This window comes from Delphinus delphis, chromosome 1, assembly GCF_949987515.2.
Source record: "Delphinus delphis chromosome 1, mDelDel1.2, whole genome shotgun sequence".
NCBI classification, from domain to species: Eukaryota; Metazoa; Chordata; class Mammalia; order Artiodactyla; family Delphinidae; genus Delphinus; species Delphinus delphis.
Genome location: NC_082683.1, coordinates 117,358,133 through 117,430,221, shown reverse-complemented (window position 1 = coordinate 117,430,221; position 72,089 = coordinate 117,358,133). Strand labels below are relative to the sequence as shown.

Sequence of the window (72,089 nt, the reverse complement as noted above, 5' to 3'; positions counted from 1 at the left end):
GGTCCAATATCTCACTGGAGTTTCACAACAGGAAGAGCAAGGAGATTAAAGGGGAGGAGATTACCAAAGAAATAATACAAAAGATTCCCAGAATTGAAAGACATGAATCTCAAGTTTGAAAGCATCCTCAAGAAGTCAGCAAAATCAATAACAGGAATTTTATCATGAAATCAGAACAACAGAGATAAAAGATTCTCAAAGCTTATAGAGAGAAAACAATACACACAGAGATCTATGCTGAGAATCAGTATTGCACCAGATTTCTCAGCAGCAGTACTGGAAGCTAGAAGGCAATGAATCAATGCCTCCCAAATCTGAAGGAAAAACTTTTTTAACCTAAAAAATTGTACCCAACCAAACTATCTATCAAGTATGGCAGTAAAGAAAAATATTTTATAGTATGCAAGGATTCAAAAAATTTACCTGTCATACACACTTTCTTGGGAAGGTACTGGAGTATGTTCTCTATCATTGCAAGGGAATAAGTCAGTGAAGAAGACATGGAAACAGAGAATCCAACAATAGAAAGGTGCAAAAGAAAGAACCTGGACAAAAGCCATGAACAAGGCTCAGAAAACAACCAGTTCATGTGGGAGCATAGAGGGAAGTGGAAGGGAGTTCTGAGGTGTTTGAGAATTTTGAAAATACTATTGTTTGTACATTACAGATTTTTTGGAGTATTCAGATAAAATAGCAGTAGGTAAGTAGAAAGCAAAGCAAATGGAAAAAATGAGGAAATTATTAACCCTAGGTTAAACAAAACTTACGTATAAAAGAAAGCATAATCACAGCATACTACTTGGAGCAATTATGGGACACATTTATATAAACATAAGACTATAAATATTGTGATATAATTATATTAGGAGAATATTAAGAGAATGAAGGGGAGATAATTAAGAGAAGGTGTTAGAAGGCTAGTTCCTCATCTACAATAACAGAAAGTTAATGGATAACATCTAAAATTGATAAATTAATAAATCATAGTATATACATACACAAATACATGTGTAAATTGTCCCTGACTTGCGGTTTGACTTACGGTTTTTCAAATTTAAGATGGTGCAAAAGCAATATGCATTCGGTAGAATGCATACTTCGAATTTTGAATTCTGATTTTTTTTTTTTCCAGCTAGCAACATGTGGTACAATACTCTCTTGTGATGCAGGGCAGCAGCAGTGAGCCACACCTCCCAGTCAGCCAGTATCATCAGGGTAAACAATGGATATAATTACAACCATTCTGTTTTTCACTTTCAGTACAGTATTCAACAAATTACGTGAGATATTCAACACTTTATTACAAAACAGGCTTTGTGTTAAGTGATTTTGCCCAACTGCAGGCTAATGTAAGTGTCCTGAGCACATTTAAAGTAGGTGAGGCTAAGCTATCATGTTTGGTAGCTTAGGTGTATTAAACGCACTTCAACTTACAATATTTTCAACTGAGATGGATTTATTGGGACGTAACTGCATCGTAAGTTGAGGAAAATCTGTATATGGAAATATGGAAGTAAATACCAGAAGAAAAAGCTACAAGAATTTAAAGTGGTTACTTCTACAGAACAGGACTGGGAGGGAGGTTCAGTAGAAGTGGCGCAGAGGATGAGTATTGTTTTAATAATCCTTTTACTATCACTTAATTTTCTAAACACATCAAGGGAAGTAACAAATGAAATCCGTGAAGCATCATTTTAGTATTAATAAATTTATCGGATCCTTTTCGCAAAAGGGCTTTTGTTGGAGCGAAATCTGGAGAGAGCATATGAAAGTAAGAAAATTTCACAAATTTCTTTAACCCATACTGTTGTTACTGTTTCTGGGACGCGGTCCGGGCCCCGTCCTACTCTGCCCTTCCTTGTCTTACTCTACAGTCATTACCATTTTATCCACATCTAGACCTTTAATTACTCTCAATAAATTGATGACCCCCAAATCCTAACTCCAGCTCAGACCTAGAATCTAGTCTGAACTTTGTCACTTATGAGACATGCGACCTGGGGGGAGTCACTTCTCTTTGGCTCTGGGTTGCCTTGTCTGTAAAGTGAAGTACTCGGATGAGTGATCTCTTATGCCTTCCGCAGATAAGAGTGGTAACGAAGGAGACACGTTTGTGTGGGTCTGGTTGTGGTAGGACTCCTCCTGAAATGTTAATCTGGAGCGGGAAGTGGACTCACGGAGCACTTATGCTGGCATTCTGAGATACACATACATATTCCAACATTCTGGAACCTCAAGTTCCCACTTTTCTCCTAATGGCTGAGCATTTGAAACTGCTGCCCTCTACTGCACAGAAAAAATCCCACCAGGAAGGCTAGGAGGCCTCCAAGAACCAAAGCCAGCCAGGACAAGGCCCTCTGGGAGGCAAGTGAGTCACAGGAACTAACCTATAATGCAGTCAGAAAACAAGTGAAAAATCAAGCTATAAAAATCTGCTTAAGCAAATACATTCTGCTCCAGTACTTCAGATATGACCTCATCATTACCCTCAAGTTTTGCTTACTCCAGCCCCCTGATAGCCGGGCAAATTAAGGTAGGACAAGCAAGGGGGCCAAGGGCTGCTGCCACATTCCAGAGGACTCCAGAAAACTCCAGAAACAAGTCCCTGGGAGTGTCACTATTGGAAGGCCACTGAAAGATGGATACAAGGATAGGGTGAGGCAAAAAAGCACTTTCCTAATAGTCGTTAGTTGAAAGAGTACTATGGGCCCTTAATTTGATCACCATTAGAGTATTCTCATCTCTGAGAATAGGCCAATAAGCAAAGTAGTTAGTCTTACAACTTTGTTCTCTGCGGGGATAAGTTTTCAACTTCCACCTGCAACCCAAAGTACGACTGTAGCTTTGTGTTTGTTTTTCTTCTCACTCCCCAGAAGCAAGTTATCAAGATTCCCATTCCATTTCCCAACAGCTCAGTAAATGGGATTGAATAGAATTTAGTGTCCTCTGGCCTTTTTCTCTGCTGAGACAACCCAACCAGTGCCAAATTCAGCCTGCCAAATGCACTGCCCCTTAGTATGGCTTTTATGAGCAGTGGACAGATGTGGGCTGAGAATACAAGAAAGGGAGGGGGGAAAAAGTATGAGAAAAACTTTTCCATTGAAACAACTACACTTATCTAAATATAGCCCAAGTCTACTCTCGAATGTTGGTTAGTTACTCCCAGAACTGCTCTTTGCTATTCCCCGCAACTACACACACACATACACACACACACACACACACACACACACACACGCTTTCCTATAAAGAGGAAATGTAGTGTAGGCTCAAGAACAGTAATTGGCTTGGGACTGGTGTTGCATAACCTTGTCGTGATTCCCCTTATTTCACACTGACTTGAGCACGGCCCTGGCGACAGCCATCTGGTTCTGATCATCATCTGGTATCTCTCTTGTTGTGCTTAAAATCCTTCCTCCTTTGAGACTGTAGGCCAAACCAATCTCTTACCAAGTTGCCTTTCAATTGAACTGCTAATTGTGAAGTTCACTGAGAGCAACTGCTCTCCCTTCACTATTAGTTTTTTCCATTCCTCCTCAACCTTGACAACTTAGGAGTTGCAACACACAACTATTACATTACTTTTCTCTTTCAAAAGCTATAGCTGGTGCACATAGCATTTTTTAGAATGTTGTTGGGATTAGGAGAAGGCATGGCAGGAAGCAGATAGCATAGTAATGAAAAGCAGGGGTTTTAGAGTCAGATGGAGGTGGATTTTCATTCCTACTGTTCCATCTACTAAGTTACGGAATTTTAGATGTTATTTAAACTTTCTCTTTGATCAATGAATTATTTTTAAATGTATTTTAAAACTCAAAACGCATAGGGAGTAAGATATCTATTTTTTCTTCTTAATTGAGGTACAACTTCGAAGAGTAAACCAACGTATCAGTTCTAATAACTTTTATGTAGATTCCATAGGATTTTCTTGGTAGATGGTCATATCATGTGCAAATAAAGACAGGTTTACTTCTTCCTTTCCAAGCTGGATGCCTTCTATATCTTTTGCTTGCCTTATCACACTGGCTAAAACTTCCATACAACATTGAAGTGGTGAGGATGAACATACTGCCTTGTTCCTGATTTGGGAGGGAAAGCATATAATCGTTCACCATTGTGATATTAAACTGTAGATTCTACATACATGACATTTATTTATCTCATTCATCCCTTCTATCCCTAGTGCAGTAAGACTTTTTATCAGCAAAGGATGTTGAATTATGTCAAATGCATTTTCTTAATCTATAAGTTGTCTTTTTTAGGCTGTTAGTATGGTGAATCACATTGATTAATTTTCAAATGTTAAACCAATCATGCATTCCCAGGATAAATCCCACTTTGTTATAATACATTATCCATTTTATATATCATTGGATTCAATTTGCTAAAATGTTAAGAATTTTACACCTATGTTCATGGCAGCCAGCCTCTAAGATGACTCCTAATGATCTCTGCCACCTTTAAGCAGTCCCTTCCAGTACTGCACAATAAATGACCAATACAAAATTCAATAAGTGTTGCTGTGTGACTCCTGAGATTAGCTTATAGAAGCTGTGGCTTCCATCTTGCTTGCTCTCTCTCTTGCTTGGATCACTCATGCTGAGGAAAGCCAGCTTCCCTGTTATAAGCAGCAATCTGGAGAGGCTCCATAGCAAAGGAACTGGGGACTCTTGCCAATGGCCACATGAGTGAGTTTAGCATCAGATTCTCCAGCCCTAGTCAAGCCATCAGATGATTTCCACCTTGGATGACAGATTGATTGCAACCTGATGAGAGAACCTGAGCCAGAACCATGCAGCTAAGCCTGGATTCTGAATCTTCAGAAACTATAAGAAAATATATATGGTTTTGTTATGCAGCAATAAAAAAATAATACAGACATCATTAAATTATGTGGACACAGCTTGATCCTTTCGGCCTTGCTTTTAAGCTTTGTTAGGCTGCAGAGGAACTGCACTTAGTCTAAACAAGAACTTTCTTAGTACTCTACCCAATAATGTGAATTACGAGGTTTTCCACTCCAAGCACTGTCCTTTCAGATGGTTCTTTCCTCAGCCTCAAGTAGGTTCTCTGCACACATGTGATCATACTCAACTGAATACTCAAAGAAGTGCCTTTGCAGATCTTGTTTTCTTTGTGCAGCTCTCTCTTCTCTAGTATGCTGTGCTGTGAACTCCAGCTACTTTGGCTTTCCCAAACTCCTAGCTCTATTTCCTCAACTCAGGGAGACAGCCATATTTTTCCTAGTTCCTCCTTCCTGCGCTATTGCCTGCAAATCCTCTCCAGGCAGCCATCTGGAACAATCACAGGGCTTACTTCATTTATGTCCTGTCTCCCAGGGATTACTGACCTTCACTGCCTGATGGCCAATGTCTTCAGTGCCATTGTTTCATTTATTTAATCTGGTTTTTTAGTTGTTTCAGGTAGGAGGGCAAACCCAGTTAGTCTCTCTTAAGCTCCACAGAAACAGACCAATAGGATGTGTGTATATATTGAGAGATTTGTTTTAAGTAATTAGCTAATGCAATTGTAGACTGGTAAATCCAAAATCTGTAGGGTAGGCCAGAAAGCTAGAGACCAAGGGAAGAGCCAATGTTGCAGTTCAAGTTCAAAGGCCATCTGCTGGCAGAATTCCTTCTTGCCCAGGACAGGTCAGTCCTTGTTCTATTAGGGACTTCAACTGTGATTGGAGTTGAAGGGATTGCCTACGTAAGAAGGGCAATCTGCTTTACTTAAAGTCTAATAATTTAAAGGTTAATCTTACCCAAAAACACTATCACAGAAACATCCAGAATAATGTTTGACCAAATATCTGTACATCATGGCCCAACCAAGTTGCCACATAAAATTAACCATCACAGTAATATAAAGAAAATAAATAATTACACTGATTGTTAGGAACCAAGATTTTCAGCTTAAGAAGGGACACAAATATAAAGTCCAAAAAGTACCTGATTTTTAAAAATTGGAATTATCAGTATAACACATCATATTTTTCTTTTCACAACAGACAAAATGTATTTTCTAGCTCAGTCTCCTAAAAGAGTCTAGAACCTCTAGCAATAAATACTACTAGTGCCTAGATATTTACAGTATCTAAATACCATTTCTTATTCAAAGGAACCAAGGCTTTTTGGAGAAATGGCTTCCTTTGACAAGCTGGACTCCTTTCCCACTGCTGGGCACCACTGGGTACCTCTATCTTTAAAGGGCTTGCAATCTCATTTGAAGGTGACCTCAGTGAGGTCTGGAGGAATTATCCAGATTTAAGTTGTATTGGAAGTATGCAGAACCATCTACAAAGTATTTTTTATCAAAAAAAAAAAAAAAGCCTGAATCTGATCAAACTTCAGATTCAACTACAATTTTCAGGAAATATGGAAGATAGAGGAAAATGCTAAAGGACACCATGAACATGAAATCCAAAATCTGCAAAATGACACTGGAAAAACAACTAATTTTTTCCAACTAATAAATACTTTTTAAAAAAGAGGGAGGAGGACCTGGATAGGTTAAAAACAGACAAATAGTCAAAGGCAATAAATGAACTCAAGCAGAGCCTGATTCAAATAAATCAATATTAAAAAGATAAATATGTGATACTTGGGGAAATGTGAACACTGGTTGGATATTAGATGATGTTTTGGTCCATTCAGGCTTACTATAACAAAAATACCATAGACTGGGTGACTTGTAGACAACAGAAATTTACTTTTCACATATCTGGAAGCTGGGAAGTCTAAGACCAAGATGCTGGCAGATTTACTGTGTGGTGAGTTTCCACTTACTGGTTCATAGATAAATGGCTATCTTTTTTCACTGTGTCCTCACAGGGAAGAAGGGGCAAGGGAACTCTCTGGGGTATCTTGTATAAGGGCACTAATCCTATTCATGAGAACTCCCCTTCATGACCTAATCACTTCCCAAAGGCCTCACCTCCTAACATTATCACACTGAGGGTTAGTTTTCAATATATAAATTCTGGGAGGACACAAACATCCAGTCTATAGCAGATGATATAAAAGAATTATATTAAGGTTTTTATGTAGAATTAAATTTAAAGTAACTCACTGGGGTTTGGGAAGTGGGAATTAAATGAAACAGGATTAGCCAATGTTAATTGTTAGGAACTAAGTAACAAAGGGTCATTATTCTGTTCTCTACTATTGTGTATGTTTGAAATTTTCTGATTAAAAAATTAATAAAAAGAGTGGGTCTCTGGATTCAGACTCTGGGTTCACTTTCCAGCTTTGCTTCTTACTGGATAGATATAAAATCTTAAACAATTTACTTAACCTCTAAGCCTCAGTTTCCTTATGGACCAAACAGTAAGAGTTCTCACCTCATAGGAAAGTAATAAGGATTAGATGAGACAATGTACATAACATGCTTAATACATGCCTGGCTCACGGTTAAGCACCATAATGAAATGCTGGGCATAGTTATCATTACTTAATTACTCATTTGTATGTTCATGAGATTTAATCTCCCTTCTGTCAAATTTCAGATCTTTTAGAAATACGTAAATTAGGAGAAATTTTAAACTTTAAAACGAAATCTGTCAAGTCTCATTTCAATCTTATTCGTATCACCTATGTTATTTATTTTACCATATAAAATATATATATTATGAGTTCTACACATCATTTTGTTAAAAAAAAAAAAAACAACTTTGCCTGCCAGAAGAAAATCTGTGAAGTAACACTTCCTGAGAAGTAGAGTCACTGAGATAGAAATAAGAAAACTGATGTGAAAACAATGAGTCATGAAGCTATGACGATAGACTTTTCATTCTTACATTGTCCTTTGTTCAGAACTTTGAAAACGCTATGTCTATATAAACATATTTGGTGTCAACACTGACTCACTGAGCTTTTGGCAAGCCTATTAGGCCTCTCATCTTTAAGAGGCCATAATAAAATACTGAATTCATGTATTACGCTACAGGACTCATGTTAAGCCTCTCACAGAAAAGCTTTAACTCCAAGTGGATTACCTTGAATTCTTATAGCATATTTGCTTCATACATCAGTCTGAATTACATCATCAAATTTCACAAAGACGTTCCAAGTAATGCCCAAGCTCAGAGAGAACAGCATATGAAGACCATGTTGTTCTACGCTACAGTAGTGCACTGTCAATATTCCATTATCTGAAGGTACGTTTATATCCCCCCAACTTTACCACAGCCCATTTTACCTCCAAGTTCTCTCACAGCTGACCTAACTAGTTAATGTGAATACCCATGGTTTATCCTTTGAGCCTTCATAAAAGGAAAAACATCATAGTTACTAAGAATGAATTATCCAAAAATTTATGAGAGGAAAACACCCCACCCATAATGCCATCACCTTAATGCATCATTTTACTTTTCACTTCTCATTCAGCTTGAAATATAATATTTTTAAACAAAATTATTAACTTTCTCTTGTCCCCTATCATCCCTTGTTTTAGGAAACGCTAAGCCAAAGATGGATAAAATTTAAAAAGAGCACTATTTAGGGTGGTTCCTTTCTAGCAGTCTGAGATATCTGCAAAATCAAATCGTCTCCAGAATGTTTGTTTCCCGGCCCCATCCATCCATCCTGTTTGTGCTGTTCTTGTCAAGTGAAATCTTCTTCACTCTTTGCCCCACCCCTTGTCTATTTTTCCAAAGCCAGAACACATTCAAACTTTTCCCCTCTCACCCTTGGTTGTTGATTTCTAAATTAAGTCAACATCTCCAAGTCAGTGATTCTCACTTCTGGCTGCCCTTTACAATCATTGAATGTTTTTTACAAATTAGCTACCCAGGCCTTCCACCAGACTGAGAATCATAATCTCTAGGACTGGAGTATGTTTTTCTTAAAGCTCTCCAAGTGATTCAGAGAAACTACAGGGCTTGGAAACCACCGTTCTAGCGATTACAATTGTACTGGTCAGGCCTTGCAAATTCCATCTTCCATTCTTCTACCAGTATTTGTACTGGTATTTTTTTTTTTTAACATCCTTATTGGAGTATAATTGCTTTAAAATGGAGTGTTAACTTCTGCTGTATAACAAAGTGAATCAGCTATATGCATACATATATCCCCATATCCCCTCCCTCTTGAGACTCCCTCCCACCCTCCCTATCCCACCCCTCTAGGTGGTCACAAAGCACCGAGCTGATTTCCCTGTGGGATACAGCTGCTTCCCACTAGCTATCTATTTTACATTTGGTAATGTGTGTATGTAAATGCTACTCTCTCACTTCGTTCCACCTTACCTTTCCCCTTCTTCGTGTCCTCAAGTCCACTCTCTACGTAAGCATCTTTATTCCTGTTCTGCCCCGTTCGTCAGAACCGTCTTTTTTTTTAGATTCCATATATATGTGTTAGCATATGGTATTTGTTTTTCTATTTCTGACTTACTTCACTCTGTATGACAGACTCTAGGTCCATCCACCTCACTACAAATAACTCAATTTTGTTTCTTTTTATGGCTGAGTAACATTCCATTGTATATATGTGCCACACCTTCTCTATCCATTCATCTGTCGATGGACACTTAGGTTGCTTCCATGTCCTGGCTATTGTAAATAGTGCTGCAGTGAACGTTTTGGTACATGAGTCTTTTTGAATTATGGTTTTCCCAGGGTATATGCCCAGGAGTGGGATTGCTGGGTCATATGGTAGTTCTATTTGTAGTTTTTTAAGGAACCTCCATACTGTTCTCCATAGTGGCTATATCAATTTACATTCCCATCAATAGCATAAGAAGGTTCCCTTCTCTCCACACCCTCTCTAGCATTTATTGTTTGTAGATTTTTTGATGATGGCCATTCTGACCTGTGTGAGATGATACCTCATTGTAGTTTTGATTTGCATTTCTCTAATGTTTAGTGATGTTGAGCATCCTTTCATGTGTTTGCTGGCAATCTGTATATCTTCTTTGGAGAAATGTCTATTTTAGGTCTTCTGCCCATTTTTGGATTGGGTTGTTTGTTTTTTTGATATTGAGCTGCATGAGCTGCTTGTATATTTTGGAGATTAATCCTTTGTCAGTTGCTTCGTTTGCAAATATTTTCTCCCATTCTGAGGGTTGTCTTTTCGTCTTGTTTATAGTTTCCTTTGCTGTGCAAAAGCTTTTAAGTTTCATTAGGTCACATTTTTTAGTTTTTGTTTTTATTTCCATTTCTCTAGGAGGTGGGTCAAAAAGGATCTTGCTGTGATTTATGCCATATAGTGTTCTATGTTTTCCTCTAAGAGTTTGATAGTGTCTGGCCTTACATTTAGGTCTTTAATCCATTTGGAGTTTATTTTTGTGTAAGGAAGTGTTCTTTCATTCTTTTACATGTAGCTGTCCAGTTTTCCCAGCACCACTTATTGAAGAGGCTGTCTTTTCTCCATTGTATTCTCTTGCCTCCTTTATCAAAGATAAGGTGACCATAGGTGTGTGGGTCTATCTCTGGGCTTTCTATACTGTTCCACTGATCTATATTTCTATTTTTGTGCCAGTACCATATTGTCTTGATTACTGTAACTTTGTAGTTACAGTAATAGTCTGGAGTCAGGGAGCCTGATTCCTCCAGCTCAGTTTTTCTTCCTCAAGATTGCTTTGGCTATTTGGGGTCTTTTGTGTTTCCATGTAAATTGTGAAATTTTTTGTTTAGTTCTGTGAAAAATGCAGTTGGTAGTTTGATAGGGATTGCATTGAATCTGTAGATTGCTTTGGGTATTATAGTCATTTTCACAGGCTCATTCTTCCAATCCAAGAACTTGGTAGATCTCTCCATCTGTTTGTATCATCTTTAATTTCTTTCATCAGTGTCTTATAGTTTTCTGTATACAGGTCTTTTGTCTCCTTAGGTAGGTTTATTCCTAGGTATTTTATTCTTTTTGTTGCAGTGGTGAATGGGAGTGTTTCCTTAATTTCTTTTTCAGATTTTTCATCATTAGTGTATAGGAATGCAAGAGAGTTCCCTTGGTATTTTAAAGAATAAAGCTATTTAGTTTCTGGCTCAACTATTCTTGCTCCAGGAAACTCTGTTTCTCCCCTCATTTATGTTCTCTTTTTGGTACCATCTCAGAACGTTTGATTAGCCACCCTGAATTCTCTTATGGCAGTGGTTCTCAAATTTGAGTATGCAACAAAATCACCTGGAGGGCTTGTTAGAACACAAATTTCTGGGCCCCACCCACAAATGTGTAATGTAGCAATTCTGATAATTTGCATTTCTAACAAGTTTCCAGGTGATACTGATGTTCCTGATCAGGAGACCACACTTAGAAAATCACTGTCACAGATTTTATTAACCCATAACTTGGGCATAACCTGGCAACTTCACACAGGTAAGTGACTCCTTCTTCCCAGAATAATAATCTCCCTTTAAAAATCCATTTCTGAATCACAATATACGTTTGCATTTTAAGGCAATTAAAGTCAATAAGTCAGAGTAAACATTGAGTGCTTACTAGGGGCAAAACAGGGTTCTGATTACTAAAAACCTCACTGACTTTTCATTATACATATTAGAATTATTGACATACATTTTCTTGTTAGAACATAAACTTCTGACCCCAATTTGAGAAGGGAAATGAGGAGGTTCTTTGCTGAGTTCTGCCACACCAAACTCCAGGTCATAACGATGACCTTTAACTGTTACTGAACTTTTCATTCCTTACATTTTAGTACTAGATTATCTTCCCAATGTGTTAAGTGGGTTAATTTTATCTCTTTAAGCAGAATGCAAGCTTTGTAAGGAGACGACCCTATGTTACACTTTTTATCCCTTAGTAGTGCTGGACATGTGATAGGAACTCAACCTTTATTGGCTGACTCATTCATTCATCACTTCCCAACATGCTTTTCCTAAATCAGGGCTCCAAAGAGGATCATGAATTGCAAAAGCATCAGTCTCAGCCAGAGAAAGAACAGATTTCTAAGCCAACTGAATGACTTGTGTTTTAGTCACTCTCCTGGGTTATGCATGATTTTTTCCTTGCCTCTTTTTTACCTGGATAACTGAGATCTTACTGTACCATGATGAATCATCAAGAAGAAATGCTGGAGAGAGATAGAGTTAGAAATGAAATTACATACTACCAGTGACAGCCCGAACTTCTAGGAATAGAAGGACTAGAAATTGAAAACGGAATTCTTTTTGTTCACCATCCTATAGATAACACTAATAATTCCTTTTTAGACATCAAAACTGGATCAATTTTGAGAAGCAAGAGAGAAACTGAGGAAAAAGAAATATTCAAATATCACACTCTATTGGGCTTATACGTTCATTTGTGGCTATCAGCAAAGTTATTAACACATAGCAAGGGTGATTTTGACCAAACTCAGTGATTATTAACTCTAACATAAATTCTACCATGCTGTTGCCAAGTGATTCTAATTCATATTTTGATAAACATTTTACCCAATTCTATATTTGCTGAATTAGAACAATAATTTGACAAGGACTCATGAAGGTACATAATGCTATCACCTTATAATTTCATGGCTCAGAGGCTCTCCAACTCTTTGCCCTTAATATACCCAGTGTTCCCCAGCCATTCTTCCCCTATAAAACCACTACCACAACCCCATACTGCCAGTGCTCCCCTTCCCTGGCACTATTAGTATGATCTTAAATATAGGGAGACAGGAAATAGCAGATGAAAGTTCAGAAAAAAGGAAATGAAGCCTACCATTCAGATGCTAAAGACTCGGCAGTTCTGTACTCACAATCCATTTTGGAGATTGTTCTGATGAAGAACTCAAACCTCACACCCTTTTGAGAAATGGAACAGATAACAATAGCAAAATTGGGCTGTTACTGAAATAAAACAGAAAATATGCTAGACACAATATTTAAGCCTTAGCACACACATACAAAAATTTTAACTAGATATAAATATCATACAGTCTTCAAAAAAAAAAAGTGATCCTTAAACTTTGTACTTATAAAGAACAAAAGACCCACCCATGACATTCTATCATGTGACAACTTATCAATGGAAAATAAAATTTACTAAATATCATACAGTCTTCAAAAAAAAAAAAGTGATCCTTAAACTTTGTACTTATAAAGAACAAAAGACCCACCCATGACATTCTATCATGTGACAACTTATCAATGGAAAATAAAATTTACTAATGTCTCCTTTAAACATAATTTTTAGAATTTTTCATTTATCCAGATGTCAATTTTTATGCTTTTGGTCAGTACTTAAAGGCTATATAAAATGCATTTATAAAACTCAACATTTTTATGCAAACTACATGTTAGACATAGAGAATCCTTACTAACAACCAATGATCTATGGCCCATATTTAAAGAACCACCTTTGTCCTTTTTTTTTTAAATATGGCATCTTTTTAAAAAAAATATTTATTTGTTTGGCTGCACTGGGTCTTAGCTGCAGCATACGGATCTTTAGTTGTGGCATGTGGGCTCTTTTAGTTGCGGCATAAGTACACTTATTTGCAGCACGCGTGTGGGATCTAGTTTCCTGATCAGGGATTGAACCCAGGCCCGCTGCACTGGGAGCGTGGAGTCTTAGCCACCAGACCACCAGGGAAGTCCAAAAACCACCTTTGTCTTTTTAATCCTCTAGCTGAAAACAACAGAACAAAACTGGAATAGTAGTGATTAACTCACCTGGGGAAATGCAGGAATTATATTCTTTTGAAATCCCAAGTGCCACCAAATATTTGGGCAAAAGAGGACAGCCAATGATATACAAGGTTTTTCAACCTTTACAGTATGGGTCAGATAATTCTTGTTTATAGGTGGTTGTCCTGTGCATTGCAGGATGGGTAGCAATATTCCTGGTCTCTATTCATTAGATGCCAGTACTACTATCCCACCCTCTCAGTTATGATAACAAAAAATGTCTCTAGGGCTTCCCTGGTGGCGCAGTGGTTGAGAGTCCGCCTGCCGATGCAGGGGACGCGGGTTCGTGCCCCGGTCCGGGAAGATCCCACATGCCGCAGAGCGGCTGGGCCCGTGAGTCATGGCCACTGAGCCTGCGCGTCCGGAGCCTGTGCTCCACAACGGGAGAGGCCACAACAGTGAGAGGCCCGCATACCGCAAAAAAAAAAAAATGTCTCTAGACATTGCCAAACGTCCCTTGGAGGAAGGCAAAACCATCTCTGGTTGAGGGCCACTATTATAAAGTGATAGGAGGATAAAGTTCAAAATTAGATATTCATAAAAAAAACTAGAAGATTGCAGTCACAGAGGTATCAATTTGATTTTTTGCATTATCTCAAAGTTTCTCCAAAGATTCACATTTTCCCAATGGAATAATTCCCTCAAGGTACAAATGACACTCCAGAGACAAGAAGAAAAGTTCATTTTATTGTCCAATCATTTTCTTAAAAAAATTTAATTTTTGATAAAATAAAACAAACTTTTAGTACCATAGAAACCTTTCAACATGTACAACGACATATTATTACTATGTACAACTTCAAAAACAAATGCTGCCAGCTCCAAGTAAAGTGATGTTGAACACCCTGACTACGCATAAGCTGTAGGAAATTTCCTAGATGGCCAATGTTTTCCTTAGCTTGGAAAAAAAAGTATACAATTGAAAAATATAAATAAGACCTTCAATCAGTTGAGAATCATAAAAACACTTTCTGAAGTTCAGTCATCTGGATCTTGGGGAATATGTAGTAGTTACGAGAGTTCAACAATTAAAATGAAAGCCTGTGGATATTGAAAACTGAGTATTCCGGGAGAGGTCCTGTAGGTTCACAGTCGGGCTATCAAAAATAAAAGCTATTCTTATTGTGGTGGAACTTGGTATCTGGCTCATATACCATTCTTCACCAGCTCATGGACTCCATTCTCATCAATGATTAAAGGTGCGTGGAATTCTTTATCTGCCACATAACTTTCTAGTCCCTACAAGAAGGGTTGAAATGAAACACAGTTAGAAAATTGGTGGACACTAGTCATGTAATGCTGGACTTAATGGCTATATAATAATGATAAAGCATGAATGCCAAGTTGGGTTGAGATACAGAATTTACAAGTCAATAAAAAATCTGCTTAGTATACTTTTTAAACTGGGCTTAATGACCTATTTATGGAAGCATAAAACAAACAACAAAAAGAGGGAAAGTTATTCTGATTATAATAAAAGTTTTAAAGTTAATAAGATGATAATCATTCTTCCTTATAATCATCACTTAGTAGAGTTAACATTCTAATAAGCAAGGTGGCTGTTTCTGATGTTAGAAGTGAACAATCTGACAAGGATCTCCAGAAAAAAATATTACATATTAGAATAAAGGGGTCCCTACATCCCCCAGTCTTAAAGGTGAAAGTACTAAGCATATGAACAAAACAGACCCACTGAAAGGAAAAATTACATCACACTAAAAAATGACAGATGGGGCTTCCCTGGTGGCGCAGTGGTTGGGAGTCTGCCTGCCGATGCAGGGGACACGGGTTCGTTCCCTGGTTGGGAGGATCCCACGTGCCGCGGGGCGGCTGGGCCCGTGAGCCATGGCCGCTGACCCTGCGCGTCCGGAGCCTGTGCTCCGCAACGGGAGAAGTCTCAGCAGTGAGAGACCCATGTACCACAAAAAAAAAAAAAAAAAAAAAATGACAGATGATTTACCTAAAAAACAAGGCTTATTTTTTAAAAGCCCATTGCATTTCAATGTGTAGGTGAAATGAAGTAAACATTAAACATTCTGTTCATGGCAACTAATGGACAGATGCAAAGCCATAACAGGAACTCTCGAAGAGAAGGTTTCTCATTCTCAGGACGAGCTCCTCAGGGCAGGGCCACTGGAAAATGATGTTGTCTTCTCTACGGACAACTCTACTTCAACATAAAACAATATCACAATCCTACTTCTAAAAGAATAGGGAAAAAAGCAAAAAGCAAACTTACTTCTCCAGCATAGGAGATAAGAGGAGAGATTTCACATTGTATTGGTACATCATTGGCATCCTTCAAGCTAAGAAAAAAAATCAGACACAGTAAAGATTCTGCTTCCCATGTTACTTGCCAGAGCGAAGATACAGACCATAATTTCCCTCTGAGAAACCTGCAGATAACAAAATTCTCCTAAACAAATAGAGCAGGTTCTACCTTCATGATCACTTAATTCCCTGAGGAGTAAGTTAACATGAAATCATCATGGTCCAAAAGACACTATCTGGGGTAATCACCAGTAGCTCTTCAAAGTACTTCGCCAACATTGACACACTTACCCCCTAACGTACATATCATTTTTTATCATTTCCAAATTTTAAGTTCATAGACAAGGGACTAGTTACTGAGTACACACTGTGTTCCAGGCTCACTGCGAGGCATTTTGAATCCTTCGTATTTGATTTTAACCCCTGCCACAGCCTTGCACGTTACATACTAATGTTGACCAACATTCTAAAGCTGCACTGTCCAAGGCAGCGGCCACAAGCCACATATGGTTATTTAAACTTAGATTAATTAAAATTTTAAAAATTAATTAAAAATTTAGAATTCAGTCCCTCAGTCATAATAACCACACTTCAAGTGTTCTGTAGCCATAAATGGCTAATGACTACCAAATTGGATAGCACAGATACAGAACATTTCCTTCATTACAGAAAATTCCATTGGACTAAAGGGTCAGTTAAATTATTTCCCAGTACAGCCCAAATCTCCTAGATTAGCTGAGCTGATTTATTCAATGTTTCAAGGTGCTTCTCGGTTACTTTCACCAAGGTCCCTTTTTTAAGAGCTAAGGCAGAATGCACCCAAGTGAAGGCAAGGCCAAAGTCACCACTTGCTTCCTCTAGATCACGTTCTAACATTTACAGCCACCTGCGATCCTGAGTTTCTAAATTATGTAACACAAAAGTCAATAAACAGTGCTTTTAATATGCTTAAAGTCACTAACTTCACTAACTTTGGTGGAGTCAATAAAATCAGAGGGCTTCTGAGGTTAGCCACACCCAATCTTTCTGTCAACAGAACCATTTAGTGAGCCTTCAAGGTACTCTATACCCTACTCCAACTCACTTGTCCTGCTACTTCCCACTCAAACCAGCCCAGACACATGCACTTTAGATTATTCCAAGTCATTCTCAGCTATGGTCCCTTTAACTATCCAAATCATACCCACCCTCCAAGACATAACTCAAGCCCCAACCTTCCTTTGACCAATGCATTTCATAGTGATTGCTCTCATTCAGTTATTTATAAAAAAATAAATAAATTTATTAGACATGTGATAAGTCACTGCCTCCTAGGGTAATTATTACTTATACCACACATTTAACACATACTGCCTGATGATGTTACTTAACTTTTATGTATGTGCATCTTGAATCTCCCAGTAGGCTGTAAGAAATGACCTATTTCTCTTGTGTAAGCTACTTCAGCACCTGGGATACTAACAGTACTGAAGGTCTGTGTGCAGGCCTACAAACGCTTGCTGGCTGAATGAATAAACGAACTATGAGGGTAGACGGATGGCAGACTAATTCAGGTAAAAGATGAACTAAAAGATAGAGCACATATCTCTCCAGCCAGAGATGTAGATATGTATCAGATTCTATCAAAAGAGCTCAAGAGATCTGGTCCAGACCCTCTGGGGCAGCTTGGAGTCCTATAAAACCAAATGGGAAAATGAGGACCCATTCCATTGATAAGATGTATATAACCCAGCCCCACCTGAACCCCTAAAGGATTTGGTGTGCCGGGAACTGAAGGTGTTTTTGAACCGGAGGAACACATAGCCGACCTGAATATAACTTCCCTTCTAGTACCACAAAGATACCAAAAAAAACTAAGAAAGTTGGATGCCCGAGAGGAGAAAAGAGAGGAGCTCCCGTCACCAAATGTAAAATCTCAGGAGATAGGCAAATCAGCCCCCAACAGCCCTGTCCCCTAATTCTTTAGTCAAGCATCCTTCTGGTAGCTAACACTGTTGAGTAGGTATTCACGTAAAAAATAAAAATAATGTCATTTTGTCAAAATTCAGCATCCTTGCTTCCATTCTTTCAGAATACCTCCAAGCTGTTTCTTCCCTCTTTTATAAAAAATACTTTCTTTCCATCTCTCATTTTTAAGTAATCTTTTCTACTCTATGAGGGCATCCTTTAATGCTAAGAATTTCAGCAGGACCTATTTCTAATTCCATGATCTCATTTGGGGCCAAACTTTGATTTCAGTTTAACTATTCAACAAATGGTTAAAATGAAGTAAATTGGGATGGGGGGGAGTGTGAAATAAAAGAACCCAAACAAGAACTAAATAATGTTTAAAACTTTTTGTATCTTAACTGAGATAGCTGGATGTTGTTTTCGGCTCTATAATTAAGAAGCTGTTTCACTTTACAGGTTAAAAGCTATGGTTCAATCAGAAGGAAATTTAGGGTCAAAAATTTATTTTTTTAATTGTAAAAGCAGGTTGCTTCCACATTAAAGACGATGGATGGGACAGAAAATGACAAAGGGCACTGCATCCCAGCTGCCATGGCATGAGGGCAATAGTTAGCTATGGCTGCTATAAGAAACTAGCCAGCTCTGTTGAGTCCACTTCCTTGTCTCCAGGCCCACATCCCAGAAACAATGACACTCACAGGGACTTGTCTCTACAGGGCAAAGATGAGTGGCACAGGCAGGAAAAAACATACAGATGAAACTGACATCACTGCCACTCTATTTTTGAGAAAACCCCCATCTCCAGATCCTTGGCTATGTACACATTTCCCAAATTATCTTACAAACTTAAAATTCAGACTAAATCTTATTACTTTTAAAGTGTAACAAGAATACCAAGCTGACTCTTTAGCTATAAAGATAATGGCTTTTTCAAACTCTGTCAGTACCCAAACAAGAGAGGATACATGCTACTTCTAGCTAAAAATTATCAACCATTAAGACAAAAAGACACTTTCTTTAGAAGCAGGAAATAACTGACTAAAATTAACACAGAGAGACGAAAAATGGAGCTGTTACTATGAGAATAAATCAAAAGAACAGTTTTCTCCACATTAAGAGCCATCAAATATGTCAGGAGCAGTTAGCCTTTATACTGACAGCATATATCCAATTTGATAAGACACATCTGCAGAATGTCATTTTTATCTAGCTTATGCTAAAAGGGGTAGGCTGGGATCCAAATTTGTTCTCCCTGGCCTGTAACCTGCTCTAGATTTTATCTTTTACTTGTTAACTTTTCACTACAGGCTCAAATACCTATGGTCAAATTCTTTAGAAAAGCATGCTCCCCATTTCCAGCATGCACTGAGATTCTGAGTTAGTGTCATCCAGCGAGATACCTGCCACCAAATAAGCAGTACCCCCACCAAAGCTTCAATCATCCACCCCCCCCCCCCAGACCACCAAAAGGCAGAGAGCACTAAACTACAATGCCAGTTAGTATGGAGGGAAGCACAGCCCCATCACCATGCACTGCAGGCAGGCTGGTATATTTACTTGTGATTGACATCAGCTGTGATGGTCTCTGACTTTCCATTTGTAGCACTGCTATGTAGGAACAAATAAGCATTAATGGGAAAGGAAACATACCAAACAATAAAAATGAAGTGGAACTGCAAAATATACTTGACTGAAAGGCATGTATTTATGGTAAACTATAAACTTGGCAAAGGAGATCTGAGGGGGTAAAAAAAACGAAAAACAAAAAACTCAGTGGTCAAAGATGAAGCATGAGGACAATATGACATGGCACAGAGCAAGCCTGTTGACAAGACAGAGCCTGAAAGTAGCCTTGGACTGCGAGACAGTCTACTACTGCTCCTTCTTGTAAAAACACAGTTATGGACCAGTAAGTTCCAATGCCCAATGTTCTAACCTTTACCAAGGCATTCTAGCGCTTTTGTGCACACAAACAATCTTTTTATCCCTTAAGAATATAAATTATACGGCAGAATGTTTTTTACAAAAGTATAGAAACATCGAATGATTTAGAAAGGGGGAATTCTAGGTGCCAAAAGAGGTTTTATCAAAAAACATAAGACGTAACTTACTTTATCTCACATTTGAATAGCTCCAAGGATCTTCTTTTTTTTTTTAATTCTAAAATCCTAAAACGTTTCCAAAGTTTGAGTATCAGTGAATGTAAGTAGCGTGCACATCCCTTCCTGGCACCTCCCTCAGCAATCTGAAAGCGTCATGGTGAGAACTGAAGTGCGCCTATGTCTCACAGGCAGCCTGTGGGTGGCGGGTCTTTTGAGGGTTGGAGGGCAGGGGCTCGTAGAGAGCACTTAAGTGAGGCCACAGATATATGGGCAGCAAAAATCAATCCTCTTGCGCTGTGGCATAGTGGCCTCTGATGGACTTTAACCATGGGGCACACCAGAAGAATTACCTTCTGACCATCATTCAGTAGGAGTCAGTTCACTGACACAGTAGAGAGGCATCCAAAAAACCAAGAGTTTTAGAAGATTCCTCTTTAAGGGGAAGTAAAGCTATTGTTCTCTTTGTAACAGGCCAAGCCTTCATTACTTCACATCAGGATCTGCCCACATCAATACTTTGCTTTTTTTTAAGTTCTAGGAATACATCAGAGATAGAGGAAAAAGAAGTGCAAGAGGAGAAGCCCAGGAAGCATACACGCAAAAGAGAAAAGGCATCAACCTACCGCGGAATTGCTGGGAGGCGAGAGCCATTTTCATCTATGAAGTGGCCCCCGGCATTGAGGACCCAGCAATGATGGAGGGACATCAAAGCATGCCTTGCAGTAGTGGGGTTGTCCTTCCCGTTCTGACTGTCTGCATTCTTCAGTGGGGAAAACTCATCTTCCCGTAATACTTCATACACCACAAACTTCCTAGAGTAGAACCATACAAACACTGCTTTATTATGAAATAAAACTGTGCACACAGCTTCTGACTCCTCTCTATATAGCTAAGCCTTTGGTCTTCAATTACAGTCTCTCTTAATCCAATTTCAAACGAATGCTGAAAGAAATAATGTTCATTCCTGGATGAAATAAAGTTGGAATTCCCTTCTCTCTGCAAAATGAAAAATTATTTCCAACCCCAACAATAAAATACTTCATCTTAAGTCAGATTAGAAATCTTAATACAAAAAGATCATATTAGTACCTATTCTGGAACAAAAAAACAGGCAAAAAGGGTGATTTAGAAACATATATAGGAAGATTACTCTTCTGCATTTTCATATTGGTCAAATTCTGAGACACAAATCTCAACATCAATGTGATCTTTAACAGAGAGCTATATAAGATAAAAACATGTTCACTGAAACATTTACTCAGATCAATAAGACATCCTAAACACAAAATGGGCCAATTCTCTATCTCAACCTTTTCTGTCTCTCAGCCAAAATAAGTGACTTTAACAATTTTGCAGGAGAGTCAGATAATAAACTAATTGAAATTTTTAAAAAAGTGCTCACAGGCAACTCAAACCATGTTCTTGGATTGGTGGTTTCACACTAGAGGATGATAATGAGTCAAAACTATACACTCACAATCAAAATGCCATAACTGACATATATGCTGTCAACTGTTTTCTGAAAAGAGTGTTCTGCCTAGAAGAGTAAAGGGCAACGTTTCAAGACATACTTAATCTTACTGATGCGATTCGAAACATACTTTGCAAACTGGAAGATGTCAAAGACAAATTTTTCCATCTTTATTCCATTTGGTTTGTCTGGCTTAATTAACTGCCCCTGGGAATCCACATATGGAATCTTCTTTTGAGCCACATGGTGCTGCAACTGAGGTTCATAAATACTAAGTAGGAAAAGAAAAAAAAAAAAACGAAATCACTTTCCAAATTTAAAATGCCAGAGAATCTGATAATCATACTCAGGAGCAAATGCACCCACAATGAGTACTAAGATTTCAAAGGGAAAAGCATTTGTTAAATTTCAGTTCATGTTTAAATATTAAATGAATAGATTTCCCTATTCATTTCCTTAAATTAAAAAAAAAATCAAATCATGATCTCCAAAATAAAAAAATACACACACAGCTCACACCAACATCTCTCCCATGAATTCCATGTCTTTTATAAAATGTTCCACTCTTCGTCCCAACTTTCCCAACTGAGATACCATCCAGTGTTAGATGGAAAGATGAGTATTTATAATTACTTTGGATGAATTAATAACACAGCTACAAAAAGCATAGTGGAATGGGAAATATTTTGGGACTGGAGTTGAAATTCTAAAGTAAACCTGAAAATGGAAATCAAAAGAAAGCTGGAGTAGCAATTTGCATATCAGACAAAACAGACTTTAAAGACTATTACAAAAGACAAAGAAGGACACTACATAATGATCAAGGGATCAATCCAAGAAGAAGATATAACAACGGTAAATATTTATGCACCCAACATAGGAGCACCTCAGTACATAAGGCAAATGCTAATAGCCATAAAAGGGGAAATCGACTGTAACACAATAATAGTAGTGGACTTTAACACCACAATTTCACCAACGGACAGATCATCCAAAATGAAAAAAAAATAAGGAAACACAAGCTTTAAATGACACACCGAACAAGATGGACATGACTGATATTTATACGACATTCCATCCAAAAACAACAGAATACACTTTCTTCTCAAGTGCTCACGGAACATTCTCCAGGATAGACCATATCTTGGTCACAAATCAAGCCTTGGTAAATTTAAGAAAACTGAAATCATATCAAGAATCTTTTCCAACAACAATGCTCTGAGACTAGATATCAATTACAGGAAAAAAACTGTAAAAAAGTACAAACACATGGAAGCTAAACAATACGCTACTAAATAATCAAGAGATCACTGAAGACATCAAAGACAAAATCAAAAAATACCTAGAAACAAATGACAATGAAAAGATAACAACCCAAAACCTATGGGATGCAGCAAAAGCAGTCCTAAGAGGGAAGTTTATAGCAATACAGTCCTACCTCAAGAAACAAGAAAAATCTCAAATAAACAACCTAACCCTATACCTAAAGCAATAGAAGAAGAAGAACAAAAAAACCCAAAGTTAACAGAAGGAAAGAAATCATAAAGATCAGACCAGAAATAAATGAAAAAGAAATGAAGGAAACAACAGCAAAGATCAATAAAACTAAAAAATGGTCCTTTGAGAAGATAAACAAAATTGATTAGCCAGACTCATCAAGAAAAAAGGGAGAAAACTAAAATCAACAGAATTAGAAATGAAAAAGGAAAATAACAACTGACACTGAAGAAACACAAAGGATCATGAGAGATTAATACAAGCAATTATATGCCTATAAAATAGACAACCTGGAAGAAATGGACAAATCCTAAGTAAAGCACACCTTCTGAGACTGAACCAGGAAGAAATAGAAAATATAAACAGACCAATCACAAGCACTGAAATTAAAACTGTGATTAAAAGTCTTCCAATTAACAAAAGCCCAGGACGAGATGGCTTCACAGGTGAATTCTACCAAACATTTAGAGAAGAGCTAACACCTACCCTTCTCAAACTCTTCCAGAATACAGCGGAGGGAGGAATACTCCCAAACTCATTCTATGAGGCCACCATCACCCTGATACCCAAACCAGAAACAGATATCACAAAAAAGGAAAACTACAGGCCAATATCACTGATGAACAAAGATGCAAAAATCCTCAACAAAATACCATCAAACAGAATCCAACAGCACATTAAAAGGATCATACACCATGATCAAGTGGGGTTTATCCCAGGAATGCAAGGATTCTTCAATATACACAAATCAATCAATGTGATACACAATATTAACAAATTGAAGAACAAAAACCATATGATAATCTCAATAGATGCAGAAAAAACTTTGGCCAAAATTCAACACCCATTTATGATAAAAACTTTCCAGAAAGTAGGCACAGAGGTAACCTACCTCAACATAATAAAGGCCACATATGATAAACCCACAGCCAACATTGTTCTCAATGGTGAAGAACTGAAACCATTTCCTCTAAGATCAAGAACAAGACAAGGTTGCCCACTCTCACCACTATTATTCAACATAGTATTGGAAGTTTTTAGTATTTAGCCACAGCAATCAGAGAAGAAAAAGAAGTAAAAGGAATCCAAATCAGAAAAGAAGAAGTAAAACTATCACTGTTTGCAGATGACATGATACTATACATAGAGAATCCTAAAGATGCTACCAAAAAACTACTAGAGCTGGGCTTCCCTGGTGGCGCAGTGGTTGAGAGTCCGCCTGCCGATGCAGGGGACACGAGTTCGTGTCCCGGTCCGGGAAGATCCCACATGCCGCGGAGCGGCTGGGCCCGTGAGCCATGGCTGCTGAGCCTGCGAGTCCGGAGACTGTGCTCCGCAACAGGAGAGGCCACAACAGTGAGAGGCCCGCGTTCTGCAAAAAAAAAAAAAACTACTAGAGCTAATCAATGAATATGGTAGAGTAGCAGGATACAAAATTAATGCACAGAAATCTCTTGCATTCCTATACACTAATGATGAAAAATTAAGGAAACACTCCCATTCACCACTGCAAAAAAAAGAATAAAATACCTAGGAATAAACCTACCTAAGGAGACAAAAGACCTGTATACAGAAAACTATAAGACACTGATGAAAGAAATTAAAGATGACACAAACAGATGGAGAGATCTACCAAGTTCTTGGATTGGAAGAATGAGCCTGTGAAAATGACTATAATACCCAAAGCAATCTACAGATTCAATGCAATCCCTATCAAACTACCAACTGCATTTTTCACAGAACTAGAACAAAATTTTTCACAATTTGTATGGAAACACAAAAGACCCCGAATAGCCAAAGCAATCTTGAGAAAGAAAAATAGAGCTGGAGGAATCAGCCTCCTGGACTTCAGACTATACTACAAAGCTACAGTAATCAAGGCAGTATGGTACTGGCACAAAAATAGAAATATAGATCAGTGGAACAGTATAGAAAGCCCAGAGATAGACCCACACACCTATGGTCACCTTATCTTTGATAAAGGAGGCAAGAGAATACAATGGAGAAAAGACAGCCTCTTCAATAAGTGGTGCTGGGAAAACTGGACAGCTACATGTAAAAGAATGAAATTAGAACACTTCCTTACACAAAAATAAACTCCAAATGGATTAAAGACCTAAATGTAAGGCCAGATACTATAAAACTCTTACAGAAAAACATAGGCAGAACACTCTATGACATAAGTCACAGCAAGATCCTTTTTGACTCACCTCCTAGAGAAATGGAAATAAAAACAAACAAATGGGATCTAATGAAACTTAAAAGCAAAGGAAACTACAAACAAGATGAAAAGACAACCCTCAGAATGGGAGAAAATATTTGCAAATGAAGCAACTGACAAAGGATTAATCTCCAAAATATACAAGCAGCTCATGCAGCTCAATATCAGAAAACCAAACAACCCAATCCAAAAATGGGCAGAAGACCTAAATAGACATTCCTCCAAAACAGATAAACAGACTGCCAACAAACACATGAAAAAATGCTCAACATCACTAATCATTAGATAAATGCAAATCAAAACTACAATGAGGTATCACTTCACACAGGTCAGAATGGCCATCATCAAAGAATCTACAAACAATAAATGCTGGAGAGGGTGTGGGGAAAAGGGAACCCTCTTGCATTGTTGGTGGAATGTAAATTGATACAGCCATTATGGAGAACAGTATGGAGGTTCCTTAAAAAACTAAAAATAGAACTACCATATGACCCAGCAATCCCACTACCGGCCATATACCCTAAGAAAACCATAATTCAAAAAGAGTCTTGTACCACAATGTTCATTGCAGCACTATTTACAATAGCCAGGATATGGAAGCAACCTAAGTGTCCTTCGACAGATGAATGGATAAAGAAGATGTGGCACATATATACAATGGAATGTTACTCAGCCATAAGAAGAAACGAAATTGAATTATTTGTAGTGAGGTGGATGGAGCTAGAGTCTGTCATACAGAGCGAATTGAGTCAGAAAGAGAAAAACAAATATCATATGCTAACACATATATATGGATTCTAAAAAAAAGGTTCTGATGAACCGAAGGGCAGGACAGGAATAAAGACAGAGACATACGGAATGGACTTGAGGACACGGGGAGGGTGAAGGGTAAGCTGGGACGAATGAGAGAGTGGCATGGACATATATACACTACCAAATGTAAAATAGACAGCTAGTGGGAAGCAGCTGCATAGCACAGGCAGATCAGCTCGGTGCTTTGTGACCACCTAGAGGGGTGGGATAAGGAGGGTGGAGGGAGACACAAGAGGGAGGGGAAATGGGGATATACATATGCACATAGCTGATTCACTTTGTTATACAGCAGAAACTAACACAACAGTGTAAAGCAATTATACTCCAGTAAAGATGTTAAAAAAAAAAAAAAAAGAATAAAGCTGAGTAACTTTTTAAGAAGTAGTCATCTTAAATGTCTAAAAAGCAATCAAGTGAAGAATCAGATATTGAGAATGTCCTTCATTTAAAAATCTGGTGTGGGCTTCCCTGGTGGCGCAGTGGTTGAGAGTCTGCCTGCCAATGCAGGGGACGCGGGTTTGTGTCCCGGTCCGGGAGGATCCCACATGCCGCGGAGCGGCTGGGCCCATGAGCCATGGCTGCTGAGCCTGCGCATCCGGAGCCTGTGCTCCGCAATGGGAGAGGCCACAACAGTGAGAGGCCCGCGTACCGCAAAAACAAACAAACAAACAAAAAAAAAACAGATGTCTGCATCGACCTCCAGAAATTCTGGTTCAGTAGATGTAGGGTAGACATCTGTATTTTTTAAGGTTTCCAGCTGTGGTAGAGAGAGGGTATTCCCTTTCTTATTCTTTGCTTCTCCAGAACCTAGCACAGTTGGAGGGAGGGAAGTAAGAGAAGAAGAGGGAGAACTGCTTTGGAATCCAGTTAATGCACTGAGGAGAATGGACTACTACAAATTTGCACTCGATGATATATCGTACTGAAAACAACTACAATGTCAGGTAAACTTCCATTTGATAAAGATGCTCATCAGAAAGGAAGATGAATCATGTACGATATGGACTTGAAGTTTCTTCCTACTTCTCAAGTGACTTAGCTTCAGATTAACAATAAATAAAAATTTTTAAAAGCCCCCATCTTGCCCATACTTGACAACATCTCTCAGAAACGGTACAGTGAAGAAATGGTTGGCAATGTTCCCCGCATTGAACAGCAGTCGTCCATCTGAGCTTCGTTTTTGAGCCGTAGACAGAGAAATCTCACTATATTCCACCACCTGGTATACTCCATCCACTTGGCAAACCACTCCAACTGGTTCTGTAGGGTTCGTTTTCTCTACCACCTGCCCACCAAAGGAAGACAACAGTAGAGAAAGAAATTTAATCAGGCGCTGCATTGGAGATCTGTCATTTTCCAAGACCACATTTACAATTTTACTTACTTTATCTTTAAGGTATTAAGTCAAGAGGAATCTTTAGATAATCATCTATCTGAGAAGAGGTAAATTATCTCCCTCCTATTTATCATCTAACTAAACTGTACAGTAGAAATTCCATCATACACATAGGGCCCAGAAGAAATCACACTGGACTGGGAATAACTAAATGAGGAGTCTATGTCCCCCCGAATATGTTTTTATTACTGAATTTATCCTTAACCACACTCAACTACTTTGAGAATAAATGAAACAAAATCTGAGATTCACAAAACAAGAGAAGTAAGGCATTTTGCCTCTCATTTTGCACAAATCAATATTTCATTTGAAAATGGTGTTTCTTTCATTTTCATTCATGAATATATATATATAATATAATATTATATATATTATATATATTATATATAATATATATTATATATTATATATAATATATATATAATATATATATTATATATTATATTATATATAATATATACATTATATATAATATATAATGTATATATTATATATAATATAATATATTATATATTATATATAATATATTATATATTATATATATTATATATATTATATATATTATATAATATATATATATAATGTAACAGCAAATTCCTTATGTTTCAGGAACTTGGCTAGGAGGTAGGAGGGTTAGAGCAGGCAGGTCACAGGGTTCCACTCCAACTTCAATCAGAAAAGCCCACTCATATTTATGTTTTGCAGGCTAGGTTTTGTTTGAAGTAAGAGGTTCTATGCTTTTTTAAAAAGTCTGAAAACCAGTGATTTGATAATCTAGCAAAGACTCTAGGCTGATCAGGGAGCTGAGAGAAAAGTATTTGGTCAAAATCAGAGGGAAAACATAAGAGTATGCAATTTTAAAAAACCTCACAGGTGATTCTGATACCCCACTACCCTAAGCATATATCACTGACCTAAATTAAGTGTTTAGAATAAAATTATGAAACAACTGTATGCAATGCACTAATAGAAAACTCAAGCCTCAGATGAGATGAATATCCAGCAGAAGAATCAAACAATTAAAATATATGAAGATATTATTTTTGCCCTATTCGATTAACAATTCAGCATATTCCAGAGTATTTTGAAAAATCTATCCCCACTTTGAAAAGTCTATCCAAACCATACATGAAATTATATCAATAAAATTAAAGATTTTCTTCAGCAACTGATCTCTTAAAATAAATACGGCCACTAGCAGTCCCTTCCAGACAACTAAAGCCACTATTGAGCACTTAGTTTACACAGCAATTAGAGATATAGGCACTGAGTGTAGCTCAGTGAGGCTGGGCTACTGGATACGTAGGCCTGCTGTGTAGTTTCACTGTTTGCTGCCCTGAAAGGAGTACAGTATTCAATGAAAAGAAACCTTCTACCACAGAAGTGGATTCAACTGGAGGGAAACATACAGCAAAATTATTTAAACCAATCATGGACCTATTTGCAATTCTAGTCTATCACTTCACATTCTCTACAGTAGGTATCTCAGTAGACAGGGAATCTGGAATAGATTCCTCCCATTCCCATTAAAACACACACACACACACACACACACACACACACACACACACACACAAGGTTTGTTTTCCAATCACTTCTATACAACCCTACTCCTAACCAGCCATGGAAAATAAAAATAAGCATATTTACACTTTACTTCCCAAGTGTTAATCTGCCAGTAAAAGGTTTACTTTTATAACAACTATGAACCTCCAAATACTATAAAAGTCCAGATTACAAAAGAAAGCATTTGTAAAGTACATGAAGTTGGAAGTCAGTTTATATTCTACAGAAAAGATTTACAGCATAAAATTAAGAGGTCTCTTGATTTCCTACAAGTTAAATCCTGAAAAGCTGAGTTCAAAGTAACACTTCAACCTCAAAGTTACTGCAACTGCCTTACAAAATTATCTTTTCTTTTTTAAACATTTTTTAAAGGAATTTTTTCTTTCTTTTTTAAATTTAATTTATGTATTTATTTATTTATTTTTGGCTACACTGGGTCTTCATTGCTGCACGTGGGCTTTCTCTAGTTGTGGTGAGCGGGGGCTACTCTTTGTTGCGGTATGTGGGCTTCTCATTGCGGTGGCTTCTCTGGCTGCAGAGCACAGGCCCTAGGCATGCAAGCTTCAGTAGTTGTGGCACGCGGGCTTCAGTATTTGTGGCTTGCAGGCTCTAGAGCGCAGGCTCAGTAGTTGTGGCACACAGGCTTAGTTGCTCCGCGGCATGTGGGATCTTCCCAGACCAGGGATCAAACCCATGTCCCCTGCACCAGCAGGTGGATTCTTAACCTCTGTGCCACCAGGGAAGCCCTAAAATTATCTTTAATTAACAATCATTCCTACTCTCTCAGCTATGAACTTTTGTAAACCACTCCAGTAAGTCTTTTCTCAAGACTCTCACTCCATGAAAAATACTTAATTCACCAAGACAGGAGCCTATTAAAGAATTAAAAAAGAATTCCCTGCATAGAATTCTACTACACACTATGAATCACTCCCTAATTTAGGTGTTTTTAAAAATATACTTTAACATCTTGATTTTTTTTAATTAAAAGCGTGGGAGGACAGATTACATAAATGGTTTCTACTATTTCTAAAAGTTTTTAACATATACCAGTCTTGTAATATTTCGGTTCCATCTGAATATGTATTTATGCATTCATTGAGTGACTATTACATTATATGCCAGACACAGAACTAAGCAGGAAGACTGAGACAGGATTTGTCCTAGAGGACCCAGGGGAAATGGAGAAGAGAGAATGGTTATATTTACATCCCTGTGTGATTAATATACTCATAAAAGTTGGCACACCAATTCAACGTTTTTTGAGCTGCCAGCAAAAATATAATTAATCTAAAGAATTTGGCTTTATAAATGTGATATAATACTAAAACTAAGAGTTGGGAAACAGTTCTAATCCTGCCTCCGCTAATGTGATGAAGGACCTTGAGCATGGAACTTATTTAGTACTGGAACTCAGAGTGTCCATTTCTGAGATCAAAGGGGTTGACCAGATAGATGATCTCTGAGGTCCCTCCCAGGTTCAACGTTCTCTAATCATTTAGAATTTAAATTGATTCTGAAGCTCAGAGCAGTAAAATTTTAAGTTTCCATTTTAGAAAGAAGAGTGACACCAAGTGGAACAAAGTCAGAAATACAGTTTTGTTTTGTTTTTTAAAGCTTAGTAGCTACGTAATTAAAATCCAATGCACTATTTCTATTACAGTTTAGTAGCTATTTACAATACAGCACAGATACTCATAGAGTACTGAAATGGATAGAGGTCTTCAATCAATGAACTAAACCAACCCTTTACTTTCAGAGTCAGGAGTCATCTTCTTAGGTCTACCAGCTTATTCTCTCAAAACTTGTACTAGTAAATTTAAGACTTCAGCTTCTGTGACTTTGCATTAGATTTGTAGATTAATTTGGAGAGAAATTACATCTTTATAATAGAAAATTTCCAACCAAGGATATGATATGTCTCTTATGGCAGCTCTTCTTTTTAAATTCATATATTTAAAATTTATATGCAGTTTAATTTGTTTTTGTCAGAAGCCTATACGGTTTTTGCTTCTGGGAAATAGGTCTTCCCTTCATGTTGATTATAAAATTATTCTAACACAACACTGTAAATCAACTAAACTCAAATAAAAAAATAAAAATAAATAAAATTATTCTAAACTTTCTTCTATCATCTTTATGGTTTTTTTACTTGGTAATGCCTTTGAAATTGATTTTGGTATGAGCTCTGAGGGTGACATCTTACTTTATTTTTATCCAGTTATCCCATTCATTTCCCCCCAATGAGTTGAAATGCCATCTTTACGTGAGTTTGTTTCTGACTGATCTGTTCCATTAACCTGTCATTCTATTCTGGTTTCAGTACTACACTCCTAGTTATTTTATTTACAACCCATTTTAATATCTGATAGATTGTCTTCAACCCTCTTCCTTCCTTATCATCATTTTTTTCAACATTTTCCTGGTCATCTTTACAATCTAAACTTTATTTATTTATTCTAAACTTTACAATCATTTTGTCAAATGTCCCCAAAATAGTCTCACTAGGACTTTGATCAGGATTGTGTTATACTTTAATTCTGTGAGAAATGATACCTTTACAGATTTCCAGGAAAGTAATATTTACATTAATATTTTCAAATCTTCCAAAGTGTTATTAAGGTCTTTCATGTCATAAAGGCAAGTCTCTTATATTATCATCTATGCAACCAAAAAAAAAATGCTAGAAAGAACTATGCCAAGGACAGCTGTATTATATGGCATTACAAACCTCCCTCTGTCTCAATATCAGTATGTTTGTGGTCATTCATGCAGTTATTTAATCTCGTTAATTGTCCTTATCCCCTATCTGCATATTTCCATCTTATTCACAAGACTATCATGAGTTACCCTGTCAAATGCCTTACTGAAGTCTACATCTGCTATTTCTACCATATTTCCTTTACCTACTACTCCAGTAACTTCGTCATAGGAAGAAACTGGGTTAATCTGATCAAATACAACTTGATATTAATGAATCCAACAACTTGATATTAATAAGCCCATCCCAGGCCTAGTGGTGACCATTCACTTTCCCAGGTACTTACAAATCATCCTCGTATATTTTAAACTCTTACTTGTGATGGACTAAGCATACATCATTACGTCTAGAATCAAATGTTTCCAATTTAAGAAAAAAAGTGGGTGCGGGACAGTTTAGTTACTTTAGAAGATGAATGGTTCTAAAATATCCAAATCACCCTGATAAATCTAGTTTGACTCCTGGAATGTATATACTGACAAGAGAAAGACCACTTAAAGCCTCATTATAGTTGAGAAAGGCATTACCTTTGCTCCACAGTCTGCTCCTTTCTGAATGCAAAATCCAATGAACCGTGGGTCTGCCACTTTTACTAATATGTTGTCAACACAATAGACATGAATGCTCCAAATGCCTCTTTGCTCCATATCCTCCACAATGTTCTGGGCTGCAAGAGCCCGATAAAGACCACCATTCCCATCTGGGAAACACAACAGCCTGTTAGTAGCACACCAAAACTCAGTGTGACGGTAACCCAAAGATTGTTTAATGTTTCTCAACTGGGATGAAGAGCTCTGAAAACCAGTTTTACATTACAGGGCCAAGAAAACTGAATGTCCATAAGGAAGGATTCAGGTGTCAAAAAGTTATACTACGTGATTTTGAAGGTAATTTAGCGTAAGTATAATTACATTATTAATGTGGGGCTAGGCAACTCCAAAGAACATACTTTTCTTTTTAACTCAGCCCTTTTAACAATTTGGCCTATAATATATTGTGAAACATAAAATTCTTTAACAGGCAATTTTTTTATAACATTTCAAGTTTTATTTGTATGATTCAAGTTAGCTCTGTATTTATAGCCCCAACACTGACAATTTCATCCATCTCAAAAATAAAAATACATGAGTATTGATACCCAATGATTTGTTAAGAAACCAGATTAATATGAAGGTCTATGGTGATTTAAACTAAATATATGCAAAAGCCTCTTCTTTCCCCATCTATTTTTAGTGCTGCTTTAATGTACTTCTTCCATCAACAACCTCAGCTACAGCTTAAATGACAAAAAATTAGACAACTTCACAAAACAAAGCTAAAAATAGTAAACTCTTCCATTAATTAAAAAGAATTGAGTGGGGGGGAGAAAAGAGTTGAGATGAAATAAAAGCCTACACCTGCAACGCACCACTGTAAATACTGTTTTTATTTCCTTTCAGCCTTTCCTTCAAGAAGAGCTTCACAGAGATGAGAATCTGTTGACACATTTACTTTATATTATAGTGGGATCATACTTATGGTCACTATATGTGGCTACACAGGCAACACACTGCCCAATCCTAGGGATGCCATTAGCAAACTACAACTGTGCATGTAGCTCTGTATTTCCCATTCTCTTACTTAACCTACTGAAACTATTTCGCTTTGTCAATTAATATCTCCACACAATTATTTCAATACTGTTCAAGAATTAATGCTACAGGTAAACTATAATCTAGCCTCTTATTTTTTAAGCAGCAGATGGTTTCCAATTTTTCACTACAATGAACAATGTAGCCATGAACAATACTGTATATAAAATACTGGGGAAAGAGAATAAATACTCTGAATGCTGCTCAAATTGCTCTCAAGAGCAGACATCCACAGAAGTATAAAAGCATATCCATTTCACCCATGGGCATTTCCATTTTTTTTAATCATTGCCAAATTTAAAAATAATTAAAATATTAATTTTTAACATACAAATCACTGTATTAAAAAATATATATCAAAACATAAAAAGCTACATATCGTAAATCAACCGTACTTCAAAAAAACAATTTAATGAGTTGTGTTACTACCACTTCTAGTCACCATTAAATAAGAATGGTTACAAACCTGGAGCCATAGAAACCTTGTTCTTCTCTTCCAAAATAATTTTCCCATCAAAACTCATAGCAGGCAGCATTCCCTGCTGAAAAAAGATTACATTCTCTTTTTTTAAACCAAAGTACTTGTGCTTTGTGAAGAATTCCTTTGTAGATTCCATTGTTCTGCCACTGGTCATTATATACCTTGCAAGAGAAAAGTAAATCTTCTAAGCCATAGCACTATGTGAATCAGGGCAAAGTCAAGTCTTGTCTATTTCCTAAGCTAAAGAAAATTTTTGAGAGCACTGTTTGTTTTCACTTCCTTCATCCTCTTCCTGGATAAGGCAGCATTAGCTGCTACCCAAGGGGAATTTCTTCCAGTAACTTCATCAATCCTTATGTATAAAATAAATCTGTAACAATATTAAAACATATCTCCTGCAACAGAAAGCCTACAACTGGCTCAAGTAAACATTTTAGAACTCTGAAAGGTGTATTCTAGGTTGAAATCTCCTATTCTAGTAATAGGGAGAAAAGGATAAATGTAATACATTCTAATTATCTCTTATGGTTCTTTTTACAAAAAAATTGAAATGGAATCTGGGCTCTGCTCACCCTTTATTTAAAATCATAAAAGTGTAATTATACTCTCTGTTGTCACAAAAATCCAACCCATGCCACTGTAGCAAAAGAGAAAAAAATTCTATCTAAAACCATAATTAGTGACTACAATAGCTTTTCCCCTTACTAAAATGTAAACCATATATAAGTAGGGATTTTTGTCTGTTTTGGTTCTGTCTCGGTTCCCAGCACCTAGAAGTAGGTACTCAATTAATATCTGTTAAATGAAGAACATTAGATAATTTCCCAGCACAGTCAATATCTGTCTGATTAACAAATTATCCTGGGTATTATGAGTATTATGAACCCTGGGCACAAAAATTTTGGGCATCATGATTTAGATGACAAAAGAAGTGACTAAACTGTTCCACATAAGAAAAATAAATTCTGAGCTGTGAGGAGAAAGAAAAAGAAGAAAATCCGACATGATAGTGGGAGGCCAGGGCTGTAAGTAGAATTTTGGCCACTTAGAACACAGACGTCCTTCAAAAATCCCCAAGGGAATCAAAATGAAGAAAATAGTTCACAGCTGGCCAATACCACCCTTAATAGCTAGAAAAGCTGAGGAAATTACAAAAAGCCTATTTTTAAAGGCATCAGAGAGCTACAAAAGCAACATGGATTAGAACTAAAATTCAAGAGAGTGAGCATCTTTCAAAGGAGAGCTAAAGATATGCAGCTGCCTTTTCCTGGGGGTATTTGCTGATCTGGGGTAAAGGCTAGTGGTAGAGAATCTGAGCTTGGACCAGGCAGAAGGACAGAGAAACCAGCAGAGTTTCTGTTGGTCACCTGGGGCTAAAATAAGAAGATTTGGGGCTAAAATAAGAAGATTAGGGACTTGAGGGATTTCAAACGCACAGCTGGTTTCCCCCTCAAAACATGCTAACTTCCAAAGCTGCTCTGAGAAACAGATTCAAGAGCTAAATCAAAACCTTTTAAAAAACAGAGCAGAATTTCCTGTAATCTCTTGGTGTTTAGAAGATGAACACTGGCCGAGATAGGCCCTGAGGACCTGGCATACTATCAGAGACTGAGAATCCCAGTTTGGCCCACAGCAGAGAAATCAATGGGGCTTTCAGCTGGTGTGTATGGGAGAAGGGTGAGGTTTCAGGAGGACTAAATAACCCAATACTTAAGGATATGAGTTTCTAGAGTGAGAGAACCCACCGAGTGCCCACAGCAGTGACTGAAAATAGATCCATACCACGTCGTCATGAAATTTCAGTTACTGAAGATAAAAAGAGACCCCAAATTCTTTCAGAGCAAAAGGGGAAAAAAAAAAGACTGGGGATCAGAATGGCAATGCAGCCCTCCAAAGCAATGCTGAAACAATAGAGCAATGCTTTCAAATTTCAGAAGGAAACTGATTTTCAATCAGAAATTCTATACATAGACAAACTACCAATCAACATGAAGTTTCTAGACCGAGAGAACCCTCTGAGTACCCAAAGGTACTCAGGTAGGGATTAAAAGTTGGAGGTGAGTATATATTGCTCGTTAAGGCTACAGTGATTATCTATCTAGCTGTAACACATATTTTAACATATATAGTAAATTATAGCTCCCAAGAAAATCTGTAGTAACAGGAAATACATCTGCCTACGAATAAAGTACATAGGCATTTTGAATATTATAAACCAATACATGTTCAGACACTGTCCCATAATGAGGAATATCTTACCACGGAATGATGCATTTGTTGCCATGATATTTTTCAGCTAACTGTTGAAGCTTCAGGATACGCTCTGCTTGAATCTGAAAAAGTGTCTTATGGGATGGCAAACCAACATCATACATCCCCTTGGGATATGCAACACCAAGTCTTGTCCCCTGCCCACCAGCTAGAAGAAGAACTGCTACTTTGTTCTGAGAAATCTGGAAAAGTCCTAAAAAAGAAAATACGTGTATCACTCTATAATTCAACACTTTAGGATTACATATACAAAGGTAGCTGCAAAGAGTCACCCTATCTGCATAAGGCGTAAAGACAAGGAATTCACAAGTAATCATGGATGACTATCTTGTTGATAAAAACATTTTTATTATTAAAAAATTAAATTTATATAACCCAACCAAACACTAAACAATGAATAATATACTTTAATGAACTAATAATTTTTATTCTGATAAGGTTGGAAGGCAAAGACCAAGAGATGTTATAAATGTTGTACAAGCACTTGACAACTTATCAGATGTGGCAAGTTAAGAAAAAGATAGGATAAAAGCAGATCCCTAGGCTTCAGGATGAATGATGATGCTATTAAATTACCTCCAGCTGATCAATCAATCAATAACAATTAATCAATCAATGAGCATGTAAGTATACTAGACAAGCTACCATCCAGTAAATGTAAAGAAAAGAAACCCTGAGTTGGGAAAGCAGTGTAGTCCAGTGGTTGAGAAGCTGGGCTCTGAAGTCAGGACAGCTGGGTTTGAAACCCAACTCAAGTGAATGAGCTCAGGGGATTTGCCTGCAAAAGGGCGTCAGGAGACTTTGTGGAATGATGGAAATGTTGTATATCTGACTGGGGTGGTAGTTACATGGGTGTGTAAATTTGCTAAAAACTCATAAAACTAGTGCATTTTATTGTATGTAATTATACTTCAGTAAAATTTATTAAAATGCCTTCTTTTTTTTTAAATGGGGCAGCTATTGCAGCTCAGAAGGATGTGACACAGAGTTTTTTTGAAACTGTAAGTGAAACTATAAATGTTATTAAGAGACAGAGGCTCTCAGTTTGGATTAAAAAATAAAATAAAATAAAATCTTGCCATGTACCATTTCTAAGAGCTACCTCATAACTCTAAGGTAGACAGCTTCAGCACCAGAAGGTAGAGTAGCTTGTGGGAAGAGGCAACATAGAAACTGGATCTCTGGGAAGCTAGAAAAGCTGTAAAAGCTCAGATGTGATAAAGCAATGGCTGATGGCTTTTGTTCTATTTTCTGAATTTCATACTTTCATTAAAATTCTCAGAAATTCTATGAACAAGGCAGGCCACTATCCACAATTGTAGGCCAAGCCAGAGGGGGCAGTGGTGGCCAGTATCAATTATTATTATTTTTTACATCTTTAGGGAATGCAGGTTTGTCTAATTTACCAGCTTTAGGCTTTATGTGTTTTTGATATATTGGGCTTTCCTAAAGCTAATATACTAGTACATTGTGAACTTAAAGAAATATTCTTAATAAATCCATTATAAAATCAGAACTGTCCTGATTCTACAATCTGTCTTTGCCAGTAACTAAGTACAGCCAAGGATGTTATGCAAGAACTTTCTAGCAATTTTTTCAATCAAAAACTGTAAAAGCACATTAGATATTTCCATAATTCTCACCTTTGATGTAAAGCTGCGAGCTAAGCTATCTGAGAATTAATTTTCTCTCTTTCTTCCTTGCCTATAACTAGATTGTCCTTGTCCTTTTCTCCATGGCATTTCATTGTACCTTATCAGAGTTTGAAAATAAAATACCAGGGGTAATGTTAGACTCCAAAATAGTAACTAAAAATCTAAAAGGCAGGTATAATTTTCCCTATTTTAGAGATAATAGGCTCAGATGAGTTAATGATCTTGCCCAAGGTCACACAACTAAAAAGTGTGAATCAGGATTAGAACTTGACCCCAGGGCCTATTCACCAGCACTGCACTGCCTACAGCAGTCTCTTATCACACCCAAACATTTAACAGATAAATTACATAGCACCATAATTTTTAGGGGTGTAAACTGTCCTTCCTATTTCCTTCTTGCCCTTCCTACTCTTTTCCACTGAATTCATGAGAGGTTGTGCTGCCTTTTCTTATCTATCTTACCCATCACCCTACATGGAAAAGCTGCTGAGCCGGGAAGAGCCCACATTCTCCAAACCTTGCCAAACACTGAATTTCTAACAGCATTCCAGCTCCGTGTTGTGCTTAAACACTCCCCACAACCACCATGTAACGAAGACTGGCTTGAGATGAAGTAATCTGAAGGGAACAGGGAACCATATAAAGCAGTTTTGAAAACCATTTTACATTTGGTTATTCCTTGAGTTATGAAAGAAACTATGGTTTCTAGGAAATAAATTTAACTCTGCTGTCACTGACCCAAAAAGCATTATGTTAAAATACAGGTCCACAATTCCTTACCTAAACCAGATTTATTTCAGAATTTTATTTCAGAATGCAGAACTCTTCAAAATTTAGAAAAGGAATATAGTACACAGACAATATGTTGTATTTTACCCCAGCAGATCTGAGACAGTACCTTATAATCACATTAAGTGGGATAAAAAAAGTTTATTAATAGTCTCATGTCTGTTCAGGTCAGGTTTTGCACCATTTTAGAATGGCAGATAAATAACTTCAGTCTGTCTAGACCCTCACATACCACCAAAGGTGCTGGAATCAAAAATATTTCTAAACATGTTCCCAAAAAGTCCCAGATAAATATTCTGGACACAAAGGTCTTTGTTTTTTTGGTACTATTTATTTTCTTTATAGAGCACATGTGTTTTAAGTTGTACTGTTAATATGGCTCTAATCATCCTTCCTGCCTTCTTACTTTTTTACCTTCGGGGTCCAAAAGTAAGTTTCTTCTCTCAGCTCCCTTACCTGTAAAAGGTAAGAGCCATACTCCCAGAGTCAGCTCCACATCTGAGCTCCTGCTTGTCAGATGGCCAAGCAACACCAACCAGCGCTTTCCACAGATTCTTACTGGTTATCAAAATATCACTGTATAACCTTTTCTCTTCCTTGGATCAGTTCCCTAAACTACTGCTTCATTCCAAATTTCCAAATGTTTCCATTCTAAAGCTGTGCTAACCAACAGCTGATAGTGGTCTCTTTCTTCATTGAAATAAATGGTATGTGTTTGTTTCCTAAGTCCCCGACAGCCATACTTTCTCCAATTCTTCTTTCCATCTGTGGACCTGATAACCCATCTAATCACTATGTCTTAAAAGTAGCATTGAGACCATGCTTGCCAGGGGTACATTTCCAGGCAGATCTACATTTACATCTCATCTCCATCTAGCCACAACTATTATAACCAATTATAATACAATCCATAAATATTTGTGATAAAAAGGTGTTTCTGCATTAACTTCTTCCTGCTGTATGCATCTCACTTATGAACAGACAGAGAAAAACAAGAGGAAAGAAAGCAGTCCCTAGAGTATCAAAGCCAGCTTCAATTCAAGAACTAAATAAATGTAGCTACAGCTGTTGTTAACAATACCAAATCGTATGGGGCTGAAGTATTCATCCATTTCATCTGTGTTACTACAATAAAACTGCAATGTTTATCAAAAGTGTGTAACACATAAATTAGTACCTGTCTTATAATGACAGATAAAATACTTCTTGAAATTAAGCAGGCCAATAAAATTCAGTAAGCCTTTTAGTTACATGGCAATATACATGATTTCAAACTGTATGGGTCATAACATAAATTTTATACAGGCAGCACTGCACCTATTTGAAAAATGTTAACTGATTATAAACGTATTTAACCCATGTGACAATTAGGAAATTATGAACTTCTATCCCAAAACTTCTGCAAATATATGGAAAAAAAACTGAAAAGTACATTACTATATCATCTTTTCATTACAGGTCACTAGAGTTAATTACCTTCCCACAGAAATCAGGACCTAACACACACTAAATCAGAAGTTTAAAAATAAAAAAAAAAATCAAGCCAGAATGAGCCATTTCCAGGGCAGGGGTATACCTCTCTCCTTGGGGAGTCATGCATGTTAGCCCAACAGAGTCCGAGCACTTTTCCTGATAACATTTACAACAAACAGAGGGAAGAGTTTACAGTGGCCTCTCACAGGTCAACTGCTTCCTGGATAACTTCCTGCTTGGACTAGCTCCTCTCATACATACTCTTTGATTTGGGCACGTGCCTGAAACAAGGAGCACCTGTGCCAACAGGTGCTTCTGATGTAGAGCATTCCCAGAGCTTTCTATCTAAACTTTCAGCACTCCTGGACAAGGGGTGGGGTAAACAGGCTATTCAACTGGTGGAAATGAAGAAAGACTATACACAAGAGAGGAGATATTTTAAGTCTTTAATTTTTAATCACATTTTACAGGTGAAACAATTATTTTATGGATTAACTACTTCCCCAAAATATTAAGCACAAAAAGTAGACTAATAAGGGAAATCTCTATTTGAACTGGTTTTAGATACTGGGGGATTATTGTGAATTTCATTAGGTATAATAATGGCATCGTAATTAGGAAGAAAATGTCCTTATACTTAAGAGATGTATACTGAATTTTATGAGGGTAAACATAATGTTTGCAAGTTGCCTTAAAATACTACAGCAGAGAAAAATGAAAGAGGGATAAAGCAAAATTAACAAAATTTTCATAATTATTTAATTAAGGTAATGCATATATAGAAGTTCATTATACTATTTTTTGTCTCCAAATATCTGCTTCCAAATATGCTTGAAATTTTTCATAATAACGATTTCTGGAGCAGGCTACAAGACTATACATAAACTATAATCCTAATGTATGTGTGTGTATATAAGAAAATACTATAAAATACTACTAGCGAGTATTTATCTCTAGATTGTGGGACAGCAGAGATTTATCTTTTTTCCTTTGTAATTCTTAGTATTTTCCAACTTCTCCAAAATAAGTATGTGTTACTTTTAAAATAAAACAAATCTGTTAGAAATATCACTGCACTAGATTTCAGGAAATGTAGAGGAGGATAATGTCATGAATACATTTTTTCTAAACAATCCATTTACTTTTCTACAATGCTATATAGATTAATTTTTTAAATGTCTCACAGGTAAAAAAAAAAAGGCTAACACTGAATATTAATTTCTTATTATAACACAGAATTACAAGATTGTTTTGTGTTCAGTTTAAGCATGCATTTCTTTTAATGAAGAACGGGATTTTTTTTTAAGCAAATATATTTTCCCAGTGTGAATATCTTTTCTAAAATGATATTCTCATTGAAGCTGCTGAACTACTTCTTCCAAGACCTCAGTTTTGTAAGATAGAGGTTTTTCAGTTACCACTCTACATTCCATTTTCTACAACTGGCCAGAACACTTCAAGAATTAAATCAAAACAAGATCTCTCTTCAATAAAAAGCACAGTGGTAGCTTACGTATTTATCCTTCACCAATAATTTTCCACCCTAGGTGTTAAAATGTCTAAGGTCAATAGCCACCAGACACTTTGAAATTACTGTACAATGCTTTTATTTCCCCTATCCTGGGGCAGTGGGATGGGGGCAGGCGCAGTGGGGGCTGGTGGGGGAGGTTGTCTTTGATACAATTATCAGGAATTTCCTACTATCTGAAATAAAGCATTGGAATCTTTGCAATGGCAATCTCTTTCCTTTGATAACTTACTGCAGAAACTTCCTTTTGTTATGAATTTGCACACATATGGCAGTTTCTACCTAATGAAAATGTTGTTAACGTCAGTTAAAAAGTCTCCCTCTCCACCCCTACTGCTTAAGCCACAAATAAATATTCTTCCCTTGCCAGCAAGCCAAAAGGAAGTTTGCTTTGCACCTTCTTATACTAGACTTGCTTGTAACAGTTCTGGATTTTAATCTAAATGAGAAGTCATAAATGTGGACTTTTAGTTCCACAGATTCCAACAAAAAGGCCATAAAGAAGAGACTCAAACTATAGACTCAAACTATAGTCTTGACTGTTGCTCATGGTCCCCATTATACAAGGCCAAAGCTTGGCTTTCCATAAGAGTTAATTCTAAGACTTTATCTCCATAAAATCACAAGGAGAAATATAGGCAGCTGTAATACCAGAGGGTAAGAAGAGGTCCTGTGTGGCTTTTGGTGAAACCCAGGGAGGGAGGGAAAGATTAATGAATCCAAAGTTAGTGGGGGTCACTACTGTCCTCCATTCAGAAGGATCCATCTGGAAGCCACTCTCTCACATCTTAGTGGCAGAGCCCTGCTCTAAGTAAGAAGCGAGGTTAGCCACTACCAAGCATTTTAAATACGAAAGGGCCCTCCTTGAAGATCATCCAATTATTTTCAATGTTTTCAATCTTCAACCCCTTTTAAGTAAAACTTCATGTAAAGAGGTTTATTTGTTTATGTATCAAATACATAAAAACAGGTCAAAGTAGAACTGCTCCTGGAGTGGGGAGATGAAGGGGCTGGAGACCTACCTGTTTAGTATCTGTTCCCCCCTCTCCACAGTTTCACCAGCAGTTGAAACCCTAGAGGTCTTTGGAACAGTTTGAAAAACAGTAGATCTGTAAGCCCAGAGAAAGACATGAAGATAATGGCAGAGAAGAAGGTTCATAATGGCAGTTATGTTTCTTTTTTGGGGGGTTGCAGGGAGTGCCAAAAAGCGAAAGACAATAAAAATACCCATAGTGTGGTGCAAATTTAGACTATAAACCATATCTATAAAAGTAAATATGTATATAATCAAGTACTAGGTGGCAATGTGGACAAATAAAAACATAGATTTGATGAGGTTATGGGCAATTTCTCTACCGTAGTTCTGTTACTTTGATATTATTTTTGCGATAGAGTAATGTTTTTTTAAAAAGGAAAAAGTATTAGTCCAATCTGTTCATTCAACAACTGAGGAAATGAGGTCCAGATTTGACAACAGCATGTACAAACACTCAAGGGCCTGCAATATTTAGTCACTTTTACTTATGGAGGAGTAGTAGATTATAAAAACCACAGTTCTTAACCCTACCAAAAAAAGCTAAATTTTAGCTATTTTGCCACTGTCAAAAGCACTCATTAGTACTAGTTATGGGGACAGATTTTATGATATGCTTTAGAGGAAAAAGCATTGGGGAAATTCAACAAACATTTATCGACCAACATATAACTGCAAAACACTGCTCTAAATATGCTATGTGACATACATAGACACCTAGGACACGGGTTGCTCTTTCAAAGTTTACAATGTAATGATGAAGACAGACATAAACAACCCTTATTATAAGAAAAAATGAAAGACGAGCATGGACAAACAATTTCAACCTGGGACACTGACAGAAAGGTGACAGATGAAAGAGTATGTGTGGTGAACCTTGGAGAATGAGTGTAAGTTTCCCAAGTGGCACAGCCACCTCACTGCACAGCTCCAGGAGACGGGTGGCGTCACAAGGTGATCCAGCTACATGGAGAAGGGGTAAAGGCCAGACCCAGCTAAGGACGAGCATGAGCAAAGGCAGGAAAGGCATACTAGAATGTTCAGAGAAAGGTGAATAACAGGGTCCAGCTGAAAGGTGTGGGGCAGTAGCAGTGGAGAGAAACATAAGAGACAAGATTGGATAGGGCCGTGTTAGGGAAGGGTTTTGGAGTAAGCTAGCATAAACTGAATCATTCAGTTTGTGCTTCAGGAAGGGAAATCTAATAGAAGTACGGACACTGAGAAAGGAAAGAGACTTAGAGGCAAATTATGACTTGAATGAGAAGAGCCTTGAAGCAGGCACCAGAAATGAAAAGAGAATGGAGAGACGGGCAACAGGAGCCACTGCGGCCTCTTGGCCACACAATCTGTCACTCTCAGATCAGTCACCTGGCTTAAGGTCTTAAGGAAGTGAAAATACTGTTACTTTAATGGTTTTAGTACATCTCATAATAAGCCTTAGAGCAAATCTTCCCAGGCTCAGTACCTTCACTTTCCCAGGCCTGCAGCTGATCGTGATCCCTGGTAGCGCTGCCCAACACCTCTCGAGGCACAGCTTCCATCCGTGAGTCCACTTTCTCTGGCTGGGAAGAATGGTTAAATCCTTCAATGGCCTTTTGGAAAAAGAAGTTCAGCTCCTCAAAGTTCGTGGCCTGGAGCTCTGTGAAAAGTTCTACCTGTTGGGCTTCTTCCAGCTCATTCCAGAATTGCAATAGGTGTTCTTGCCCAGCTTTGGACAACCTGAGTTTGAGGTCATTAACATTCATAATGCTCTGGTAGCCAAGTTTTGTGATAACTGGGGTGTAATTTCTGCACCTGTAAACCTGAAAGAGAAAAGAAATGAAGAGCAGGTCAAAGTCCAACCTCAAAACCTGAGATTTTTCCTGCTAAAAATAAGTACATTAAAAAAAAGGGCTTCCCTGGTGGCGCAGTGGTTGAGAGTCCGCCTGCCGAGGCAGGGGACACGGGTTCGTGCCCCAGTCCGGGAAGATCCCACATGCCACGGAGTGGCTGGGCCTGTGAGCCATGGCCGCTGAGCCTGCGCATCCGGAGTCTGTGCTCCGCAACGGGAAAGGCCACAACAGTGAGAGGCCCGCATACCACAAAAAAAAAAAAAAAAAAATCTTGGGAGTTCCCTGTGGTCTAGTGGTTAGGACTCAGCGCTTTCACTGCCAGGGCCCGGGTTCAATCCCTGGTCGGGGAAGTAAGATCCTGCAAGCCCCACAGCATGGCCAAAAAAATTTTTTAATAAAATAAAAAAAAATTTTTCAACACTTGATGTTAAGGAAATTCTACCTTTCCATCATGATCATACTCATAAGAGATCAAACTTGTAAGACAATGCTAATTATTCTTATATACCAGGCACTGCACCAAGTACTTTACCTACACGGTCTCATGTAATTTTCAACAACTCTATGACATAAATACTATATCATCGCTTTACAGTTGAGGAGAATGAGGCACAGAGAGGCAAAGCAACCCGGCTGACTGGTGGAGCTAGGGTGTGAATGCAGACAGTCTGATCCCAGGTCTCTAGTTGCCTCTATACTACTCTGACCACTCAGCTACTACTGAAAGAACACTTGACTGTTTAATATTTCAACCCTTCTCCTTTTATCTCTAAGGACAGAAACACAGAATTCAGAATACAACAATATCAAGAAGACAGGAACCCTATAATTATAAAAAATACATTTTAGGGCTTCCCTGGTGGCACAGTGGTTGAGAGTCCGCCTGCCGATGCAGGGCACACGGGTTTGTGCCCGGGTCCGGGAGGATCCCGCATGCCACGGAGTGGCTGGGCCCGTGAGCCATAGCCGCTGGGCCTGCACATCCGGAGCCTGTGCTCCGCGGCGAGAGAGGCCACAGCAGTGAGAGGCCTGCGTACCGCAGAAAACAAACAAACAAACAAAAATAAAACATTTTATTTAAAGAGCAACTTCCACAAAGAAGCAATAAAATATATCCACTGTCTTTACTAAGAATTGAGCCCTAGGAGATTGGTCCAAGATGGTGGAAAAGAAGGATGTGCGCTCACTCCCTCTTGCGAGAGCACCAGAATCACAACTGCTAAACAATGATCGACAGCAGGACACTGGAACTCACCAAAAAAGATGCCTCACATCTAAGGATGGGGAGAAACCACAATGAGATGGTAGGAGGGGCGCAATCACAATAAAATCAAATCCCATAGTCGCTGGGTGGGTGACGCACAAACTGGAGAACACTTATACCACAGAGGTCCACCCAATGAAGTGAAGGTTCTGAGCCCCACATCAGGCTTCCCAAACTGCGGGTCGGCAAGAGGAGGAGGAATTCCTAGAGAATCAGACTTTGAAGGCTGGTGGGATTTGATTGCGGGACTTTGACAGGATTGGAGGAAGTGGAGACTCCACTCTTGGAGGGCACACATGAAGTAGTGTGCGCATCGGGACCCAGGGGAGAGAGCGGTGAGCCTACGGGAGACTGAACTGGACCTACCTGCTAGTGTTGGAGGGTCTACTGCAGAGGTGGGGGGGGGGGGGGGCTGTGACTCACCAAGGGGACAAGGACACTGGTGGCAGAAGTTCTGGGAAGTGCTCCCTGGCGTGAGCCCTCCAAGAGTCGGCCATTAGCCCCACCAAAGAGCTCCACTGGTAGGCTCCAGTGCTGGGTCTTCTCAGGCCAAACAACCAACAGGGAGGGAACCCAGCCCCACCCATCAGCAGACAAGCAGATTAAAGTTGTACGGAGCTCTGAGCAACACCCAGCTCTACCCACCACCAGTCCCTCCCATCAGGAAGCTTGCACAAGCCTCTTAGATAGCCTCATCCACCACAGGGCAGACAGCAGAAGCAAGAAGGACTACAATCCTGCAGCCTGTGGAAGGAAAACCACATTCACAGAGAGACAGACAAAGTGAAAAGGCAGAGGACGTTGTACCAGATGAAGGAACAACTAAATGAAGTGGAGATAGCAAACTTCCAGAAAAAGAATCCAGAATAATGATAGTGAAGATGATACAGGACCTCAGAAAAAGAATGGAGGCAAAGATCGAGAAGATACAAGAAATGTTTAACAAACTCCTAATAGAATTAAAGAACAAATAAACAGAGATGAACACTACAATAACTGAAATGAAAAATACACTAGAAGGAATCAACAGCAGAATAACTGAGGCAGAAGAACGGATAAGTGACGTGGAAGACAGAATGGTGGAATTCACTGCTGCGGAACAGAATAAAGAAAAAAGAATGAAAAGAAATGAAGACAGCCTAAGAGACCTCTGGGACAACATTAAACACAACAACATTTGCATTATAGGGTCCCAGAAGGAGAAGAGAGAGAGAAAGGACCTGAGAAAGTATTTGAAGAGAATATAGTAGAAAACTTCCCTAACACGGGAAAGGAAATAGCCATGCAGGTCCAGGAAGCACAAAGAGTCCCAGGCAGGATAAACCCAAGGAGAAACACGCTAAGACACACAGTAATCAAACTGACAAAAATTAAAGACAAAGAAACATTATTGAAAGCAACAAATTGAAGAATAAAAACCATATGATCATCTCAATAGATGCAGAAAAAGCTTCTGACAAAATTCTACACCCATTTATGATAAAAACTCTCCAGAAAGTGGGCATAGTGGGAAACTACCTCAACATCATAAAGACCATATACAACAAACACACAGCAAATATCATTCTCAATGGTGAAAAACTGAAAGCGTTTCCTCTAAGATCAGGAACAAGACAAGGATGTCTACTCTTGCCACTATTATTCAACATACTTTTGGAAGTCCTAGTCGCAGCAATCAGAGAAGAAAAAGAAGTAAAAGGAATACAAATTGTAAATGAAGAAGTAAAACTGTCACTGTTTGCAGATGACATGATACTATATGTAGAGAATCCTGAAGATGCCACCAGAAAATTACTAGAGCTAATCAATGAATTTGGTAAAGTTGCAGGATACAAAATTAATGCACAGAAATCTCTTGCATTCCTATACACTAACAACAAAAGATCAGAAAGAGAAATTAAGGAAACAATTCTTAATTTCACCATTGCAACGAAAAGAATAAAATACCTAGGAATAAACCTACCTAAGGAGGTAAAAGACCTGTACTCAGAAAACTATAATACACTGATGAAAGAAATCAAAGATGACACAAACGGATGGAGAGATATACCATGTTCTTGGATTGGAAGAATCAATATCATGATAATGACCATACTACCCAAAGCAATCTATAGATTCAGTGCAATCCCTATCAAATTACCAGTGGCTTTTTTTACAGAACTAGAACAAAAAAATCTTAAAATTTGTATGGAGACACAAAAGATCCCGAATAGCCAAAGCAGTCTTGAGGGAAAAAAAATGGAGGAATCAGGCTCCCTGACTTAAGACTATACTACAAATCTACAGTAATCAAGACAATATGGTACTGGCACAAAAGCAGAAATATAGATCAATGAAACAGGATAAAAAGCCCAGAGATAAACCCACGCACTTATGGTCAATTAATCTATGATAAAGGAGGCAAGGATATACAACGGAGAAAAGACAGTCTCTTCAATAAGTGGTGCTGGGAAAAATGGACAGCTACATGTAAAAGAATGAAATCAGAACACTCCCTAACACCATACACAAAAATAAACTCAAAATGGATTAGAGACCTAAATGTAAGACTGGACACTATAAAACTCTTAGAGGAAAACATAGGAAGAACACTCTTTTTGATCCACCTCCTAGAGTAATGGAAATAAAAAGAAAAATAAACAAATGGGACCTAATGAAACTTAAAAGCTTTTGCAAAGCAAAGGAAACTATAAACAAGACGAAAAGACAACCCTCAGAATGGGAGAAAATATTTGCAAACGAATCAACAGACAGAGGATTGATCTCCAAAATATGTAAATAGCTCAAGCAGCTCAATATTAAAAAAAAAACTCAACCAAAAAATGGGCAGGAGACCTAAACAGACTTTTCTCCAAAGAAGACATACAGATGGCCAAGAAGCACATTAAAAGGTGCTCAACATCACTAATTATTAGAGAAATGTAAATCAAAACTACAATGAGGTATCACCTCACACCAGTTAGAATGGGCATCATCAGAAAATCTACAAACAACAAATGCTGGAGAGGGTGTGGAGAAAAGGGAACCCTCATACACTGTTAGTGGGAATGTAAATTGATACAGCCACTATGGAGGTTCCTTAAAAAACTAAAAATAGAATTACCATATGACCCAGCAGTCCCACTACTGGGCATATACCCAGAGAAAACAATAATTCAAAAAGACACATGCACCCCAATGTTCATTGCAGCATTATTTACAATAGCCAGGTCATGGAAGCAACCTAAATGCCCATCGACAGACAAATGGATAAAGAAGATTTGGTACATATATACAATGGAGTATTACTCAGCCATAAAAAGGAACGAAACTGAGTCATTTCTAGAGACGTGGATGGATCTAGAGACTGTCATACAGAGTGAAGTAAGTCAGAAAGAGAAAAACAAATATCGTATATTAACGTGTATATGTGCAATCCAAAAAAATGGTACAGATGAACCAGTTTGCATGGCAGAAATAGTGACACAGATGTAGAGAGCAAACGTATGGACACCAAGGGGGGAATGTGGTGGGTGGCAGTGGGATGAACTGGGAGATTGGGATTGACATGTATACACTAATACGTATAAAACAGATAATAAGAACCTGCTGTATAAAAAATAATTTAAATTTAAAAAAAAAAGAATTGAGCCCTAAAGGACAAGCAATACACACATAACAATCAAGTGATATGGTAATGCTTTTTAAGAGCATTCCATGATAATCCAGCCAAATGTTAATAGTAATAAAAAATAGGAGAAAGAGGAAATATTTAATCTACTCAGCTAATACAGATAAATGCAAGAGAAGGCAGGCATTGTCCAGAAAGAGTTCACAAAGGAAATATGATCTAGCTGTGCCTCAACGGTTGAACAGATTATATAGACAAGATTAGGAAACAAGCAGAGCCTGGTGGCCATGGTAAGTAAACATGTGTAGGATGGAGAGCAGTAAGAAAGTTCAAGTTTTATGTAGAATGATGGGAAATGATGTAGGTTAGGGCTAACCCATGAAGAGCCTTGAAAACTAAGCAAAGGAATTTAGCCCAAACAGAGTAGGTAACAGGAAGCCAACACAGATTACTAAACAGGGCCGTTCCACCATGCTTTAGAGAGATGAGAGAAAAGAGCATGGCACAAAACAGACTGTAAGGAGGGACAACTAGAAGCAGGAAAACAAGTTAAAAGACAATTGCAGGTGTGAAAAACCAAAGAGCAACCAGATTTGTTGCAGAGGAAATAAGAGTGAAAGGGATAAATTTGAGACACACTGGGAAGAATCATCACTGCATTATAATTGCTTAGCTTAGATATAAAGGACAGAGGAAAAGTAGGTATCAAAGAAAAAGCAAGAATCTTCTCATGTAAGAATAGTAAAAGGCAATATACAAGGTAGTTGAGAGCAAAATTCTGGAGTTCAGCTGAATTACTTAATTTCCCTATGCCTCCATTTCCCCACCTGTAAAGTGGGATTAATAATACTCTCTATCTCATGAGGACTATTAAACATCAAACACCATTTACAAACTCAGGTTAAGAGAACCTACATCTGTGGGTCCCTTGAAGGGGCAATAACAACAAACACTACCATATATATGGCAGCACGATTCTTATTGCTTTATAGATAGCTGCTAATCCTCAAAACAACTCTAAGGTACTGTTATTGGGATTACTTTACAGAGGAAGAAATTGAGCCACAGAGATAACTTGCTCAAGGTCCAAAACCAGTAAAGTGACGGAGCTAGGATTCAAACCCTAACAGCCTGACTCCTAAATTCATGCTCTTAACCATCATGCTATACTGACTCTCAAGAGAAAGACTCTGTTATCTCCATGTGCATGTGCATGTGCGTATATGTGTAAGAGAGGGGTGGCAAGAGAAAGAGAAACAGGTGATTTGTACTTTATTCAAAAATACAGACACAGTTGATTTTCTTATACCTGACTCACTTTGCAAAACTGAGTTCATAAGCCAACAGAATGGAGAAAGGAAGAAAATGTACAGGACAAGTAGGAGAGGAACTTTACAGGATGAACCAGATATAACCACCTCCATGCCACAAAAATCGTATTATTTTCTCCATTAATTCTGATAAGAGGTGTGTGCGTGTGTGTAATGGGTAAGCAGTAGTGAATAAGAGAATCAGACAAGGATTTTTACTTTGACAACCAAAGTCTGAAAAAGTTGAAGATCTAGAAATTATGACAGAACTTGCTATGTGACATATTTGGCAGTAGCCCACCATTATCAAACATAACTTTATCAGAATTTAAATTCCAGTTTAAAAGATATTTAGTATTTCCCCCTCCTCTTCTGGTCTCCTTCCTACCTCTATCTCTGCAGCTATATTATGTCCCCCAAATTGATAAGTAACCTCTTAGAGCGTTTGAAAAATAGTCATGGGGAGGAGCCATAACCATTGAATGCTTTAAATGCTTCACAGCACAGCCTATTAAGTCTTTTTTAGCCCAAGCTAAGTGAGGCAACTCAGTAACAGTGAAGGAACAGAAACTGCCTTCTGTCCACACCTAGTTAATTTCACCAGAAAGCCCTTAAACTAAAGGCACTACATAATAACATACACACATTATCACAATCACTATTCCCTTATTTCAGATTTCATAAACCATGTACAAATAAATATAGCATAGGGTCAGGCCAAACTTAACAAAATCTTCGGGAAGCCATACAGCACATGTGTGCTCTGAACCCTCCAATCCCATGTTGCTGCTTGGCCAAGCCAGGGAAAAGCCAGAAATTTCAACCCTCTTCCATCATCAGTATTAAAACAAAACGGCAAGTAGGTTTTGTCCCACTCTCATGGCCCCCACAAGTATCTCCAATCCTTACCATCAACGCTTTCAGAGTCTTTTCCTCATATACTCAGGACACCCCAACTCACTCCCACCGCACAGTTCCAACGACTTGTCCCCACTGTAGGCCCCCCAAGCTTGGCAAAACTGTCCACAAGGCCCTAGCCTGAGAACCTCAAGGCCCCCATCCCGGGTCCAGGCGAGGCTCCACTCCCAACCTCTTGACAAACCCCAGATTGCAGACACTGCCCATGTGGGCGCCCTCATGCCAGCTCTCCCAGCAGGGTCGCCGAAGCTGAGAAGCGCTGCGGGCCACACGGGAGCAGTGTGGGTGGGCAGCGCGCTCCTCGGTGTGTGCCAGGTTGCTGGCTCTTTGCACGTACGTGCGCCTCGTGTCCACGTCGCGCGCGTGGCCGTGGAAGCGGGTGCGTGGCGGCACCAGGTCCCCACCCGCCCCGGGTCCCGAGTCCCGCCGTCTCCTCCAGGGTGGCAAGAGTAGACAGCGACTGAGCTGGGAGTCCCTCACCTCTCTCGGCGCGACCACAGCTCCGCCCAGCTCCGGCTCCTTCGGCGCGGCCACTCATCGGCGTCCAGCGCCCGCTCCGAATATATACCCTCATCCGTGGGGCCGGGGCGGCAGGGCGGGCCAGGAGCTGGGGCCAGGAGCTGGGGCCAGGGGGAGCGCCGGCCCCAGCCACCCCGCCCCTCCGTCGCCGCGACGAGTGGCTGCCCGCGCGGGGAGGAGTCGCAACCACCCGCCCAGACACGTCAGCGCCCACAGCGCAAGCGACGAGGCGGGCGCGGAGAGGAGCGCCGCGAAGGAGCGGGGCGGGGAGGGGCGGGGCCTCTCGCGTCACTCATTCTCCAGTCCAATGGGGATGGCGCGAGGGGCCTGTCAGTAGGTGGCCCCGCCCCCCAGCGTCCTCGCGGCTGGGAGGGGTGTACTTTGCGTTCGCTGGGTGGGGCGAGTTCCGAGCCCAGCGGTGGTATCACGGTTAGGCCTTAAGATCCCTGACGTCACTGTGTTGTTCCTCGAGGTGCCGTCCTGCGGCTCCTAGTCTTCCCTGTGGCCCCACGGCTCGGGGCGCCCCCCTTTTCCCAAAACGGACAGCGGAGCTGGACTGGGAGCTGCGTCATCCGGGTGGCGTGTGTCCGACCACCCACACAGAGGGTTGCGAAAGCGCGGCAGCCGCCGACGTCTCTGCGCAGAACCCCAGGGGCGGGCCTGGCGCGCCCTCTGACCTTGCGCCACTATTTCGTCTTAAGCTGGCCAGGTAGTCGGGGCCCTGACCGTCTTTCTGTTCTATGGTGTTTGGGGTCGCAAACACGTGAAGCCAGACCCATTTACCTTTGCACAAATGGGCACCAAAAAAAAAAAAGAGGAAATGCAAGCAAATTTATTAGGTAACCTGAGAAAATGAAAAGCGCGCGCCATAGAGAGGTAAGCCCGATGTCAGTTTTGTGTGACTGTGGTCTTAACCTCTCTGGGCCTCAGTATATGACACGAAAAGTGTTGTTGGACTGGTTGACCTCCAAGGCCGTTGCTGTGCGACTGGTTATAATTGCCTGTATACCATATAACTTTGTGTGGATGTGCACATGCGATTATATGCTCGGCACTGTGCCTTTGAAAGCTGTGTTTACGCGTGGCACTTGGCACATTTTCTGCAAGAAGTCCAAAATGTTGAAATACCAAAACATCTAGATTTAACAAAATACCTGACTAAGAAATTCAGGCATCTCGGTGCCTTTCTTCTACCTTCTTGAGTGCAAAAGCCTTTTAATTTTATCAATTTCAAAATCATCCACTGCATTAAGTAACTGAAAAATTTACCCTGGATGAGTAATGCTGGCAGTTACACATTCAGGAGGTTGAACACTATCTTTCATGATCACAGAATGTCATCCATTTGTTTGAAAGATTTATAGTTGTAGTGGTTATGAACATGACATCTGCAGAATTCCAGCTTCTTTGCTGCTTGGAATCTTTGGCAAGTTAACTTTTCTACATCAGTTTTTCTCATCTATAAAATACAGACAATAATAAATATGCCCCTTAGGGGTGTTGTGAGGATTAAACCAGTCAATACAAGAACAGAATGTGGAACAGAGTAAATAATAAATTGTAATTGTTTTTATGTGAGTGCTTATGCTATGTCAGGGACTGGTCTAGGTCCTGAATACCTTGATATACTTAGCATCATCTAGAAAACCTTTTGTTGTTTGGATCCCTGATACTATAAAGAACATTTCTTGGGCTTCCCTGGTAGCGCAGTGGTTGGGAGTCCGCCTGCCGATGCAGGGAACACGGGTTCATGCCCCGGTCCGGGAAGATCCCACATGCCACAGAGTGGCTGGGCCCCTGAGCCATGGCCGCTGAGCCTGCGTGTCCGGAGGCTGTGCTCTGCAGCGGGAGAGGCCACAACAATGAGAGACCCGCGAACCGCAAAAAAAAAAAAAAAAAAAAAGCCATTTCTCTCAAACCTTTCATGATAACTAAAAACAAAATTACTCCCATTAATGTCGCTGAGGTCCCACTTGAAGAGACCTAGAAGCCTCCACACAATAATACAGCTTTGTGACCTTTAACGAAGGGAAAAGAATATAAGACAATTGCTTTCTAAAAATATACTGTCACTCATCTACATTTCTACTCCCTGAGGAAGAAATATATGAGAATTTAGAAAAATTTGACCTAGGAGACCAGATTCAAAATCACAGTTCAACCCTGAATTCTTCCTTTATAAAATGAGGATAATACCTAACTCACGTGGGTGTAGTAAAAATTAAAAGATAAAGACTCTGTAATAGTGTCTGGAGTATTATAGGCATTCTATAAATCTTAGATGAATGAATGAATAAAGAGAAAAATCACTATTAAAGAGTTCATTAAAGAAAAAGGAAGAACTGAGCCCAGGACAAGTGTTTTCAACGCACTATTATAAAATCAAATTTTTACTTTTACCCTTTGTGCTAAAAATATTTTTCTAGTTTCTAGGCATAAAAAGGGCCATAATCTCATCTTACCAGATAAATATCCAGAAACGTCTTGCCTAAAGAGTTATTTCTGTCTTTTAAAATATTTTTTATATACATAGTCTTTTAAAAACTAACGGCAGTGACTTCCCTGGCAGTCCAGTGGTTAAGACTTCGCGCTTCCACTGCAGGGGGTGTGGGTTCGATCCTTGGTTGGGGAACTAAGACCCCGCATGCCACGTGGGGTGCAAAATAAATAAAATTAAAAAATAATGGCAGAGAAGGCAAGGATGCTCACTATCCATGATTATTTAACATGACACTGAAGATCTCTTCTAATGCAATTAAGAGGAATTGTAAGAAACTTAAGAATTAGAAAAGAATAAGCAGAACTACCTTGAATTTCAAATGACATGAGAGTACCTGGAAAACTCTAGAAAATAAGATTAACTCAAACTATGAGAATCAATGATAAGACTAAATCATAAAAGATTTCAGTAAGGCTATAAAATGAACAGATAGAAGTCAATCATTTTCATATACACAACTAGTTAGAAGACATGATAATAGAGGAAAATCCCATTTACGATAACAACAAAGGACATTAAATGTAACACAAAATGTGCAAAAGCTGTATAAAGAAAGCTGTAAAACATTCCTACACAAAAGCCATAAAGATACCTGATAAAAGGAAAAACACCCTTTGTTAATGTATAAATTACACTCCAGGTTATATTATAAATGTATAAACTAGACAAGCTGATACCAAAGTGCTCATGGAAAAAGAAACATGAAAGGATAACCAGGAAAACACTGAAAAAAACTAAAAAACTACAATAAGAAGCCTACCTACCAGATACTAAAATATTCTATGAAACCCCTATAATTAAAACAATGTGGTAGATTGTGAATACATGTGAACAATGTGAACAATTGTGAATAGTCAAATGGAATAGACTAGACAGTCCACCTTTATGATATAGTACTTGGGCCTATTTAGGCCCAAGTACTATATCATAAAGGTGGCATCTCAAACCACTAGACTTTTGAGTAAATGGGACAACTAGGTAGCCACTTGGAAAAAGATGAAACTAGATCCGTACTTCACACCATTCGTAAGAATAAACTCCAAATACATCAGAGATCTAAGAGTAAAGTATGAAATCATACAGGTAGTAGAAGAAAACATGGAATACTACATAGCTACATGGAATACTACACAAAACAAAAAGAGAGACTGATACGAACTGAAAAGGGGTGACTTTCAGGACATTGGTATGTGTGAAAGAAAGCAAAGTGCAAACAAGTATACATAATGAAAGAAGGGGAAATAAGAAAATGTACACACATCTGCTTATTTTTGGAAACAAAACAAAGCAGGAAAGACAAACCAGAAACCAATAAGATTAGTTATCTGCAGCGGGTGGGTAGGAATCAAGTGGAGGAATGGGGAGGGAAGTCACACTTTTCTAAATACAACTTTCTGTATAGTTTTGACTTTTGGAACCCTGTTAATGCTTTACATATTCAAAAAATGAAATAAAAATAACAAAGAGGGAGGTTGAACCCTGAAACAGAAACCAAACAAACAAATCAACCTAACTGTATCTTAAATAACATAACTTTTTACTGAAGGTTCCTTGGAGGAATTAACCCAAGTAAATTTTGAAGACAGTATTTTTTCACAGCTTTATTGAGGTTGACTTCAAATAAACTACAGATATTTAAAATGGACAATTTGGTGATTTTTGACTTATGAATATACCTGTGGGCGCAGTATTTTAACTTTCTACCCTCAATCTAAAGACAAAATGAATTGTAAACAAGTGTTAAACTCTAGTTAGTAGGTTGGCTTTTCACAGTGGTGTGGGTTAGCAATTCTGAAACTATTTTGTTTGTATCGTGGAGGTGAGCAAATGACTAAATGTATTGAAGATAATGAGAGAGAAGTTACTTCTGGAGAAGAAAATTACACATATGGAAAGGCAGAGAGGCTAGAATTACCTCTTTAGTGCAGATTGGAATTGAAGTTAGCATGAACTCATGATTATTAATCCCAGTACAGAAATTGGCATACATATGTGTGTATATGTGATAGAAATGCATATTTTGGGGGAAATGCTAGCAATTAGTGAATTTGGGTAACGGGTATATGGAACTTCTTTATACTGCTCGACAATTTCTCTGTAAGGTTGAAATTATATAAAAATTTTAAAGTTCAAAAAATTAGAATACAACTAATGGTGGAGTTCTTCACTATCAGTCCAAACAAAAAAAGAAAATCTTTAACCCACGGAGCACACAGCTCTGGAGGAAAGGACCGAGGGTGTGAGAGTCAACAGAATCATTTGCCTGTCCCCTGTCACATGCCCTCAATCACCGGGTCGGAAAGCCTCATCACCTGGGAAGCTGTAAATGCCACACAGTACTGTTTTGGGTGACAGCTGTGCTCCCTTAGGACAGGCATCATGCTAGGGAAGTGTTTTTCTCTAATTCTCAACCTTCCAGTTGAAAACAGGCTTAGATGAGGAGTATGGAAACGTGTTGTGCAGAGTGGGGAATGGCCTGGAATCCCTGGCTATTTATATGGATGTCCCTGGGCTTGAACTATTCTCTTAAGAACAAACTGGCACATTTTTCAGTATTCAATCAAGAACAAATAGATGTTTTTTTCAAAATATGTTTACTGGGTTGTTCTGTGCCAGTCCTTGTGATAGATACCACGGGGAATCAAAAGCTAGGGTCTGGGTCCCCAGGGAATATATAAACATGGGGGAGATGTTCCTTTTTCAAGCCAAGGGGCCATAGTGCCACAGTGAATGCACAAATGAAGGATTTCAGAGCTCAGAGAAGGGAGAGAATAAAATAAAGAAATTTCTTAAAAGGATAGGCCAGTAGGGTTTGAGAGAGCCAGGAGGTGAGAAGCCTCACTCTTTAAGAGTGCCACCCCTTGATCCCCAGCCTTAATAATGGGGCTTCTATGAGCCAGTTATTTGTTTTCACACTGGCAACACCTGATGCCTCCTTAGCAAAATAAACCAAGGAATTTGTACTCAGAGAACTTAGCAAGAGATCTAGTAGGGTTGGTACTAAATAAACTGTGAAATCAGAAGCATCGAAAAGGGAATATTTACCAAAGGGTATGTATTTTGGGTAGTACGTATGATCCCAACTTGGCTTTAAAAAAAAAAAAAGATAATACTGTCATTAGTTAGGTAGATAGGTAAGATAGATTAGATAGATAATAGGTAGATAGAGGCTGTGAGATTAGGAAAAATCACCCTAATTCACTGAACTTCTCTTTCCTTATCTACAAAATATAAATAACAATACATGCAATATATCTTACAGAGTTGGAAAGAGAATTAAAAGAGAAAGGACCCAGCACACAGCAATTATTCAATAAGTGTTAGGTGAATAAATAAGAGAAGGAAAGAAAAATAAAGAAAATAAGGGAAATGGAGTGGTCCTCTATTAAAAATACAGAATCATGTTGGGATTCCAAGAAAGGTGTTTTAAATGGGCTATTATCAGACACATTCAAAAATTCAGAAGTGTATACCAAAGAAGATCTTATGTTTTATCTTTTAGGGACAATGGGATTCCGGTGACTTCAGGGTGTTTTCTAAATTTACTAAAATGAAAATTATTTTACAATTAAGAGAATATATATTTTTTAATTTCAGAAAAGCAGGTATGTTACTTCACAAGTAAAGAGGCTACTTGCTTGCTTGTTTTTCCCTGAAGTTGTATCGGATATGTGCCAGTCTGTCCACACTTCCTTTTGTAGTACAACCAGTGAGGATCCACACAGACTTTTCAAACAGGGGGCTGGTATTAGTGAGCGTATACCAGGAGTCCTCCCTTCACTGTCCTGAATGTGATGGCCTCAGCTAGGCCCCTGAAAATCTAAAGGACCCAGGTTATTTCTCAGCAGTTCATCAGATCACCAGGAGGTCTGGCTTAGCATGAGTGTTTCATGAGATCACTATTTCCAAGAGACAAACAGATGAGTGGTGGAGGAATTAGGGCTTTGACTTTCCTGTTGATATTTTCCTAGGACTTGAGTCATCCTAACGTAATAGCTCATCATTCCTCCCACTCTCTAAATTTTCTGTAGCTCAGGCGGGGTTTTGAAATATTGTGAAATAATGAATACACCCTTTTATTTTTATATATATATATATATATACACACACTCAACATACAGCCCCTCTAAACTGACTATAATCTAGGAAGTAAATAAATAACAGGAAGAAATGAACCAGGGAGAGAGTAGATGAGTGCTGTGTGTAATAATTACAGAGATACACAGCCTCAGGACTCCAAATTGAGTAGGCTGTTATGGTGTGGGAGAGTGGACTTTAAATTCCATTCCAGTGCTGTTAGCCAGAGATTGTCTGGTCCATCTCCCTTAATTAATAGAAAAGGAAACAAAACCCCCCTAAAGTTAAGTGACTTATCAAAGGATAGAATAGATAATTAAGAAGCAGAACCAAGATTAGAAGCCTATCACTGTATAACAGGGTTTTTCTGGATTTAATGAGTGGAAAAATAATCCAGTCATTAAAAACCTCAACCACCATAATAAATGTTTCGAGTATATTTTCTTCTCTTCAAGCTAAAAGGGTCTCTACATTCTGAGTCCTGGGTCAAATATTTAATGCACCCTCTTGGGAGGCCACTTAGCTGGATATTTCTAAAGCACAGGGGGGCTGTCCCCAGGGGAAATTCCTTGGAAACTTAGCCTAGAATGGCATCTGGCCAGCACTGAAACCAGAGCTGCAACATATTTTGTTCTAAACCTGTCTCACCACCTATCTGGTCATTGTTCTCTTATGCCTCTCAACTCAATATGAATGACAAACCAAGGTATAGCATAAGTGGTTATTGTTGGAGATATCTCCTAGTCACCTATTCCTTCCTTATGAATCTACTACAGCTGAAATTTATTTTATATTTTCCAGGTAATATCTTTAAATAAGGAAAAGATAAAAATGGCATGTCACCTCCGAGAAATCTCATGCACAGCAAGGAGTTCCACAGATTTTTTTTGTTCCAGGCTCCACCTCTCCACTTGGCCTGTGTTACTTAATATTAATAGAAAAAAGACCTAAAATCGCAATAAAAGTCTCTGATAGTGCCAACTGGCTTAGCATCAAAATTGAAATACAAAATGCAGTTTCAAAACTTACTTGGTTCTCAGAGCTGCTGGGTAATTATTTCCTGTACCTCTCAACAGCACTCATTTACTCATTCACTTTGGTTTTGGCCGCTTAGCATAATAGGTAAGAATATGGACTCTGAAGCCAGAGAGCATGAGTTTAAGTGCTGACTATGCAATTACTTAGCTGAATGACCTTGAATTAATTGATGTCTCTGTCCCTCATCCTCCCATCTGTAAAATGGGGATAATGGTAGGACCTACTTACTAGGGTTGCTGTGGGGATTAATATTTTTAAAGTGCTTAGAGCAGTTTCTGACTCAGAATAAGAGCTTGGTAAGCTTTTGTTTAAAAAATAATATTTACTAAGTTTGGCTTACTGGGTATCAGGTGTTGGGACTAGAATGGTGCAGCAGACAGACTCTAAAGTAACTCCCATGATCCCTGCCTCCTGGGTTGTGTAATCCCCTCCCCTCGAAGGTGGGCAGGACCCATGACTCACTTCCAATAGAATATGGAAAAGGTGATGAGATAATCATTCCCATGAATACATTATGCTATATGACAAAAGTGATGGGATGTCACTCCAATTATTAGGTTATATTATTTAAGACTTTTTGCTAGCAGACTCACTTTGACTTTTTTTTTACTGGCCTTGAAGAAACAAACTGCTATGTTGAGAACTGCCTATGGAGAGAGCCACATGGCAGGGAACTTCACACATGTTCTAGGAGCTGAGAGTGGCCTCCAGCCAGTAAAAATACAAATAAACAAAAAACCCTTAAGTTTGCAGTCCTACAGCCATGAGGAAATAAATTCTGCCAACAACTTGCCAGCTTGGAAGTGGATTCTACTCCAATCGAGCCTCCAGAAGAGAATGCAGCCCAGCTGACACCTTGATTGCACTGCAGTGAGACCTTGAAGCAGAAAACTAAGCCTTGCCCAACACCTGGATTACAGCCTTTTGAGAGACCCTGAACCAGATGCCCCAGGTAGCTGAACAGGTTGGAGAAAAACACACAACCATTCTGACTGGAGTCACTTTAAATTCATAACTACAATACTATGCAAATACCATATATTTCTATAGTCCACTCATTTTGCAATTCTCCTAGATAACTGTTTCACATCTTTTATTTCTCTCAAAGAGAAACGTTTGTAATAACCTTCTCCCCCATGCTCATTCTCAGCAGATAACCTTGCTTCTCCTTTCATTGAGAAAAAGGAACAATCAGAAAAGAGCTTCCTCAAGCTCCCACCACCACATCCAGCCATCTACTGTATCTGTACCTGTATTTTTATCTTGTCTCCAAGTGCTTAGAATAAACTATCATGGTCCAATCCTTCTACCCATGAGCTAGGTCCCATCCCCTTATGCCTCCTTAAGGATATCATGATTCCTAATAGGTATCTCAAAATTGGCATGTCTTTAACTAAGCTCCTGATCTACTCCTATTATCCTCTCCACTCTGCCCCACATACAAACCTACTTCTCTCAGTCTACTCTATGGTAACTGCATGCCCCTGGTTTCTCAGGCCAAAAAACTTAGAGTCATCCTTGGCACCTTCTCTCATCCCAGAGCCAATCTACAGTAAATCCCATGCACTCTATCTTCAAAATATATCCAGAATCCTATCCATTTTCACCATCACTTTCTTCCATCCATGTCTAATCCAGCATCATCTCTTACTTGAATTGTACAGAGCAATAAACCCGCAACAGATCTCCTTGCTTCTACCCTTGCCCCTCTGCCAGCCATTCTCAATATAGCAGCCAGAATGATCTCTCGAATTGCATCACTCTTCTGCACGAAACCCTCTAACGGCTTTTTATCTCACTGGGACTAAAAGGCAAAATCATCAAAAGAGGGCTTCCCTGGTGGCGCAGTGGTTGAGAGTCCGCCTGCCGATGCAGGGGACACGGGTTTGTGCCCCGGTCCGGGAGGATCCCACATGCCGCGGAGCGGCTGGGCCCGTGAGCCATGGCCGCTGAGCCTGCGCGTCCGGAGCCTGTGCTCCGCAACGGCGAGGCCGCGGCGGTGAGAGGCCCGTGTACCGGGGGAAAAAAAAAAACATCAAAAGACCCGCAAGGTCCTACAAGAGCTCCACCCCACCCCACCCCACCCCGACATACAGTCCTTCTCTAACTCCCCCCTTTTATGCTCTCCATATCCTGCCCTGGTTCACCAGACCCCAGCCACACTGGAGCTTAGAATTTGTCCTGAGAGTGGTGGGAAGGCCCTGACGAGTTTTACAAGCCATCTTTCTTTCTTCTCTGCCTATAACGTAGGACAAAAGATAGACAGTTAATATCACAGACCTGCACTACTACGAAACTGTTGCGATGGGCCTTGCTGCCCACAGCAAGGGCACAAAGGATCCCTTTGCATAGTTGGTGGGGCTTGAGATACATTTCTTATTTTCCTTTTTGTGCCAAAAGAAAGATTAAAAGCAGAAAATTTAAAGACTGAAACTCTTAATGTTTTTAAAAGTTTTTTCTTAATTTTTTGTATTATACAAGTATTATAAGTATTAAATTTTGGAATGTACAAAAGAGGTAAGGAAGGAAGGAGGGAGAAAGGGAGGGAAGGAGAGGGAGGAAAGGGGGAGGGAGAGAGAAAGAGATAGAAAAGTAAGAAAGGAAGGAAGGAGGGAGGGAGGGAAGGAAGGAAAGAAGGAAGGAAGGAAGGAAGGGAAAGAAAGAAAAGAGATGAAAGAAAGAGAGAGAGAGAGAAAGAAAGAAAAGAAAGAAAGAAAGAAAGGAAGAAATAAGGAAGGAAGGAAGGAAGGAAGGAAGGAAGGAAGGAAGGAAGGAAGGAAGGAAGGAAAGGAAAAAAATCATCTGAAGAACCTGCCACATAAAACAGTTCCTATTAACAATTATATTAAATTACTTTTTAAACCACCCCCACCCCTCCCCTCCCCAGGGAAGTGGGAGGAACAGTAGCTTCTCCTCTGAAGGCTTGACTTCATTTAGGATGCCACACCCTGCCCTGGCTGAGTTCACTTCTCACCCACAAGTTTTAGAAAAGGGGGTTTGCTTATGAGTCCATGACCTTTCTGGCATTTCACTCAAGTAACTTCTGACTAGGTTTTGTCTTGGCCATAAGGCTGTTTTTAAAAGAGATTCTTGATTTTTCTCTTGATAGAAAAAGGATAAATTTAGTTGCACTACATTTTCAGCAGTTTTAATGAATGAGTGATAAAATATAAGCAGGCTACCCAAGAATAGAATAAATCTTTTCAAATTGAAATGACCATACAAACTCTCTTCTTCTCACTAGAATCCCTCATTAAATTATATCAGGATAGAATTCTACTGATCTCTGTGTTTTTTAAAAATTGATTTCTCCTTTTATTTATCTGTCACTGAATATACTATCCTATTAGTGTTAGGTTTTATTAGTTCTATTGTAATTATTTTAAAAAGTTGTAATATTTTGTTTGGACATCATCATTTTTGTTTATATAACTCTTTAAAGATTGCTATTTATTGGTAGCCATAAAAGATGAAGCTTTAGGTCACAATTCAGTACACAGAAATAGTAATTGATAAAAAGTAATTTAGAAATTTTAAAATATAAATGAAACTTTCCAAATGGCAGTTGGTGACTCATTGATTACAGCATCCAATTATAGCCAGTTTGGATTATTTTTAGAATGAGGAAAGTACACATTTAATTAACAAACAATATGAAATCTTTCCAATTATGTGCTTAAAAATTTTCTGACCACAAAAATTTAAGAACATTTTCTAATAATTATTTTGGTCATTTTTTTCATCACCCATTCTCTTCACAATTGATCCAATAAAAGTATCTATGAACAATGCCCTAAATATGATAGTTACAAGACTGGCAGATTTCCAGAATTTCATTATTAAATATATTGGCTTGACATTTGTTATGCACAACAAAGTACATTTGGCTAAATTTAGTATAAAATTAATGTTTGCAAATCCTTTAGTTGTTTATAACTATAGGTAAATTTCCATTATTTCTTAGGTGCATATTGTGAAATAGCAGACCTAAAACACAACTTTTTTAAAATGTGAAAGTGCCCCTTAAGTGATTCTATGCTGTCATAACTTCTCTCAGAAATCAAGTTTCAACAAAAGAAATAAATATCAATCAAGTAAATCATGGCTTAGAAAGCAAGGATGTTTCTAAATCATTGAGCTCTTCTCAAAATCAACTAAGATGTACAGAACAATTTCTACTGAATTTTACATGCATTTTTTTCTTATAGTCTCATTTCATCTTCATAATAATCCACTAGGCTAATTTCAATATCATCTTCATCTTATACATCAATAACCTTAGGCTTAGAAATGTTAAGTGATTTTTTTAAAACATCTTTATTGGAGTATAATTGCTTTACAATTTTGTGTTAGTTTCTGCTGTGAAACAAAGTGAATCAGCTATATGTATACATATATCCCCATATCCCCTCCCTCTTGCACCTCCCTCCCACCCTCCCTCTCCTGTCCCTCTAGGTGGTCACAAAGCACCGAGCTGATCTCCCTGTGCTATGCAGCTGCTTCCCACTAGCTATCTATTTTACATGAAATGTTAGGTGACTTTTGCAAGGTCTCATACCAGTGGCAGATTTTGAATTTGAACACATATTTGTCTGACTAAAAATTTCATTCTCTTAATCACTGTTTTAATAAGTCCATATCTCCAACCCTTTAATTTCCAAAACAGTAAGTACTCTCCTCATCACTCACCACCCATTTAGATATATATTGCTGGTGATGTCTAAAAAAGACAATGGTGACAAATTAAGTATCTGTGTACTTCTAATCAGTAATGTAGTGATATCTTATTGTTTTAATTTGCATTTCCCTGATGACATAGGATGTGGAGCATCTTTTCATATGCGTATTTACCAACCATCTGTATATTTTCTTTGGTGAGGTGTTTGTTAAGGTCTTTGGCCCATTTTTTTTTAACTGAGTTGGTATATTATTTTTTATCTTTTTATTTTCAACCAATTTGTGTCTTTTATTCTGAAGTTTATCTCTTATAGACAGCATATAGTTGTATCCTGACCTTTTTCCAGTCTGACATCCTCTGCCACTATATTAGTGTTTAGCCCATTTACATTTAATGTGATTATTAATATGGTTGGATTTATACCTGAAATTTTGCTATTTGTTTTCTTTACGTCTCATGTCTTTTTTGGACCTCCATTCTTCCTTTATTGCTTTCCTTATGTTAAACAATTATTTTTAGTGTAGCATCTTAATTCCTCTGCTGATTTAACTATAATTGTTTGGTGTTATTTTTTAACAGTTACTTTAAGAAATACAATATGCCTTGTAAGTTTTCACAATCTACTTTTGGTTAGTAATCACAATTCTGGTAAAGTTTAGCAAACTTGCTCTAATATAGCTTCATTTTCTCATATATATTACATATTTATATGTTATAAACCCAAAAGTAAAGTGTTAAAGTTATTCTTTAATACGATCTTAGGTCTTTTTTTTTAAGTTAAGAGAAGAAAAGATTAAAATCTATCTTTGTCTTATATTTACACATATTTACCATTTCTGATGCTCTTCATTTCTTTGTGTGGATTCAAACTGCCATCTGGCACCACATCCTGTCAGCCTGAAGTACATCCTTTAGTATTTCTTGAAGGCAGGCCTGCTAGGAATAAATTCCCTAAGATTTTTTTTATCTGGGAATATTTGTAATTTACCCTCATTTTTTGAATCATGGTTTTCCAGAACATGAAGTTTACTCATTTATTTCTCATCAAATTTTCTATTTTTACTGACAATTCCAATGGATATGGGTTTCTCACTTTCCACCCAGATCAAGCCAGCCCTTCTAGCAGTGAAGCTGCTGGTTTTTACAGCCAGCCCCACCTTGGTAGCACTATCAAGGTATTAGGGTTGGGGAGTTGGAAACATCCCCAGGCAAGAATACCACAGACTCCCACTGCTTGTATAGAAGTTCAGCAGTTTCTCACAAATAAATATTTCTTAATTTGTTGTTTGTCTTTGGTCTTTTCCCAGACTCCTGAAATGATCATTTTTTGAAATTTTTGTCTAGTTTTGTACTTGTTTTTTGGGGAGAGCATTTTCTGCCAGAAGTACTGCTCTCTGATTTATATAGATTAAATATTCTCAAAGGATTTAATGCTTAGAACAGCCATTGACTTAACGCTTTATAATTTTGGCTGCTCAGGGCAGTAGGAGTGATTTCCTATCCTATTATAGAAACTTATTGCTCTAGAGTGTCACATTTTAACTTTATTTTTTCCTATTGGAAGTACAGCTAGTTCCTTTTCATGAGCGATAACAGGGGACTTACATTTACTGAGCATATACCAGGCTACTGACATGATACACTCTCTCATGCTCTATTTCTCTTTAAAATAATGATTGTGGGCTTTTTATAACTGTAAATGCAACATAAACTGGATTTTGAAAAATTGAACAATACAGAAAAGATTCATCTCTCCAGAAATATTTTATAATGTCACCATCTAGAGAAAGACATACTTAACATCAGTCTACTTCCCCTCTCCCCCTCCACCCTTTAAATCTGTGTGTGTGTGTGTTTTGAAATTAGTTGCAGAAGGTGGGAATTAAATTTGCTCTCAAGATCATAGCCCTCTTCCAAGGTTCTAAGATTTGTAAAAATCTTTTTCTCATTCCAACTACTGGGGTAGAAGAGAAAGCCATAGCCCTTCGAACTTGAACAGTGCCTAAGACATACATTTTGGTTATACAAAGATAAGCAAAGATTCTGTTCTTTAAGGAGAAACCAGATGTTTAGCTCCAAAAACTATATTGCCCTCTATATGCAAGAGTTTTTTCTCTGTGGGTACATATTTTATCCTCTAAGAATTTTTAAAATATAAATATGGATTGACTGCTTTGCTCTTAAAAATTATTGTTAACAGTAGGATAGACTGCTATCAGGAGAAAACTTGGACTAGAGAAGAAAATAATCTTAATTTGAGCTGGTGCTTCCCCCTTTTTCTTTCTTTCTTTTTTTTTTTTTTTATAGGAAGCAAAATGTAATTTACAGCCAGGCCCAGGAAGAAGCAAATCTTCAATAACCAAGGGTATGTTGGTTGAAAGAAGCAGCCAAACCAATAGCAATCTTTAATGTCTTGTCTTCTTTCTCCCAAGAGGGAAAAAATAAATGCTGTTCTTGGTTAGTTTGAGTTTTACTCATTTTTTTAGGTGAAGTGAGTAGGAAATCGTTGGCTGCTCTCATTGATGGGGAAACAAATAGAACTGGAGTATCCCCATAACTCTCAGTCCAGAAAGGACAGCTAGTTCCTCTTTTCCCAGGAGCTGACGCAGTCTGAGTGGAAGGGAGTCATCATTACCATCTAACCAAAGCCTGAGGCATTCCCCTGAAATGTTGAGAAAGAGGGGAAAAAGTTCTTTCTCCAGTAGATGGGACTGGACTCTCCCAAGGGAACAGAAGCTGTGAGGCCACTCAGTTGAGGGAGTTTGATGGCAGAGGCTGTGAGAGAACAGAGGAGAACTGAGGGAAGAGGGGGTTGTGGAAGAAGAGATTGATTGATCAGTCAGTGCAGACTCTGTAAACCTATTTGGTAGCCATGGTGAGGATCTGCTCTTGACTCAGTTCTAGGGAAGCTATCAGTCTAAGATGCATGTGGGTACTGCACCAGAGTTCCAAACTATCTCAAATGGACCCAATATGTAGTCCATCTGCACTGTATTTTTTTAGCTTCTGAGAGCAAGATATTTTTGAAATCCAAATAATAAGATAATCCCAATTTCATGTCTTTGGGTTTCCCACAAGCAGAAAATCAGGTGACCACTCAACATGCTCTGTACCCAAGGAACACAATCTTGGACATACCAAGCAGCTGGGCTCCTTATTTCCACACACTCGTCTGTGAGTACTATCTTTACATAGCCCAAATGCCCATTAAATTGCTCCCCCAAAGAAAAGATGAATTCTCTTTGGAGGTATAAAATGAAGCTTGTGAAATCGTAATAGTTTTTCAATCTGGGAAAGCCACCCCAAAACTCTGCTAAAATGATCAGGGATTCCCTGGTTTCTTGTTCAGAACTTATATCTAGGATCTTAATTATTCCATTTAGATTTTTTTTAACATGGTGCCTGGTTTTTTTGCGAACAATGTCTTTGGACTGGAAAAATATAACTTCCTATATCATACCAATTCCCTAGATTAGAAAGAGAAGGGTTATGTCACCCATCAGGCTTGGCTGCTAACTCAGCGTAGTCGGGCAAACCTGCCCTTTTCTGTAGATGGGCTATGAGCATTTGTTGAGTTGTTCTAACAGAGATCACAGTTATTGTACTTACCCTTGATTGAGAACTTTGTTTTTCCATAAACAAAGTTTCGAGTTTCTGTGTTGCTAAGGAACTTCAGAAGGGCTGTAGGTGTGGTAGCGGTGGTGCAGGGCAAGAATAATGAAAGGCCTATGAACTCAGACAACTGGAAGGCTGAGACATGTCGTAGTCCAAGTCCATTCATATCATGAGGTCAGTCATTACTAGTGTAATTTTTGTTTTCTCTTGAAAAAGTAGAAAATTAGTGTCCTGGAGCTCAAAGAAATATCATGAGCAATGAATGAAGTGTGGATTTTATCCAAGCACTGTAGTCTGTCCACATAGAACATATGTATGTGGGGCATATCTACAAAATTGTTCCGCTTTATTGAAGCTAACTGTGAAAAGTGTAATTAAAGAGAGACTTAAGGCTAGAAATTCTGGCTACCCTGGGGATAGACTGAATTAGGCCACAAAATTTTACTCTTAGCATATTAAACCAATAGCTTAAGAAAAAATTAGCCCACATGGGCCCTCACCTACATTAATAGTAAAATATCCTTTGTAAATTAGTCATCAGCCAACTAACCCAGCTTTTCATCCTGAAGTAATAATCCTCTTTTAGCTAGTCACACAGCTGTAAACTATAAGCAAAATGAAGAGCTCATAATCTTTGGAAGGAAAAGATAATATTAAAATCCCAAACAAAACTCTTGCCCAAAGCTTCATTTAGACCTGCCTGACAGCAAAATTGTATTAATGAGGTTAACTTTAATATAATAATTTTATATGAAACAAAAATTTGATGGTTGCAATATTTATTTTTTGCCCACAACGTCAAAGGGTAAAGAATATATAGTTTATACTTAATCATCCTTAGACAGCCTTAAGAACTTAAAAGAATAATAACAGTAAAAACAAGGAAGAAGGAAAAAACCTTAATAACTGTACGCTGGACCATCATAGTTGACACATTTTCCAACAACTGCAAGTAGAAATGAGTTTTCCAAATGTCAACTTGATAGAAATTAAAAGTATGGATTTGCCCAAAAATCCTGATATTTGGGATGTTTCTTACATCAAACGTAGTCAGGGTGAACTATGTACTAAACCAATACGGTTAGAGAAATGGAGATAATACTGAAAGGAAAAAGCTTTGAAAAGTTCAACCTGCAGCATGACATGGTCAGAATAATTAGGATGATGAGAACAAAGCAAAAGTAAAAAAAAACTCTTAATGGGGCGTTTCATGTGAATTAGCTCATTTAGTCATCATAACAATTTTATGATGTAATTACAACTATTATCTCTGTTACGAATGAGAAACCAAGGCTTGTAGAGTTTAAGCAGCTGCTTCAGTCACAGAATTAACATGTGAGGAAGTCTCTCCAACTGTAAAACTGCGATGGTGAATCATACAATCCATCATCACTCAAACTTACCTGCATTTCCAAGTCACCTCCTTTGCCTGGTCTTTAAATCTCTAATTCTGCCTCTGTCTGTCTTTCTCTCTGTCTCCGTCTCTCTCACACACACACGTATGGCATCTGATTATCTCTGTCTCTTACCCTAGTAATTCGGCCTTTGTAAGCAGGCAAGTGGCCCTGATGTTCTGTCCAAAAAGATATTGGGGAACATATAGCATTAAAAAGAACAGATATTAAAAAGGAAAAAAAAAACCCTTCTGTTCCTTAACTCTTGGCCATTATGTCCACTTGTGATACCAACCAATGTTGCACCATCAACGGCCTTGCCAGATCTTCCCTATTCCTAAAGGTTAGCCCATTAGCTGATTTTCCTTTGGATTGGAAGAAGAAAATGATTATGTGCATGAATAGATAATATGAGTAAGTGGCCGGAAGCCATTTTGAGTGGCAGAATTCCAATTTGCCGAAACCATGAAAGTGACACCAGGTCACCACTTGGAAGCAGCCTAGGTCAGCGGCTATAGCTCCATGTTACCTATCATCACAGCACCAACATCCAAGTTCTCTTTCTTGGCTACAATCTAAAAGTCAGATGCTGAGGCCCTTGACGGATATTCAGCAATGATAAGAAGAGAGTGCTTTACCACAAGCTGGAAGCCATCTCTGATTCAAAGTGCTGAGTGAACACTTAGTCCCCACCCCTGCTGCTCCATGTGTAAAGAGCACCTTCAGAGTCTCACTCTTGCCATCACTCCACGTGCTTACCTACTCATTTCCAGAGGACCACGAGGGAACCGACGGGTAAGTTTGGGAATAGGAACTGGGCTTTCATAACCCATCTTTTCTTTGGTTCTGCAGAAAGCATAGGTTTTCTGCAAATGTCAGCCATTTGGTAAGCTTAGTAGTAAATCCTCTGCACTCGCCGTCACTGGATGTTAAGTCTAATTCTATGGTGCAGTATTAGGAAGCTTATTGTAGTCATGCACCAGAACTGCATTCTCCAGCTGTGCATCAGTAAACAGTAGCCATTTGAGCTCCAATTGCCTGACTTCTTTATCTCAATAAATTCAGGACCTGGTTCAGAGAAGAGGGGTATCTTTTTTTTTTAAATTATTTTATTTTATTTATTTTTGGCTACGTTGGGTCTTCATTGCTGTGTGCAGGTTTTCTCTAGTTGTGGCGAGAGGGGGCTACTCTTTGTTGTGGTGTGCGGGCTTCTCATTGCGGTGGCTTCTCTTGTTGCGGAGCATGGGGTCTAGGCACGCGGGCCCCAACAGTTGTGGCATGCAGGCTCAGTGGTTGTGGCTCACGGGCTCTAGAGCACAGGCTCGGTAGTTGTACAGCATGGGCTTAGTTGCTCCGCGGCATGCAGGATCCTCCCAGATCAGGGCTCGAACCCGTGTCCCCTGCATTGGCATGCAGACTCCTAACCACTGCGCCACCAGGGAAGCCCGGTATCATTTTTTTTAACTCTCTCTTTCCCTGACAGAAATAATGTAGTGTTCCTATTAAAACACATGTCCTTTTAGATGCAAGATAAATAAAACTCAGTTACTGCTCTTAAAGTTCTCAAATGCAATGGGGAGAAACAGAAAAGTTATTTAGCGTGAAGAAATTCTAACAGAGGTGGAGCACAAGATTCACTGGAGCACCAAGGAAAGAGTAGTTGAGTCAATCCACAGACCATAGCTTTACAAAGATGGTGGTGGTGTACAGGCTGATTCTTAAAGGATGAGTAGTTGTTTGCCAAGCACTGATGCACAGAAATGGACAAAGTACTCTGAGCAGATATTGGAACACTGGGTCCAACGTCCAATACAGAGTTGGGGAGGAGAAGGCAGGGTATATGTTGAAGAGTTTGGTAAACATTGGAAGCAACTGGAGTGCTTGTTAAAAACACAAATGGGGGCTTCCCTGGTGGCGCAGTGGTTGAGAGTCCTCCTGCTGATGCAGGGGACACGGGTTCGTGCCCCGGTCCGGGAAGATCCCACATGCCGCGGAGCAGCTGGGCCCGTGAGCCATGGCCGCTGGGCCTGCGCGTCTGGAGCCTGTGCTCCGCAACGGGAGAGGCCACAACAGTGAGAGGCCCATGTAACGCAAAAACAAAAAAACACAAATGACCAGGTTATACTACAAATTTACTGATCCAGAGGGAGGAGTAACCTGGGAATCTGTATTTTTAACCAGCACCCCAGGTAATTTTTTGATCAGGAAAGTTTGGGAAACACTAACTAAACTTGAGGAGCCATTGAAGAGCTTCAAGAAATGGAGGAATCTAATAAGAACAGAATTTTCAGCTGTTGATACAGTGGAGCTTGAAGGCAGGGAGCTCACTATAATAGTTTGAGGCTCTGGTGGTCCCAAATGTGCTGTTGACAATGGGCATAAAGGCCAAGGACTAAATTTAAAAGATATTTAAGGTGTAGGATGGGCAGGACTTAACTGACTGCATACTGACAATGACGGAGAAACTGGGTGGCTCCTGTTTCCGACATAGGTCACTGGGTGGATAGGCTATAAGCAGGAAAGAGAAGACAGTCAAGGTAGGTTTTGAGGTATCTCCTTAGCTAATGAGCAACTGTCCCTTCTGTAAGCACTGCCCCCTCTCCAAAGGAAGAGTCCACAATAATCTTTGCACAGTGTGGACTGGTTGTATCTTATTGATCTAGTATGGACACTTAAAAACACTATGCCGATTAGATTCTTTTCTGGTAATTTGTGATTGGACCTATGGAAAACCAGAGTTTTTAAACTGTGGCTGGAATTTTAATTGTTTGTGCTGTGGGCAGCCATATCCAGAG

At 38.6% G+C, this 72,089-nt stretch overlaps 1 protein-coding gene across 6 annotated transcripts; it reads right to left on the bottom strand.

Moving 5' to 3' along the window:
- Positions 1-14,295: 14,295 nt before the first annotated feature.
- UAP1 (UDP-N-acetylglucosamine pyrophosphorylase 1) lies at positions 14,296-52,154 on the bottom strand. 6 transcript variants are annotated; one of them, XM_060033277.2, is made up of 12 exons: positions 51,954-52,079; positions 44,005-44,341; positions 36,050-36,254; positions 33,776-33,951; positions 32,206-32,378; positions 27,047-27,240; positions 21,555-21,695; positions 20,577-20,765; positions 19,963-20,019; positions 19,409-19,459; positions 15,870-15,936; positions 14,296-14,869 (listed from the first exon to the last, which is right to left on the bottom strand). In XM_060033277.2, the coding sequence occupies exons 2-12, from the start codon at positions 44,282-44,284 to the stop codon at positions 14,777-14,779; spliced, it is 1,626 nt and encodes a 541-aa protein (XP_059889260.1). In that variant the 5' UTR covers positions 44,285-44,341; positions 51,954-52,079; the 3' UTR covers positions 14,296-14,776. The 6 variants fall into 6 exon arrangements, with proteins under 6 accessions (XP_059889260.1, XP_059889270.1, XP_059889279.1 ...); XM_060033287.2 differs by having other exon boundaries at positions 19,409-19,456; XM_060033296.2 differs by lacking the exon at positions 19,963-20,019.
- Positions 52,155-72,089: the final 19,935 nt, after the last annotated feature.

Excerpts from the sequence above, each read along its gene's own strand:
- UAP1 (XM_060033277.2), bottom strand. The coding sequence starts at position 44,284 with ATGAATGTTAATGACCTCAAACTCAGGTTGTCCAAAGCTGGGCAAGAA. Across the intron at positions 15,937-19,408 it reads ACAGCTGATGTCAATCACAA|CTTGAAGGATGCCAATGATG; the intron begins GTAAATATACCA and ends TTTTTTTCTTAG. Across the intron at positions 14,870-15,869 it reads TTATCTCCTATGCTGGAGAA|GGACTAGAAAGTTATGTGGC; the intron begins GTAAGTTTGCTT and ends CCCTTCTTGTAG.